This window comes from Nerophis lumbriciformis, linkage group LG20 (assembly GCF_033978685.3).
Source record: "Nerophis lumbriciformis linkage group LG20, RoL_Nlum_v2.1, whole genome shotgun sequence".
Taxonomy (NCBI): domain Eukaryota; kingdom Metazoa; phylum Chordata; class Actinopteri; order Syngnathiformes; family Syngnathidae; genus Nerophis; species Nerophis lumbriciformis.
Window position 1 is genome coordinate 4,405,302 of NC_084567.2, and position 72,089 is coordinate 4,477,390.

A 72,089-nucleotide genomic window follows, 5' to 3' on the forward strand; every position below is an offset into this window, starting at 1 on the left:
ATATATATTTTTTTATTTTCAAACAGTAGTTGTCCATTATTTAATGTTAGATACTTTTGCCAACCAGTTTTAAAACAAGATTAAAATGCGTTTATTTTGAAAAAAACACTGCTGTGGAGTAGGAAACGGAAGTGGCGGGCTTCTAGCGCATGCGCAAATGTACTTGAAGGGAAGCAAAAAAGAGGAAGACCGCATGCTATGGTTGTTCGGAGATTCTTCGAATTCACGATCTTAAAGTCATATGATTCACAGCAAATATAGCAACAAATATCTCAATTGGTATTTTCCAAAGCCACGAAACGTGCATTGAGTTTGGAGCGATATGTGAAGTGAAGATTGAAGACGTGATAGAAGATGGACGACTACTGCTATGCTAAGATGGCGACGTCCGCTAAAAGAGAACATGAAAGAGAATCAACTTCCAGCAAATCACCAACGGAGATAAAGACGAAAGATGAAGGTGAGTGACTTGAAGTTTTGTCATTTGAAAACTATTTGAATTTCAAGCCCTTAAAGTGTAAATGAGCCGACCTTGTTGAAGAATGTAAAGAAAGAGCCGCCATGATTGTTAGCTTGAAGAAGGCAGTGGAGTTCACATCAGAGGAGATGAAAGAATGCAAAAGTCAAATGAAGAAAGTGGAAGAGCAAAACAAGCGCTTGTGTAAAGAAAAGAATGATGTGAAAGAAGAGATGTTGGGGAAGAGTAAGAGATGTGAAGAGAAGACTGGACCACATGTCTACATCAACGTGCAGAGGATTGGAGGTCATAAAGAACAAGAAAATAAAAAATGTATGCTTTGTTCAAACACTAATGGTAAAATAAGATAGCTGGTAGTGTTTTTGTCATATTTTTGGTTTGAAAAATGTAACTGAGAGCAAGTTACAAACATCTGAGCCCCTTTAAATATTTGTATTTATTTCTAGTTCTTATCTTCTTGTTTTTCCAAAAAAGTTGTATTGAATTCCTTTGGTGGTGGTATGGTATGATATGTTTTAATAACAGATAGTTTATGTTAAAAATGTGCCTGAAATTGATCAAAGCTTTATTCGAAAAGACAACTTTCACCAGGGTGTGACACTGATATTCAAGAAACGGAATTCAGAAAAATGCAAACAGAAAACCTGAATTAGATTAGTTTTTCATATTGCTATAGTCATTTTCATTTATTGTTACTATGATTCTTAATTTATGTGTTATTTATTTGTTACTAATGTATATTTGGTTGTTCTTTTAGAGTATGTTTAAAATTGAGTTTTGGTGATACTGTTTTTACATTTTCAAAGTAATAAATAATTTACCAGTCGTTATTTATCGTGATTCCAAAATCCCTCAAAATATTAAATTATGTTTTGCCATAATTGTCCAGCCCTAGACGAGGTATTGGAAAGGACTTCATGATAAACTATGTATCACGGTACTTGAGTCACGATACAATAGTCTATTGTAATATTGTGACATGGAGTTTTACTGACATTTTTACAAAGTCACTGAAAAATTCAAAAAACTGCTTAAAATGAATGTTGTATAAATGTATACTTGTTGATAGTTATTATTTATTGGACAAATTGTGTCAAAAACAAAGTAAATAAAATGATCATTGCAATTGTACAGAAAGTGGATCCAATTTCTTGCATTTAATATCTAAAAAAGTTATCTACTTCTTAACTACAGACTTATTTGAGTTATATATTATCTTTTTTAGTTTTGCGATGTATTTCAATATTGACTTTTTCCCCACTGTTAGTTTGTAGTATCCTAATGTCCATGGAAGCAGATGTTTTCTACTTTCTGTGATTCTAGCTGAACTTTTCTGAGTCTATGACAAGTCATGTAAACATTGATCCATCATTCTGGCAAGGCACTAAATGAATGGCCATGAAACACTGAGTGTTGTTAAAAGGAAAGGCCATGTAACACAGTGGTAAAAATGCCCCCGTACCAACTTGTTTGCAATGCGTTGCTGCCATTAAATTCTGAGTTAATGATTATTTGCAAAACAAAATAGTTTCTCAGTTCGGACATGAAATATTTTGTCTTTGCAGTCTATTCAATTGAATATAAGTTGAAAAGGATTTGCAAATCATTGTATTCTCTTTTTATTTACCATTTACACAACGTGACAACTTCACTGGTTTTGGGTTTTGTACATGTGCACAGCAGGGGAGCTGGTTAACTTATGAGAGTAGTATGTGTGTTTGTGAGAATGTCAACGTGTTGTCTGAGTGACGTCAGTGAGTGAGCGGGCGAGTAAAGAGAGAGCAGCAGGACAGGTGTAACAACTACATTATACCTGTCACTATTTAAACTCCTTGTGCAGATCTGAATGCTTATTATTTAAATGTTGACCTAAGTCTGAAGCAAAGGTGGTAATACTAATCACCACATTTGGCGAGGCGTGTTTTAAAGCAGCTGTTGTGAGAGTAGTGTATGTGTGTGTGCACCTTTAAGAGTGGCAGTATGTGGGCTGAGTGAGTGAGTGGGCGAGTAAGGAGAGGTAGTGGTAGCATGTGCAGGAGTGTTAATAGCATGGTGGATGTCCGGTTGTGCCCTGTGGAAATAATAAATAAGGTGAGGAAGTTGTAACTAATCGACGGCCTCGTCCTTCCGACCAAAGAGCGGAGCTTTATGGACCCAGTGTTACTCCCAACAAAACATGGGCCCTGGAGGTAGTCACCGCCTCACAGCAGCATTCAGATGAAAGAACGATAACGGTACTTTTCAAAGGTGCTATAGTACCGATTTCAATTGATTAGTACCACTATACTTTATTAGTAGCAGTATACTGTACAACCCTACTACACACACATACAGTACATAGAAGAAAGTGTGTTTTTGTTGTTTGTGTCTTGCAGACGTCCAGCAGCTGATCGGTAATCCAGAAGAAGTTTCCCCTCAGTTAGAGGGGAGCTCCACTTTGAAGCAGGAGACTCCACAACCACCCTGCATTAAAAAGGAAGAGGAGGAACTCTGCATCACTCAGGAGGGAGAGTGTCTTCTAGGACGAGAGGAAGCTGATGACACCAAGTTTCCACTGAGTATTCTCTCTGTGAAGACTGAAAATGATGAAGAGAAACCACAAGTAGACAACCTCTTAGCTCCACTATCAGATAGTGAGGCTGAAGACGAGGTTGAAGAACCTTTGAGCAGCGATAAAGACTGTGAAGGTGATATGAGGACTCACACTGACAACAAACACTCTGAATGCTCTACAAAGAAGAGAGGTAAAACATGTTTGAGCTGCTCAGTTTGTGCTGAAAGTTTTACTAAAAACAGCCAATTATTTTATCACATGAGAACACACACAGGAGAAAAACCTTTTAATTGTTCAGTTTGTGGCAAAAGCTTTTCTGGTAAGAGCAAGTTGACTCAACACATGAGAACACACACAGGTGAAAAACCATTTAAGTGTTCAGTTTGTGGCAGAAGCTTTTCTGGTAAGAGCAATTTGACTCAACACATGAGAACACACACAGGTGAAAAACCATTTAGTTGTTCAGTATGTGGCAAAAGCTTTTCTCGAAATATCGATTTGACTTACCACATGAGAACACACACAGGTGAAAAAACATTGAAGTGTTCATTTTGTGGCAAAAGCTTTTCTGTTAAGAGCAATTTGACTAAACACATGAGAACACACACAGGAGAAAAAACATTCAGTTGCTCAGTTTGTGGCAAAAGCTTTTTTCGAAATCGTGGTTTGACTGAACACATGAGAACACACACAGGTGAAAAACCATTTAATTGTTCAGTTTGTGGCAAACGCTTTTCTCACAGTACCTCTTTGACTAAGCACATGAGAACACACACAGGAGAAAAAACATTTAGTTGTTCAGTTTGTGGCAAAAGCTTTTCTGATAAGAGCGATTTGACTAAACACATGAGAACACACACAGGAGAAAAACCATTTAGTTGTTCAGTGTGCTGTAAAAAGTTCAGACATAAAGCAGCTGCAGTAAAACACATAAAAACACACAAGGGAAAATAACCAATTAGCTGTTTGGTTTGTGGTATGTTGCTCATATGTGGTGACATCCACCCTACCCAGGACCTCCTCACTGCTTCTTTCACAAATATCTGAGGTATTCGTACAAACTTGGATTAGTTGAAGCATAATCTTATCTACTCATGACCCCATGTCTTCTCTGTATCTGAAACCTTCCTGAACAGTAAGATAGATGATGCTTCAAGTGCTTGGTTACTCCTTCTTCAGTCCAGGGACCTGGGGCCTCATGTGTCAAGTTTGTGCACGCTCAAAAACCTGCACTACACCCTTTTTCACTGCAAAGTTGAGATGTATCAAAACTGACGTTGATGCATAAGTGATGCTGGGTAACTGTTTGCATAACAAAGTGCCAACTTTTACTCCTCAGACTGATTGATGTGCAAATCAGAGACATATGAACAATTAACCCCCGACACCCACAACCCAACCCCCACCTCCCTCGACATTCGGGCATAACAGGTTCAATCCGGCCCGCGAGATGAGTGTGCGAAGAGTAAAATTCAGCTGCATTTTTAATGAAAGAAACTGCTGTTCTAATTGTGTCCACTGGATGTCGCAATAGCAATTCTGTTAGGCAAGCAAATAGTTTATATGGGGGCGAGCAAGTATACCAAGCAAGAGGTACACGGTAAAACGGGGCTGTGACTCCTCCCCCTCCACCCAATGTAAAACAGGAGTAAAATAACCAATCAGCAACCCCACTTAAAATGTGGAAATGACAAAGGAGGTAGTTGATACATAGAATAGTTTTTATTCATGCTTTATTTAGTTTTTTTGTTCAATCCTAGATGAGTTGTGACTTAAAGTTTAATAGAAACACTGAGATTAAGTCTAAATTCATTTTGTTCTTCAAGGTGTTTTTGAAAATGCACCATGTTTTACCTCTAAATGTTTAACTAACTTGAAGTGTTTTGTCCAGAGGATTATTTGTGATATGTACTTTTTCAGAATGTGCTTGTTCTATTTTGGGCCGAAGTAAAATAAAGAAAACAATCTGAAGTTGTCGTAGTCGTATTTTTAAGTTATCATTCCATGATTTTACCCATCCGGTACATGTGGAAATAGATTTTCCTCCATGCGGCCCCAGAGCTAAAAATGAGTTTGACACCCCTGCTGTAATGTGACTCATGTGAGCAGGTTACTGTATAAACACATTTTGTTATAAGTTATAAAAATGTGTTCAGTTGTCAGAGACACATCAATGTCAGTGTAGCTGCTGACAGAAGCAACATGTATATTTGATATATAATGTCATAGTTGGTGAGAATAAATAAATACAATGCATAAAGATAAGTTCATATTGTACACATAATGTGATTAAAAATGTGATTCCTTGGGTTTAATTCATGCAAGTTTATGTTAACTTTATTTGTGTTACAAACCCATGTCAATTGAGTGGGGAATATAATTTGGTCACGTTGTTGGGGGGACAATTAATATGTGAGGGAATTAAGGAAGCAGCATGAGACGACAAGTGTTTGATGTGGAAGACGTTAATGGAGTCTCGGATTGAAAATCAACTTTATTCCCTTGGAGTTTATGAGGCCAACGAGGTATGATTACTTCTGATATGTTTGTGAAATCTATGTGTTTTCTTTTTTGCATGTCAGACTAATTGTAAGCTCTGGTTGATTATTGTATTAGTTTCACACTTTCACAGGACTTACTTTGTCAAACAACTTGCCGTTTGCTTGAACCCACTAAAAGACAGAATACAACATTGTCGATTTTTGTTTAATTTCTATCTCTAAAGTATTTTGATATCAAAAATGTTTTTGCGACAAGGAGCACTTCAATTATGAGCCAGAAATGTAAGAAAAGATGAAAAGGGCCGCTAGTTATTTAAAAGGTATTTTATTTTTTAAAGTGCAGTTGTGGATCGGAAGTTGCACACTTCTGGCGCATGCGCAAACACATGGAACAGTGGTAAAGCGGGAAGTCCAAGATGGCGGACTAAGCGGAGAAGTTTCACATTTACGATCTTATAGATTCAAAAATAGCATCAAATACCTCAACTATTCGCCTTTTCTTAAGCCCACCAAACGGACTTTGAGTGTGGAGCGACGGCGTGTTATGTGAAGTGAAGATTGAAGACGTGATAGAAGATGGACGACTACTGCTATGCTAAGATGGCGACGTCCGCTAAAAGAGAACATGAAAGAGAATCAACTTCCAGCAAATCACCAACGGAGATAAAGACGAAAGATGAAGGTGAGTGTGTTGCGTTCCCTCATTTGAAAGCTGTTTGATTTCCAAGCCCTAAAATAGAAATTAGCCGACTTTGTTGAACAATGTAAACAAAGAACCTGTTAGCTCGATCAAAAATGGCGGAAATGTTTGTCAGAAGTTACCGCAGTAGTATCCTGCACCGGAAAAACTGCCTTCATTTAAATAAAAAGTGATATTAATCGAGATTGGATGGAATATAGTTTGTATTTTTTGTTTAGCACTTAGCAATAGTGCTAATCAGAGGTGTGGACTCGAGTCACATGACTTGGACTCGAGTCAGACTCGAGTCATGAATTTGATGACTTTAAACTCGACTTGACAAAATGTAAAAAGACTTGCAACTCGACTTAGACTTTAACATCAATGACTTGTGACTTCACTTGGACTTGAGCCTTTTGAATTGACATGACTTGACATGACTTGCTACTTTCCCCAAAACCCAAAGATGAAAAAGTTATTCGGGAGCGCTCCGTATTTTTCATTGTGTACTTGTCTATCAGCGTTGCGTGTGTCAGCTGGTGTGGTCTCAGTACAACAGCCAATCAAATTAGATCTACTTTGTTTTCATCACACAGCATTCATCCAATCAAATTGCAGGACAACCAACGAAGAAGACATGTCCAAACCACACGCCAGTGAACAAAAAATGATACCTAAAATAATTTCGTTTGGGTATAAAAATTACGAGGTGGTCAACACAAAACGGTTTGCAGTATGCAACACATGCGGTTCGAAAATTACTGATGGAGAGGCAACAACTTCCAACTTCGTCCGGCATTTGAAGTTGCACAAAGAACGGTACGTTTTGAATGTAAGATAACGTTTATTGGCTAAGTAACGTGACTTTTATTTGCTGTGTAGTTAAATCAGTGAGGCTGTAAACTCACTGCTAACGTTATAACGTTATTGCAAACACGGGAATCTGTTGCAGTTCACTACCTTATTCATACTTTTTGTTCAGTGATTTTTTTTAAGCAGGGGTACATTAGTCAATATATCACACGTAACGTTAGACGGCGGTCAGCAGCACCGCGTATTTTAGCCACCTAAAAAAAGACAAAAATAGTAAAATAAAGGTAAAATAAATACTACGCCCCCATCGTGCACAAATGACTGACAGACTCTTGGCTAATTTGGTCTTTTGCAAATGCAATGCAGCATAGGGCCCTGACATATAAAAAGTACAACTTTTTTGTTATGTTCACGTATATGTCATGTTTTTTCAATGTTAACACTTTTGTACAAATAAGTACACTTTATTTTTTAATGTGTTTGTTCTGTAAAGGAATGAGTTAATGTTTAAAATGACTGGTTAATAGTGCTATTATAAAGTGCAATGTCAGCACAATTTTCTTTCCTGCAATTTAAAATGCACTTGTTTTAATAAATAAATGCAGCGTTTGAAAAGCATACACAATCTGTGTTAATATATTAGTCTGTGGTTAAAAGGACTTGAAAGGACTCGAAACTCAAAATGCAGGACTTAGGACTTGACTTGAGACTTTCCAGTCTTGACTTTGGACTTGACTCGAGGCTTGCCTGTCTTGATTCGGGACTTGACTCGGACTTGAGGGCAAAGACTTGAGACTTACTTGTGACTTGCAAAACAATGACTTGGTCCCACCTCTGGTGCTAATTGCTTGATCTGCTTATCACTCACACTCATACTTGCCAACCTTGAGACCTCCGATTTCGAGAGGTGGGGGGAGGGGGTGGGCGTGGCCGGGGTGGGACGGGGGCGTGGTTGGGGGCGTGGCTAAAAGGGGAGGAGTATATTTACAGCTAGAATTCACCAAGTATTTCATATATATATATATATATATATATATATATATATATATTTATTTATTTAATTATATATATATATATATATATATATATATATATATATATATATATATATATATATATATATATATATATTTATTTATTTAATTATATATATATATATATATATATATATATATATATATTATTTTTTTTTAAATTATATATATATATATATATATATATATATATATATATATATATATAAAATAAATACTTGAATTTCAGTGTTCATTTATTTACATATATACACACACATATGCACTAGATGGCAGTATTGTCCTGTTTAAGAGTGTCACAACATTGCTGTTTACGGCAGACGAACTGCTTTACGGTATACAAAAAAGTGACTGCTGTTGTTGTGTGTTGTTGCCGCGCTGGGAGGACGTTAATGAAACTGCCTAACAATAAACCCACATAAGAAACCAAGAACTCGCCCTCCATCATTCTATAGTTATGACGTGATTGGGCAGGTATGCTTTTTTATATTGTGGAGGACCTGAGTCCGCCTGAATTTCAGGAGATTTTCGGGAGAAAATTTGTCCCGAGAGGTTTTCGGGACAGGCGCTGAATTTCGGGAGTCTCCCGGAAAATCCGGGAGGGTTGGCAAGTATGCTCACACTCTTAGAAATAAAAGTGCTAAGTAGAACCATATAAGGTTCTTTTGCTCGTCCTCATAGGAGAACCCTTTTTGGCTCCAGGTAGAACCTTTTTATAAAGGTTCCACCTGGAACCCTTTTGGAGGGTTCTACCTAGAACCCAACATGAAGGGTTATACCTAGAACTGTGTGTGTAAGGTTCCACCCAGAACCCCCCATGAGAGGTTCTACAAAGAACCCACGCAGGTAGTTCCACTAAGAACCCTTTCATGTTTCAAGGGTTTCATCTAGAACCCACGCAGGGAGTTCCACTAAGAACCCTTTTGTATTTCAAGGGTTTCATCTAGAACCCACACAGGGAGTTCCACTAAGAACCCTTTTGTATTTCAAGGGTTTAATCTAGAACCCACACAGGGAGTTCCACTAAGAACCCTTTCGTTTGTCAAGGGTTTCATCTAAAACCCATGCAGGGAGTTCCATTAAGAACCCTTTCATGTTTCAAGGGTTTCATCTAGAACCCACACAGGGAGTTCCACTAAGAACCCTTTTGTTTGTCAAGGGTTTCATCTAGAACCCATGCAGGGAGTTCCACTAAGAACCCTTTCATGTTTCAAGGGTTTCATCTAGAACCCACACAGGGAATTCCACTAAGAACCCTTTTGTATTTCAAGGGTTTCATCTAGAACCCACGCAGGGAGTTCCACTAAGAACCCTTTCGTATTTCAAGGGTTTCATCTAGAACCCACACAGGGAGTTCCACTAAGAACTCTTTCATATTTCAAGGGTTTCATCTAGACCTGACACAGGGGGTTCTAAAAACATCCCTTTTCAAAGGTTTTCACCGATAACCGTCTTGTCTTCTGAGGGTTCTATAAAGAACCATATTGTATTCTACAGATCAGTTTAGTTCATATTATATTGTGGTCATTTATCATGTTGACATTGAACAAACATTCAAAACATTTTAATGAGAAAAACATTTATTTAAAGATAGTCCAACAAAACAGGAGAGGCTGTGTAGGTCCCAGGGGAGAACAGGTCAAAAGTCAGCATAGGTCCAGTGGAATCAGCAACATGACAGGCCAGACACATCATGCTGTCCTTAGTAGGTGAATTTGTGTAAATAAATCTCCAGCAATGGTGACATGGCAGAAAGAGACACAAAATAGTTTTAGTTCAATCAATCCAAGGTGCACTTACTGCATTTACTGCGCCTTATTGTACAAACAAAAAAATAATGCATGGTCCAATGAGAAGAATCAGTGTACATACTGTATGTACTAATTGTGACAGTGGAACAGAATCATGAGAAAGTGAGGGAATCCCACAAAGTTTTCACATTGATTTAAATATTGTTGAAATACTTTTCAGTGTTATGTAATAAGTACTCAAAATGTTACGTATTGTAACAATAATGGAAATCTAGAGACGTCACTATGCCAAAATCAAACAAAATGTATTGGTCCCAAATATGTATTAAATAAGGGATATTTTTTTTTATCAATATGTACAAACAAAGGGCAGCAGCAGGAATTTGACCATTAACAAGAACATAAAGCATGAAATCCCATGCTGCAACACATCTACTCACTACTCCCCACTTCCGACACAGTTGTATAGTCTCTTCACTGAAATGGGTACAACACTGTGGTCCTTGATCCCCAACACAAATCTTTCAATGAAAATAAGAGTTTTTCTCAGTTCCTTTGGGTACTGGACAGCAAAAACAATATACAGTGACATTAATGCACTCATAGCATATGATATGTCCATGCTGCTGTCCTCGGTCAAAACCTGTATACCAGGGGTGCTCACAGTTTTTCTGCAGGCGAGCTACTTTTCAATTGATCAAGTCGTGGGGATCTACCTCATTCATATATATAATTTATATTTACTTATTTATGAAATATATGTTTTTGTTAACAAGTTAAAGGTGTTTAATGATAATCAGTGTTTCCCACAGGACAGGCATCTATTTGTGGTGGTGGGGGGGGGGGCCAAATATTTATTAATTGTGGTTCTTACAAAAAATATATCTTATAAAGTATAAAAGCTAAAATGTCTCTTAAAGCTCTGCCCCTTTAATTAGTGAATACTAAATAATTTAACTTTAGCCTACTACTACAACCATATTATTTACCAGCAACATGATGTGAAACAGAGGCAGAGGTGTCCTGCCACAGTCAGTCAACGTCCTCCTCCTCCTCCTCCTCCTCCTGCTGCTGCTGAACAGGTCGTGAACATCCAACATTAGAATTTATTACTAACGAGCAGAAGCGCTCTATGTACAGTGCCGTCTAACCTTAAGCGGCAGCAGCTCAACACATGCAGGGTTCAACGTTAAGGTTTTTTTCTACTTGCCTGACTACTCAAATCTACTTGCCCCAATATTTTTACTTGTCCTGCCTAGGTTTTTTTTGGGCTGTGTAGTGCTCATGGATAATATCTTACTAAAATCCTTCCCGTTGACTATTTACAACACTACACAGTATTTATTATTATTATTATTATTATCTATAATTACATTTAAATGGCATTGCATACATGTAAAATTAAATGCTATTTCACATTATTTGACCAGTAGCAGTTACATCCATCTGAACAGGTCAGCCATATGTTTAAAGCCCGATCACAGTTGAAATCTTGAAATGAAGGGCCTTTAATGGCCAAAACATTAACCTGGACAACATTTTAACAGCTGGTTGGCTCAGATTTTATTCTTTTCATTGCATTCACATGCTGCAGTGGACAGTGGACAATTTAGCTTCAGTATTAATTAGTATCTGAAGCACCGTCTCTACGTGTGTTTATTGACAACAGGGTTATAACCTGGACACGTTAGCTCGTCGGTATGAAAACAGGTGATTGTTATTACGTGCGTCTGCCCCCGACCCGAGTCAAACAGCGGCGGTGTTAATGAAGCAGCGTCAGGCTGCTCACCGTCAGTGAAACGCTCGGTGAAATCGCGGATTAACGTTAAATATATGACGAGCCGCGAGCGATGCAGCTATAACCTATCTACCTATAACCTATATTACCCTCGTATTTTGATCCCGTCCGTCCGTCTTCGTCTTCTTCGTCTTCGTCTTCTTCTTCTTCTTCTTCTTCTTCTTCTTCTGGCCCACCAGGTGAATTAAGTGCTATTGGCGGAGTTACAATGCATAGTAGGCTACTGCCACCTACTGCACCGGAGTTGTAACTACAAGCAACATTCACAGACAGTCCCATTGCTTTTATGAGCGGTCGAGCGAGTCAAAAGCCGAAAAATCCATTTGTGGCGGACGTAATTCTTTCGTGGCGGGCCGCCACAAATAAATTAATGTGTGGGAAACACTGGTGGATGTCTGGTTGTGCCCTGTGGAAATAATAATTAAAGTGACCAAGTTGTAACTAATCGACGGCCGAGTAGTACCGATTTCAATTGATTAGTACCAGGATACTTTATTAGTAGCAGTATACTGTACAACCCTACTACACACACATACAGTACATAGAAGAAAGTGTGTTTTTGTTGTTTGTGTCTTGCAGACGTCCAGCAGCTGATCGGTAATCCAGAAGAAGTTTCCCCTCAGTTAGGGGGGAGCTCCACTTTGAAGCAGGAGACTCCACAACCACCCTGCATTAAAAAGGAAGAGGAGGAACTCTGCATCACTCAGGAGGGAGAGTGTCTTCTAGGACGAGAGGAAGCTGATTACACCAAGTTTCCACTGAGTATTCTCTCTGTGAAGACTGAAGATGATGAAGAGAAACCACAAGTAGACAACCTCTTAGCTCCACTATCAGATAGTGAGGCTGAAGACGAGGTTGAAGAACCTTTGAGCAGCGACACAGACTGTGAAGGTGATATGAGGACTCACACTGACAACAAACACTCTGAATGCTCTACAAAGAAGAGAGGTAAAACATGTTTGAGCTGCTCAGTTTGTGGTCAACGTTTTACTAAAAAGAGCCATTTGACTGAACACATAAGAACACACACAGGTGAAAAACCATTTAAGTGTTCAGTTTGTGGCAACAGCTTTTCTCAAAATAGCTCTTTGACTCAACACATGAGAACACACACAGGTGAAAAACCATTTAATTGTTCAGTCTGTGGCAACAGCTTTTCTAAAAATAGCAATTTGACTCAACACATGAGAACACACACAGGTGAAAAAACATTTAATTGTTCAGTTTGTGGCAACAGCTTTTCTCAAAATAGCAATTTGACTCAACACATGAGAACACACACAGGTGAAAAAACATTTGAGTGTTCAGTTTGTGGCAACAGCTTTTCTCTAAATAGCAATTTGACTCAACACATGAGAACACACACAGGTGAAAAACCATTTAATTGTTCAGTTTGTGGTAAAAGCTGTTCTGTTAAGAGACATTTGACTCAACACATGAGAACACACACTGGTGAAAAACCATTTAGTTGTTCAGTTTGTAGCAAAGGCTTTTCTGTTAAGTGCAGTTTGATTAAACACATGAGTACACACCGAGATTAAAAACCATGTAAGTGTTCAGTTTGTGGCAAAAGCTTTTCTGTTAAGAGAATATTGACTCGACACATGAGAACACACACTGGACTAAGACAATTTAATTGTTCAGTTTGTGGTAAAAACTTTCATCAAAACAGTTTTTTGTGTCTACACGAGAACACACACTGGAGAAAAACCATTTAGTTGTTCAGTGTGCTGTAAAAGGTTCCCACATAATGCAGACACAGTAAAACACATAAGAACACACAAGGGAAAATAACCAATTAGCTGTTTAGTTTGTGGTATGTTGCTCATATGTGGTGACATCCACCCTACCCAGGACCTCCTCACTGCTTCTTTCACAAATATCTGAGGTATTCTTACAAACTTGGATTATTTGGAGCATAATCTTATCCACTCATGACCCCATGTCTTCTCTGTATCTGAAACTTTCCTGAACAGTAAGATAGACGATGCTTCAAGTGCTTGGTTACTCCTTCTTCAGTCCAGGGACCTGGGGCCTCATGTGTCAAGTTTGTGCACGCTCAAAAACCTGCACTACACCCTTTTTCACTGCAAAGTTGAGATGTATCAAAACTGACTTTGGGATGCTTGGTAACTGTTTACATAACTAAGAGCCAACTTTTACTCCTCAGACTGATTGATGTGCAAATCAGAGACATATGAACAATTAACCCCCAACACCCACAACCCAACCCCCACCTCCCTAACAGGTTCAATCCGGCCCGTGAGATGAGTTCTAAATGTGTCCGCTGGATGTCGCAAAACCAATTCTGTTAGGCAAGCAAATTGCATAGCAAGTATACCAAGCAAGAGGTACACGGTAAAGCGGGGCTGTGACTCCTCCCCCTCCACCCAACGTAAAACAGGAGTAAAATAAGCAATCAGTAACCCCACTTAAAATGCAGCATGAGACACTGCACACTGATATAGTTCTGTGAAAATGATTGTCTTTTGTGCAAATGTAAAGAAAGTGAACAGTGTGTGATTTACTGCAATACTGTCAGTCTTTGAACTTTTTATTTGTGCTTTGTTGAAATTGTTCACACATTGCACAGCTTTTATTTTTCTATCAATACACATTATGTCTAGAAGACAGGAAGTAACTCAACACTCTTGAATAGTTTCTACCTCAGTTTGTATGGTTTGTTGAGTTAGCACAGGATTAATATGTGGAAATGACAAATGAGGTAGTTGATACATAGAATAGTTTTTACCGTAATTTCCGGACTATAAGCCGCTACTTTTTCCCCTCGTTCTGGTCCCTGCGGCTTATACAACGGTGCGGCTTACGGTAACCAGGGGCGCGCACTACCGAGGATGCGCGAGACCGAGGCAGACATCTGGCGCCAGGTAACGAGAGCAAAACAAAGAGTAGGAGAGCGTCAGCGACAGTTTGCGCGAATGAAGTGTTCATGCAAACACCCTCAATATGGGAAACATACGGAGAAGTGCATATGATGCTGCTTTTAAGTTAAAGGTAATCGATCTGGCTGTCAAAGAAGGAAATAGAGCTGCTGCACGTACCCTTGACATCAATGAATCAATGGTGAGACGTTGGAGACGGCAGCATGAAGAACTGATTCAATGCAAAAAGACAAAACAATCCTTCAGAGGTAATAAAAGCAGATGGCCGGAACTTGAAAACTTTCTTGAGGACTGGGTGAACACACAGATAGCAGACGGCCGGGGTGTTTCCACCGTGCAGATCCGACTGAAAGCCCAAACAACCGCCAAAGAAATGAATATTGAAGATTTTAGAGGTGGACCATCATGGTGTCTCAGATTTATGAGACGAAAAGGACTGTCCACTAGGGCACGGACGACTCTGAGTCAGCAACTCCCTCCCGACCACAAGGAGAAAATAACAAACTTCCGCGAATTCACACAAAGAAAGATAGACGAATATTCCATCGGACCGGACGAGATAATAAACATGGATGAAGTGCCTCTGTCCTTTGACTTGCCTCTCACAGGGACTGTTAACAAAAAAGGTGAATCGTCCATCACACTGAGAACAACTGGCCATGAGAGAACACATTTCACTTGGGTTCTGGGCTGCACAGCATCCGGACTAAAGCTTCCACCGATGGTGATTTTTAAACGGATTACTATGCCAAATGAAAAATTCCCGAAAGACATCTCCGTAAAAGTCAACCAGAAAGGGTGGATGATGGAAAGCGTTATGAAGGAATGGCTGAATGAGTGCTATGGCAAGCGACCTGGGGGATTTTTTCGCAAAAAAAAAGCACTGCTCGTTTTGGACAGCATGAGGGCCCATATAACAGATTCTGTGAAAGCAGCCATCAAGAGCACAAACTCTATTCCAGCTGTGATTCCTGGGGGCACAACGAAGCATTTGCAGCCACTGGACATCAGTGTGAATCGTGCTTTTAAAGTGGCACTACGAGTTCAGTGGGAGGCATGGATGACTAACGGTGAGAAATCATCAGAGGTGGGACCAAGTCATTGCTTTGCAAGTCACAAGTAAGTCTCAAGTCTTTGCCCTCAAGTCCGAATCAAGTCCCGAGTCAAGACAGGGCAAGTCGGAGTCAAGTCCAAAGTCAAGACTGGAAAGTCTCAAGTCAAGTCCCAAGTCCTGCATTTTGAGTTTCGAGTCCTTTCAAGTCGTTTAACCACAGACTAATATATTTACACAGATTGTGTATGCTTTTAAAATGCTGTATTTATTTATTAAAACAAGTGCATTTGAAATTGCAGGGAAAAAGATAGTGCTGACATTGCACTTCAAAATAGCACTATTAACCAGTCATTTTAAACATGTAACTCATTCCTTTACAGAATAAACACATTTGAAAAAAACAAGTTATTTGCACAAAAGTGTTAACATTGTATTTCCATGGCATATTGCATTGTAACTAGTTCCACAGCAGTTTCTATCCTGTTCTTACCTTGTCTCATTGATCTCATCTCATACTGTATGTGTGTTTATGTGTGCGTACACATGAAAAACATAACAAATATATGAACATAACAATGAACAGAGTTGTACTTTTTAGATGTCAGGACCCTATGCAATATGTACACATATTCTTAATATAGTATACATTTTAACTGACCTTTATTTGACTATGTTTGTCTTTTTGTAGGTGGCTAAAATACGCGGTGCTGCTGACCACCGTCTAACGTTACGTTACTGTGTGATACATTGACTAACGTAATGTTACTGTGTGTGATACATTGACTAACGTTACGTTACTGTGTGTGATACATTGACTAACGTTACGTTACTGTGTGTGATGCATTGACTAACGTTACGTTACTGTGTGTGATACATTGTCTAACGTAACGTTATGTGTAGGTACCTCATGCAACCCTGCTTAAAAAAAAAATCACTTGACAAAAAGTATGAATAAGGTAGCAAACTGCAGTGGACGCAACAGATTGCCGTGTTTGCAATGACGTTATAACCATAGACATCTTATAAGTAGACGCAGCATTGGTTGCTGTGACGTGAGCAATTTGGCCGCCATCTTGAAGTGGTGATGAGGAGCCGGCGAGCAGCCTAAACTGACAGTTGACAGGTAGAAAACAAAGATGGTGTTCAGCGTTTTCCTGCTCAAATGAGCGGACTGTTGAAAATAGGAATCGGGGGATTACTTTTCACAAGTAAGATTTAACATTAACGTACTATTGGTTGTATCTTATGAAAATAATATTACCACAGAGTTGAGAAGGATCAAAGATCTTCAATATTTGTATGTGAAAATCACAAAGAAATCTTCTGGGGGAGGATGACGCCCCTACAGGGGTTTGGTTTACAAACTTTCAGCCCCACCTAAAACAAAATTCACCAGCTGCCACTGATTATGATGCATTCTCATTTTAGGCAAAGTATAAGACAATACTTTCTTAACAGTATAATTGTAACCAGGAATAAGTCTTCAAGTAACAATATTCAAATACTAACATTGTTGGGTAAGACACAATTTGGTTTTATTCTGAATCCAGTGAAACAGATTGGTGGTTTTAGCTGATATGAGGACTTTCATGTGTTTATATATGTTTAAGTATTTGGCAGACGCTTTTATCCAAAGCGACTTACATAAAATAATACATATAAAACAATCACTGCAAACATTATCATTTAAGGGAAGAATGTAATAGAAAATATCAATACAAAGTGTCAAGACAGAATAAACTCTCTGCTACTGAAGCAACAGAGATACAGTCTCTAGGTCCCTAAGATATATAGATATCTCATGTATTCATACATTGTTTATGTAGGATATACGCATGTATATATAACCTAATCATATTGTTTCTTCAACTTAAAAATAGTTTACCGTTTTTTTCCCCCTTCTCTGGGATTATATTCCCAGTTTTGATCTGGGACGTCTGGTCACTTATAGCATATAAGAATATTCTATGACTGTTAAGCAAACTATGAATAATAAAACATGTGTCCTTTATCATAGCTACACGTATGACAAAAAAGGGGGGTGAAAATCAGTGGTATTCAGTGAGGTAAGATGAATTAAATGCGCTGACAGTTCATTGCTCCTGCCAAATGAATTGCACTGAGTGGAGCGGATCACCACTCCAAGATGGCGGCCCCACGCCTCGTCTGCGCCAGTAGGCAGTAGCGCTCCATGCTGCGTCTACTTATAAGATGTCTATGGCTATAACGTTAGCAGTGAGTTTGCAGCCTCACTGATTTAACTACACAGCAAATAAAAGTCACGTTACATAGCCAATAAACGTTATCTTACATTCAAAACTTACCCTTCTTTGTGCAACTTCTAATGTCGAACGAAGTTGGAAGTTGTTGCGTCTCCGTCTGTAATATTCGAACTGCGTGATTTGCATACGGCAATTCGTTTTTTGTTGACCAAGTCGTAGTTTTTATACCCGAACGAAACCAACTTTGGCATAATTGTTTATCACTGGCACGTTGTTTGACAACTCTTGTTCAGTGGTTGTACTGCAATTTGATTGGATGAATGCTGCGTGATGAAAATAACGTATATCTAATTTGATTGGCTGTTGTACTGACAGCACACCAGCTGACAGGAACAACACGCTGAGAGACACAGACGAAGAAAATGAAAAATACGGAGCGCTCCCAAATAACTTTTTAAGATTTGGATTTTGGGGAAAGTGGCAAGTCATGTCAAGTCAAAAGGCTCAAGTCCAAGTGAAGTCACAAGTCATTGATGTTAAAGTCTAAGTCGAGTTGCAAGTCTCTTTACATTTTGTCAAGTCGAGTCTAAAGTCATCAAATTCATGACTCGAGTCTGACTCGAGTCCAAGTCATGTGACTCGAGTCCACACCTCTGGAAATCATTCACCAAAACTGGTCGCATGCGAAAAGCAACTTTTGCTCAAGTCTGCCAGTGGATCCTGACGGCATGGAAAAGTGTGAAAACATCCACGATCATCAACGGCTTTCGAAAAGCTGGACTGCTGCGTCGTAATGATGAAGAGGACGGCGTAACGGCTGACGAAGCCGGAGCCGTTGATTCCACTGACGAAGAGGAAGGTTTTGAGAGCGAGAACAAAGGAGAGGGAGTGGCTGACGACGCCATTTTGGACCTGTTCTTCTCCGACACAGACGAAGAGGATTTCGGTGGTTTTAGTACGCAGGAGGAAGACGATGACACAATGATTAAAGACTGACTTTTCATATACCGGTAGTAGGCTGGTTATTTTGATAACGTAAACGGCTGCGGGACTGCACTTTTACTGCCGTGTTACAGGCGAGCACTTTGTATTACCTTGCACCGTTGTATTATTTGTACTCTGCACGAATGCTGTTCGCCATGTCAAAGATGTGAAAGTTTGATTGAATGATTGAAAGATTTATTGTTAATAAATGAGACGCTTTGCGTTCCCAAACAGTCATCTCTGTCCCGACAATCCCCTCCGTGGTAGCAGGAACCCCTATATACTACGGTAATTACACATCAAAACGCCTGCAGCTTATATATGGAGCAATCTGTATTTTCCCCTAAATTTAGCTGGTGCGGCTTATAGTCAGGTGCGCCTTATAGTCCGGAAATTACGGTATTCATGCTTTATTTTGTTTTTTGTTCAATCCTAGATGGGTTGGAACTTAAAGTTTAATAGAAACACTGAGATTAAGTCTAAATTCATTGTGTTTTTTAAGGTGTTTTTGAAAATGCGCCATTTTTTCCCTCTACATTTTTAACTACCATAACTATAATAAAAGTGTTTTGTCAAGAGGATTATTTGTGATATGTAAATTTTCAGAATGTGCTCGTTCTATTTTTGGCCAAAGTAAAATAAAGAAAGTACTCTGAAGTTGTCATAGTCATATTTTTAAGTTATCATGCCATGATTTTACCCGTCCCGCCCACGTGGAAATAGATTTTCCTCCATGTGGCCCCTGAGCTAAAATGAGTTTGACACCCCTGCTGTAATGTGACTCATGTGAGCAGGTTACTGTATAAACACATTTTGTTATAAGTTATAAAAATGTATTCAGTTCTCAGAGACACATCAATGTCAGGCTGACAATCGCTCTTCCGCTTTCTCCAAACACGAGAACAAAGCAGCTCCTACTGACTTGTGATTGGTCAGACCGTGCCCATCTTAATCACATGGCTAATTTCAATATAATAAATTGTGATGTAACACAATTGAATATCTTATATGCTCAGACAGTAATGTGTTTAAATAAGTTTAGATTGTGTTATGATGTTTGTAATGGGGAAAGCCGTTAATGTGTCTTGTTTTCATGTTTGCATTTAAGATAGTTGACATTTAGCATGATAGCTGTTAACTGGCGATGAGTGATGTTAAGTGCCTAAGATGGTAGTTATTGATTAGCAGTGTGATGAGGGCTTTCTGCTGGTGAGTGATTAGCACTACAGTTAGAGCCACCTATCGCTAGGTAGAAATGAGCAGTTTCACCAACATTTTTATGTGAAACCATATTACTAACTGTCTGGTGTTTGACAGGATTCATGGAAGTTTATTGTCATACCAGCACACGATACACATGAGATGGCACACAATTTAGTAGCACGTGAACAATAGGATTGGTCCTGGTGGAGATCTACACTCTTAGTGCTTTTCTTCTTTATTCAGAGTAATCATTTGACTTTCTAAAGGTTTTTAACTAAAACAACTAAGTGGATTGAAAAAATATTTCTGTATTTCTTGTAGTGTTTAAAATGTATGATTTTTTTTTCTTCAATGTTTGCCCTTTTTCTGGTTTGAACAACAGCCATGGAAAAAGTCTGTGCACGTGCTTGTATATATATATATTTTATTTTCAAACAGTAGTTGTCCATTATTTGATGTTAGATACTTTTGCCAACCAGTTTTAAAACAAGATTAAAATGCGTTTATTTTGAAAAAAACACTGCTGTGGAGTAGGAAACGGAAGTGGCGGGATTCTAGCGCATGCGCAAATGTACTTGAAGGGAAGCAAAAAGAGGAAGACCGCATGCTATGGTTGTTCGGAGATTCTTCGAATTCACGATCTTAAAGTCATATGATTCACAGCAAATATAGCAACAAATATCTCAATTGGTATTTTCCAAAGCCACGAAACGTGCATTGAGTTTGGAGCGATATGTGAAGTGAAGATTGAAGACGTGATAGAAGATGGACGACTACTGCTATGCTAAGATGGCGACGTCCGCTAAAAGAGAACATGAAAGAGAATCAACTTCCAGCAAATCACCAACGGAGATAAAGACGAAAGATGAAGGTGAGTGACTTGAAGTTTTGTCATTTGAAAACTATTTCAAGCCCTTAAAGTGTAAATGAGCCGACCTTGTTGAAGAATGTAAAGAAAGAGCCGCCATGATTGTTAGCTTGAAGAAGGCAGTGGAGTTCACATCAGAGGAGATGAAAGAATGCAAAAGTCAAATGAAGAAAGTGGAAGAGCAAAACAAGCGCTTGTGTAAAGAAAAGAATGATGTGAAAGAAGAGATGTTGGGGAAGAGTAAGAGATGTGAAGAGAAGACTGGACCACATGTCTACATCAACGTGCAGAGGATTGGAGGTAATAAAGAACAAGAAAATAAAAAATGTATGCTTTGTTCAAACACTAATGGTAAAATAAGATAGCTGGTAGTGTTTTTGTTGTACTGTAAAGTTCAAATTTGAATGACAATAAAAATAAGTCTAAGTCTAAGTTACAAACATCTGAGCCTCTTTAAATATTTGTATTTATTTCAAATTTTTGTATTCGTGTTTTTCTAAAAAAAAGTTGTACCGTATTTTCCGCACCATAAGGCGCCCTGGGTTATAAGCCGCGCCTTCAATGAACGGCATATTTCAAAACTTTGTCCACCTATAAGCCGCCCCGTGTTGTAAGCCGCATCTAACTGCGCTAAAGGAATGTCAAAAAAACAGTCAGATAGGTCAGTCAAACTTTAATAATATATTAAAAACCAGCGTGATGTGGGCGCGCATGGAGTCGTATATCAACATGGACAGAGCTGCGTGAAAAAAGCCACCCGGCCTCTTCGCGTAAACTTACCTTAACCACTCGCTCATCTTTTCTTCATCCATCCCTTCGAGTTAGCTTTTATGATGACGCCGGCTGGAAAGGTCTCTTTTGGCAAGGTCTTCCTTTTGAATATCACCATGGGTGGAAGTTTCTGGCCATTAGCATGGCAAGCTAGAACCACAGTGAAGGATGACTTCTCATTCCCTGTGGTGCGAATATTCACCGTACGTGCTCCCGTTGTATCCACAGTGCGGTTCACAGGAATATCAAAAGTCAGTGGAACCTCGTCCATGTTGATAATGTTCTCTGGCCGGATCTTTTTTTCAGCTATCTTGTTTTTACAATATGCACGGAAAGTAGCCAGCTTTTCTTGAAAGTCTTTAGGCAGTTGCTGTGAAATAGTAGTCCGTGTGCGGATGGAGAGATTGCGTCTTTTCATGAACCGGAAACCTGTCGCTTAGTAGGAGCCATTTTGTGGTCTTTACAGATGTAAACACACAAAGGAAATTAAACGTAATATCCGCGCGCTTCTTCTTCTACGCGGGCGGGTGGTTGCTTACAGTAGAAGAAGAAGCGCTTCCTCTTCTCTGGGGGCGGGTGCTTACCTTGGCGGTTGCTTGCGTAGAAGAAGAAGCACTTCCTCTTCTACGGGGAAAAAAGATGGCGGCTGTTTACCGTAGTTGCGAGACCGAAACTTTATGAAAATGAATCTTAATATTAATCCATATATAAAGCGCACCGGGTTATAAGCCGCACTGTCAGCTTTTGAGTAAATTTGTGGTTTTTAGGTGCGGCTAATAGTGCGGAAAATACGGTACTGAATTCCTTTGGTGGTGGTATGGTATGATATGTTTTAATAACAGATAGTTTATGTTAAAAATGTGCCTGAAATTAAACAAAGCCCCAAATTCGAAAAGACAACTTTCACCAAGGTGTGACACGAATATTCAAGAAAAGGAATTAATAAAAATTTAAACAGAAAACCCGAATTAGATTAGTTTATCATATTGCTATAGTCATTTTCATTTATTGTTACTATGATTTTTAATTTATGTGTTATTAATTTGTTACTAATGTATATCTGGTTGTTCTTTTAGAGTATGTTTAAAATTTAGTTTTGGTGATACTATTTTTACATTTTCAAAGTAATAAATAATTTACCAGTAGTTATTTATCGTGATTCCAAAATCCCTCGAAATATTAAATTATGTTTTGCCATAATTGTCCAGCCCTAGACGAGGTATTGGAAAGGACTTCATGATAAACTATGTATCACGGTACTTGAGTCACGATACAATAGTCTATTGTAATATTGTGACATGGAGTTTTACTGACATTTTTACAAAGTCACTGAAAAATTCAAAAAACTGCTTAAAATGAATGTTGTATAAATGTATACTTGTTGATAGTTATTATTTATTGGACAAATTGTGTCAAAAACAAAGTAAATAAAATGATCATTGCAATTGTACAGAAAGTGGATCCAATTTCTTGCATTTAATATCTAAAAAAGTTATCTACTTCTTAACTACAGACTTATTTGAGATATATATTATCTTTTTTAGTTTTGCGATGTATTTCAATATTGACTTTTCCCCACTGTTAGTTTGTAGTATCCTAATGTCCATGGAAGCAGATGTTTTCTACTTTCTGTGATTCTAGCTGAACTTTTCTGAGTCTATGACAAGTCATGTAAACATTGATCCATCATTCTGGCAAGGCACTAAATGAATGGCCATGAAACACTGAGTGTTGTTAAAAGGAAAGGCCATGTAACACAGTGGTAAAAATGCCCCCATACCAACTTGTTTGCAATGTGTTGCTGCCATTAAATTCTGAGTTATTGATTATTTGCAAAACAAAATATTTTCTCAGTTCGGACATGAAATATTTTGTCTTTGCAGTCTATTCAATTGAATATAAGTTGAAAAGGATTTGCAAATCATTGTATTCTCTTTTTATTTACCATTTACACAACGTGACAACTTCATAGGTTTTGGGTTTTGTACATGTGCACAGCAGGGGAGCTGGTTAACTTATGAGAGTAGTATGTGTGTTTGTGAGAATGTCAACGTGTTGTCTGAGTGACGTCAGTGAGTGAGCGGGCGAGTAAGGAGAGGTAGTGGTAGCATGTGCAGGAGTGTTAATAGCATGGTGGATGTCCGGTTGTGCCCTGTGGAAATAATAAATAAAGTGAGCAAGTTGTAACTAATCGACGGCCTCGTCCTTCCGACCAAAGAGCGGAGCTTTATGGACCCAGTGTTACCCCCGACACAACATGGGCCCTGGAGGTAGTCACCGCCTCACAGCAGCATTCAGATGAAAGAACGATAACGGTACTTTTCAAAGGTGCTATAGTACCGATTTCAATTGATTAGTACCACTATACTTTATTAGTAGCAGTATACTGTACAACCCTACTACACACACATACAGTACATAGAAGAAAGTGTGTTTTTGTTGTTTGTGTCTTGCAGACGTCCATCAGATGATCGATAATCCAGAAGAAGTTTCCCCTCAGTTAGGGGGGAGCTCCACTTTGAAGCAGGAGACTCCACAACCACCCTGCATTAAAAAGGAAGAGGAGGAACTCTGCATCACTCAGGAGGGAGAGTGTCTTCTAGGACGAGACGAAGCTGATGACACCAAGTTTCCACTGAGTATTCTCTCTGTGAAGACTGAAGGTGATGAAGAGAAACCACAAGTAGACAACCTCTTAGCTCCACTATCAGATAGTAAGGCTGAAGACGAGGTTGAAGAACCTTTGAGCAGCGATAAAGACTGTGAAGGTGATATGAGGACTCACACTGACAACAAACACTCTGAATGCTCTACAAAGAAGAGAGGTAAAACATGTTTGAGCTGCTCGGTTTGTGCTGAAAGTTTTACTAAAAACAGCCAATTATTTTATCACATGAGAACACACACAGGAGAAAAACCTTTTAATTGTTCAGTTTGTGGCAAAAGCTTTTCTGGTAAGAGCAAGTTGACTCAACACATGAGAACACACACAGGTGAAAAACCATTTAAGTGTTCAGTTTGTGGCAGAAGCTTTTCTGGTAAGAGCAATTTGACTCAACACATGAGAACACACACAGGTGAAAAACCTTTTAGTTGTTCAGTGTGTGGCAAAAGCTTTTCTCGAAATATCGATTTGACTTACCACATGAGAACACACACAGGTGAAAAAACATTGAAGTGTTCATTTTGTGGCAAAAGCTTTTCTGTTAAGAGCAATTTGACTAAACACATGAGAACACACACAGGAGAAAAAACATTCAGTTGCTCAGTTTGTGGCAAAAGCTTTTTTCGAAATCGTGGTTTGACTGAACACATGAGAACACACACAGGTGAAAAACCATTTAATTGTTCAGTTTGTGGCAAACGCTTTTCTCACAGTACCTCTTTGACTAAGCACATGAGAACACACACAGGAGAAAAAACATTTAGTTGTTCAGTTTGTGGCAAAAGCTTTTCTGATAAGAGCGATTTGACTAAACACATGAGAACACACACAGGAGAAAAACCATTTAGTTGTTCAGTGTGCTGTAAAAAGTTCAGACATAAAGCAGCCGCAGTAAAACACATAAAAACACACAAGGGAAAATAACCAATTAGCTGTTTAGTTTGTGGTATGTTGCTCATATGTGGTGACATCCACCCTACCCAGGACCTCCTCACTGCTTCTTTCACAAATATCTGAGGTATTCGTACAAACTTGGATTAGTTGAAGCATAATCTTATCTACTCATGACCCCATGTCTTCTCTGTATCTGAAACCTTCCTGAACAGTAAGATAGATGATGCTTCAAGTGCTTGGTTACTCCTTCTTCAGTCCAGGGACCTGGGGCCTCATGTGTCAAGTTTGTGCACGCTCAAAAACCTGCACTACACCCTTTTTCACTGCAAAGTTGAGATGTATCAAAACTGACGTTGATGCATAAGTGATGCTGGGTAACTGTTTGCATAACAAAGTGCCAACTTTTACTCCTCAGACTGATTGATGTGCAAATCAGAGACATATGAACAATTAACCCCCAACACCCACAACCCAACCCCAACCTCCCTCGACATTCGGGCATAACAGGTTCAATCCGGCCCGCGAGATGAGTGTGCGAAGAGTAAAATTCAGCTGCATTTTTAATGAAAGAAACTGCTGTTCTAATTGTGTCCACTGGATGTCGCAATAGCAATTCTGTTAGGCAAGCAAATAGTTTATATGGGGGCGAGCAAGTATACCAAGCAAGAGGTACCCGGTAAAACGGGGCTGTGACTCCTCCCCCTCCACCCAATGTAAAACAGGAGTAAAATAACCAATCAGCAACCCCACTTAAAATGTGGAAATGACAAAGGAGGTAGTTGATACATAGAATAGTTTTTATTCATGCTTTATTAAGTTTTTTTGTTCAATCCTAGATGAGTTGTGACTTAAAGTTTAATAGAAACACTGAGATTAAGTCTAAATTCATTTTGTTCTAAAAGGTGTTTTTGAAAATGCACCATGTTTTACCTCTAATTGTTCAACTAACTTGAAGTGTTTTGTCCAGAGGATTATTTGTGATATGTACTTTTTCAGAATGTGCTTGTTCTATTTTGGGCCGAAGTAAAATAAAGAAAACAATCTGAAGTTGTCGTAGTCGTATTTTTAAGTTATCATTCCATGATTTTACCCATCCGGTACATGTGGAAATAGATTTTCCTCCATGCGGCCCCTGAGCTAAAATGAGTTTGACACCCCTGCTGTAATGTGACTCATGTGAGCAGGTTACTGTATAAACACATTTTGTTATAAGTTATAAAAATGTGTTCAGTTGTCAGAGACACATCAATGTCAGTGTAGCTGCTGACAGAAGCAACATGTATATTTGATATATAATGTCATAGTTGGTGAGAATAAATAAATAAAATGCATAAAGATAAGTTCATATTGTACACATAATGTGATTAAAAATGTGATTCCTTGGGTTAATTCATGCAAGTTTATGTTGACTTTATTTTTGTTACAAACCCATGTCAATTGAGTGGGGAATATATGTTTTGTTTCCGGTTTGGTCACGTTGTTGGGGGGACAATTAATATGTGAGGGAATTAAGGAAGCAGCATGAGACGACAAGTGTTTGATGTGGAAGACGTTAATGGAGTCTCGGATTGAAAATAAACTTTATTCCCTTGGAGTTTATGAGGCCAACGAGGTATGATTACTTCTGATATGTTTGTGAAATCTATGTGTTTTCTTTTTTGCATGTCAGACTAATTGTAAGCTTTGGTTGATTATTGTATTAGTTTCACACTTTCACAAGACTTACTTTGTCAAACAACTTGCCGTTTGCTTGAACCCACTAAAAGACAGAATACAACATTGTCGATTTTTGTTTAATTTCTATCTCCAAAGTATTTTGATGTCAAAAATGTTTTTGCGATAAGGAGCACTTCAATTATGAGCCAGAAATGTAAGAAAAGATGAAAAGGGCCGCTAGTTATTTAAAAGGTATTTTATTTTTTAAAGTGCAGTTGTGGATCGGAAGTTGCTCACTTCTGGCGCATGCGCAAACACATGGAACAGTGGTAAAGCGGGAAGTCCAAGATGGCGGACTAAGCGGCGTGGCTTTTCACATTTACGATCTTATAGATTCAAAAATAGCATCAAATACCTCAACTATTCGCCTTTTCTTAAGTCCACCAAACGGACTTTGAGTGTGGAGCGACGGCGTGTTATGTGAAGTGAAGATTGAAGACGTGATAGAAGATGGACGACTACTGCTATGCTAAGATGGCGACGTCCGCTAAAAGAGAAGATGAAAGAGAATCAGCGCCACCAACGGAGAACAATCTGAAAAGCGAAGATGAAGGTGAGTGTGTTGCGTTCCCTCATTTGAAAGCTGTTTGAATTCCAAGCCCTAAAAATAGAAATTAGCCGACTTTGTTAAACAATGTAAACAAAGAACCTGTTAGCATTTTTACCTCGATCAAAAATAGTCGAAATGTTTGTCAGAAGTTACCGCAGTAGTATCCTGCACCGGAAAAACTGCCTTATTTAAATAAAAAGTGATATTAATCAAGATTGGATGGAATATAGTTTGTATTTTTTGTTTAGCACTTAGCAATAGTGCTAATTGCTTGATCTGCTTATCACTCTTGTAGCTCATCCTCCTTATATTCAGGCTCAAAAATATAAGGTTCTGGATCATAATTTGTCCCAAATGTATTCTTTGATGTCACTCATGAAGTCTGCCTATATTAGTAATAGTTGGTGGTGGTGTTGAAGGAAATAGCGAACGTTGTGATGCGTCTGTGTAAATAATGTGCCGACGTTCGCTTAAAATGATAACAAATGATGAAAATACGTAAATATTACATGTTATTATGAATGTGCCTGTTATTACAGTACATATATACTTACAGTGTGTATATAAAAAGTTGCTGGATATTTTTTTAGAGTTTTTTTATAGGCGAAATAGAGTGCATCCCCATTACCTGCATTGAAGAACCTTTGAGCAGCGATAAAGACTGTGAAGGTAAAAATGTTCGAGCTGCTCAGTTTGTGGCAAAATCTTTTCTCAAAAATTTGACTCAACACATGAGAACACACACAGATGAAAAACCATATAAGTGTTCAATCAATCAAAGTTTATTTATATTTTCCTTAATCACAAATTCCTCAAAGGGCTGCACAAGCCACAACGACATCCTAGGCTCAGATCCCACATCGGGGCAAGGAAAAACTCAACCCAATGAATTGGAACAACGAGAAACCTTTGCGACCGGTGCGATAGACGTAAATTGGATCTAGTTAATAGTGTGAGAGTCCAGTCCATAGTGGATCTAGTTAATAGTGTGAGAGTCCAGTCCATAGTGGATCTAGTTAATAGTGTGAGAGTCCAGTCCATAGTGGATCTAGTTAATAGTGTGAGAGTCCTGTCCATAGTGGATCTAGTTAATAGTGTGAGAGTCCAGTCCATAGTGGATCTAGTTAATAGTGTGAGAGTCCAGTCCATAGTGGATCTAGTTAATAGTGTGAGAGTCCAGTCCATAGTGGATCTAGTTAATACAGTGTTTCCCACAGGACAGGCATCTATTTGTGGTGGTGTGGTCGTGGGGCGGGGGGGGTGGCGTCAGCGGCGATGACCAAGAAGAACGCGGAGTGGGAATATAATTACAACATTTTATGTACATATTTATATACAGATTTGAACAATTAGTTATTCACTGAAATACATTTATTAATTGTGGTTCTTACAAAAAATATATCTTATAAAATATAAAAGCTAAAATGTCTCTTAAAGCTCCATCCATCCATCCATCTTCTTCCGCTTATCCGAGGTCGGGTCGCGGGGGCAGCAGCCTAAGCAGGGAAGCCCAGACTTCCCTCTCCCCAGCCACTTCGTCCAGCTCTTCCTGTGGGACCCCGAGGCGTTCCCAGGCCAGCCGGGAGACATAGTCTTCCCAACGTGTCCTGGGTCTTCCCCGCGGCCTCCTACCGGTCGGACGTGCCCTAAACACCTCCCTAGGGAGGCGTTCGGGTGGCATCCTGACCAGATGCCCGAATCACCTCATCTGGCTCCTCTCCATGTGGAGGAGCAGCGGCTTTACTTTGAGCTCCTCCCGGATGGCAGAGCTTCTCACCCTATCTCTAAGGGAGAGACCCGCCACCCGGCGGAGGAAACTCATTTCGGCCGCTTGTACCCGTGATCTTGTCCTTTCGGTCATAACCCAAAGCTCATGACCATAGGTGAGGATGGGAACGTAGATCGACCGGTAAATTGAGAGCTTTGCCTTCCGGCTCAGCTCTTTCTTCACCACAACGGATCGATACAGCGTCCGCATTACTGAAGACGCCGCACCGATCCGCCTGTCGATCTCACGATCCACTCTTCCCTCACTCGTGAACAAGACTCCGAGGTACTTGAACTCCTCCACTTGGGGCAAGATCTCCTACCCAACCCGGAGATGGCACTCCACCCTTTTTTTCTCTTAAAGCTCTGCCCCTTTAATTAGTGAATACTAAATAATTTAACTTTAGCCTACTACTACAACCATATTATTTACCAGCAACATGAAGTGAAACAGAGGCAGAGGTGTCCTGCCACAGTCAGTCAACCTCCTCCTCCTCCTCCTGCTGCTGAACAGGTCGCACCTGTGGTCCGGACTGTAGGCCTACCTCCTCTCCAAGTCCAGCCCTTTTCGGCCGTTGAAAATATTTTTCTATACTCATCTGTGTGAAGGAGTGAACATCCAACATTAGAATTTATTACTAACGAGCAGAAGCGCTCTATGTACAGTGCTGTCTAACCTTAAGCGGCAGCAGCTCAACACATGCAGGGTTCAACGTTAAGGTTTTTTCTACTTGCCTGACTTCTCAAATCTACTTGCCCCAATATTTTTACTTGTCCTGCCTAGGTTTTTTTCTGGCTGTGTAGTGCTCATGGCTTATATCTTACTAAAATCCTTCCCGTTGACTATTTACAACACTACACAGTATTTATTATTATTATTATCTATAATTACATTTAAATGGCATTGCATACATGTAAAATTAAATGCTATTTCACATTATTTGACCAGTAGCAGTTACACTCATCTGAACAGGTCAGCCACCTGTTTAAAGCCCGATCACAGTTGAAATCTTGAAATGAAGGGCTTTTAATGGCCAAAACATTAACCTGGACAACATTTTAACAGCTGGTTGGCTCAGATTTTATTCTTTTCATTGCATTCACATGCTGCAGTGGACAGTGGACAATTTAGCTTCAGTCCATGTGTGTTTATTGACAACATGGTTATAACCTGGACACGTTAGCTCGTCGGTATTGTAACACGTGACTGTTACTACGTGCGTCTGCCCCGGCCCCCGAGTCAAACAGTGGCGGTGTTAATGAAGCAGCGTCAGGCTGCTCACCGTCAGTGAAACGCTCGGTGAAATCACGGATTAACGTTAAATATATGACGAGCCGCGAGCGATGCAGCTATAACCTATCTACTAGTGATGGGTTGATGAGGCGTCATGAAGCGTTTCGACTCTTTGCAAAACTGTATTGATACTGTGTCGATACTGTGTCACTAAATACTGACATCTGCTGGACATTAAAAATCTCTACAGGCAACCTATGGACGGACTCAACTGACACTGATTTTATGACCTAGTACAGTGGTTCTCAAATGGGGGCACGCGAACCCCTGGGGGTACTTGAAGGTATGCCAAGGGGTACGTGAGATTTTTTTAAAATATTCTAAAAATAGCAACAATTCAAAAATCCTTTATAAATATATTTATTGAATAATACTTCAACAAAATATGAATGTAAGTTCATAAACTCAGTGAAGCACAAGCTCAGGTTTGTCACTAAAATGTCTGTCAAAAAGAACTGTGAAAAGAAATGCAATAATGCAATATTCAGTGTTGACAGCTAGATTTTTTGTGGACATGTTCCATAAATATTGAAGTGTGAAGAAATGTTTAGAATTAAGTTCATGAATCCAGATGGATCTCTATTACAATCCCCAAAGAGGGCACTTTAAGTTGATGATTACTTCTATGTGTAGAAATCTTTATTTATAATTGAATCACTTGTTTATTTTTCAACAAGTTTTTAGTTATTTTGATATCTTTTTTTCCAAATAGTTCAAGAAAGACCACTACAAATGAGCAATATTTTTGCACTGTTATACAATTTAATAAATCAGAAACTGATGACATAGTGCTGTATTTTACTTCTTTATCTTTTTTTTTTCAACCAAAAATGCTTTGCTCTGATTAGGGGGTACTTGAATTTAAAAAAAAAAAAACACAGGGGGTACATTGCTGAAAAAAGGTTGAGAACCACTGACCTAGTATATACAATAATATAAACCAAGTCATTGTATTTCATTTAGGATTATTTCATAACTTCATTTAAATAAAAATATATGTTTTGTCTTTTTTAGATACAGTCAATAAATAATGCGAACATGTATCATAACATGGAAATCTAAGAGAACGTGTTGTGAATGAGGATGCTTGTGGACCTGGAAATTATTATTTTTTTTTTTTACACATTTTTATTTAAAAAAAACCGTTTTTCCAACGTATTCAATTTTAGACGCTTTCTCTTCTTAGTTATTATTTCTCCGGCTGTAGAAAAGAGCCGCTCACAGGGCACAGAGGAGGCGTCAGTGCGACACAGTTCGCGTATTGGTCACGTGACCAAAACAGCTCATGATCGGTCACGTGACTTTCTAAAAGCGGTACGCGCACCTACACAGGGTTTCGCTCTATGAGCTCGACGCATGCGCCGATGCATCGGTGTTGCCGGACCCATCACTACTATCTACCTATAACACCTGTAAAAATGAAGCAATGCTACCACGCTAGCAAGCGTTAGCTAGCCGGCTAACTGTCGCCAAAAGGCACCATTTAAGTTTTTTGTCCCATGGCATCCTGGATCAAGGGTTTAGCAGCTTTTGGACGTTTGAGGTAGAAACGTAGGAAGCGCCATCATTATGAAAAGTAGCCGGCGAGTATTTTGATTCCGTCCGTCCGTCCCTCTTCTTCTTCTTCTTCTTCTTCTTCTTCTTCTTCTTCTTCTTCTTCTTCTTCTTCTTCTTCTTCTTCTTCTTCTTCTTCTTCTGGCCCACCAGGTGAATGAAGTGCTATTGGCGGAGTTACAATGCATAGTAGGCTACCGCCACCTACTGCACCGGAGGTGTAACTACAAGCAACATTCACAGACAGTCCCATCCATTGCTTTTATGAGCGGTCGAGCGAGTCAAAAGCCGAAAAATCCATTTGTGGCGGACGTAATTCTTTCGTGGCGGGCCGCCACAAATAAATGAATGTGTGGGAAACACTGTAATAGTGTGAGAGTCCAGTCCATAGTGGATCTAGTTAATAGTGTGAGAGTCCAGTCCATAGTGGATCTAGTTAATAGTGTGAGAGTCCAGTCCATAGTGGATCTAGTTAATAGTGTGAGAGTCCAGTCCATAGTGGATCTAGTTAATAGTGTGAGAGTCCAGTCCATAGTGGATCTAGTTAATAGTGTGAGAGTCCAGTCCATAGTGGATCTAGTTAATAGTGTGAGAGTCCAGTCCATAGTGGATCTAGTTAATAGTGTGAGAGTCCAGTCCATAGTGGATCTAGTTAATAGTGTGAGAGTCCAGTCCATAGTGGATCTAGTTAATAGTGTGAGAGTCCAGTCCATAGTGGATCTAGTTAATAGTGTAAGAGTCCAGTACATAGTGGATCTAGTTAATAGTGTGAAAGTCCAGTCCATAGTGGATCTAGTTAATAGTGTGAGAGTCCAGTCCATAGTGGATCTAGTTAATAGTGTAAGAGTCCAGTACATAGTGGATCTAGTTAATAGTGTGAGAGTCCAGTCCATAGTGGATCTAGTTAATAGTGTGAGAGTCCAGTCCATAGTGGATCTAGTTAATAGTGTGAGAGTCCAGTCCATAGTGGATCTAGTTAATAGTGTAAGAGTCCAGTACATAGTGGATCTAGTTAATAGTGTGAGAGTCCAGTCCATAGTGGATCTAGTTAATAGTGTGAGAGTCCAGTCCATAGTGGATCTAGTTAATAGTGTAAGAGTCCAGTACATAGTGGATCTAGTTAATAGTGTGAGAGTCCAGTCCATAGTGGATCTAGTTAATAGTGTAAGAGTCCAGTCCATAGTGGATCTAGTTAATAGTGTGAGAGTCCAGTCCATAGTGGATCTAGTTAATAGTGTGAGAGTCCAGTCCATAGTGGATCTAGTTAATAGTGTGAGAGTCCAGTCCATAGTGGATCTAGTTAATAGTGTGAGAGTCCAGTCCATAGTGGATCTAGTTAATAGTGTGAGAGTCCAGTACATAGTGGATCTAGTTAATAGTGTGAGAGTCCAGTCCATAGTGGATCTAGTTAATAGTGTGAGAGTCCAGTCCATAGTGGATCTAGTTAATAGTGTGAGAGTCCAGTCCATAGTGGATCTAACATAATAGTGTGAGAGTCCAGTCCATAGTGGATCTAGTTAATAGTGTGAGAGTCCAGTCCATAGTGGATCTAGTTAATAGTGTAAGAGTCCAGTACATAGTGGATCTAGTTAATAGTGTAAGAGTCCAGTACATAGTGGATCTAGTTAATAGTGTGAGAGTCCAGTCCATAGTGGATCTAGTTAATAGTGTGAGAGTCCAGTCCATAGTGGATCTAGTTAATAGTGTGAGAGTCCAGTCCATAGTGGATCTAGTTAATAGTGTAAGAGTCCAGTACATAGTGGATCTAGTTAATAGTGTGAGAGTCCAGTCCATAGTGGATCTAGTTAATAGTGTGAGAGTCCAGTCCATAGTGGATCTAGTTAATAGTGTAAGAGTCCAGTACATAGTGGATCTAGTTAATAGTGTGAGAGTCCAGTCCATAGTGGATCTAGTTAATAGTGTAAGAGTCCAGTCCATAGTTGATCTAGTTAATAGTGTGAGAGTCCAGTCCATAGTGGATCTAGTTAATAGTGTAAGAGTCCAGTCCATAGTGGATCTAGTTAATAGTGTGAGAGTCCAGTCCATAGTGGATCTAGTTAATAGCGTGAGAGTCCAGTCCATAGTGGATCTAGTTAATAGTGTGAGAGTCCAGTCCATAGTGGATCTAACATAATAGTGTGAGAGTCCAGTCCATAGTGGATCTAGTTAATAGTGTGAGAGTCCAGTCCATAGTGGATCTAACATAATAGTGTGAGAGTCCAGTCCATAGTGGATCTAGTTAATAGTGTGAGAGTCCAGTCCATAGTGGATCTAGTTAATAGTGTAAGAGTCCAGTACATAGTGGATCTAGTTAATAGTGTAAGAGTCCAGTACATAGTGGATCTAGTTAATAGTGTGAGAGTCCAGTCCATAGTGGATCTAGTTAATAGTGTGAGAGTCCAGTCCATAGTGGATCTAGTTAATAGTGTGAGAGTCCAGTCCATAGTGGATCTAGTTAATAGTGTAAGAGTCCAGTACATAGTGGATCTAGTTAATAGTGTGAGAGTCCAGTCCATAGTGGATCTAGTTAATAGTGTGAGAGTCCAGTCCATAGTGGATCTAGTTAATAGTGTAAGAGTCCAGTACATAGTGGATCTAGTTAATAGTGTGAGAGTCCAGTCCATAGTGGATCTAGTTAATAGTGTAAGAGTCCAGTCCATAGTTGATCTAGTTAATAGTGTGAGAGTCCAGTCCATAGTGGATCTAGTTAATAGTGTAAGAGTCCAGTCCATAGTGGATCTAGTTAATAGTGTGAGAGTCCAGTCCATAGTGGATCTAGTTAATAGTGTGAGAGTCCAGTCCATAGTGGATCTAGTTAATAGCGTGAGAGTCCAGTCCATAGTGGATCTAGTTAATAGTGTGAGAGTCCAGTCCATAGTGGATCTAGTTAATAGCGTGAGAGTCCAGTCCATAGTGGATCTAGTTAATAGTGTAAGAGTCCAGTACATAGTGGATCTAGTTAATAGTGTGAGAGTCCAGTCCATAGTGGATCTAGTTAATAGTGTGAGAGTCCAGTCCATAGTGGATCTAGTTAATAGCGTGAGAGTCCAGTCCATAGTGGATCTAGTTAATAGTGTGAGAGTCCAGTCCATAGTGGATCTAGTTAATAGCGTGAGAGTCCAGTCCATAGTGGATCTAGTTAATAGTGTAAGAGTCCAGTACATAGTGGATCTAGTTAATAGTGTGAGAGTCCAGTCCATAGTGGATCTAGTTAATAGTGTGAGAGTCCAGTCCATAGTGGATCTAGTTAATAGCGTGAGAGTCCAGTCCATAGTGGATCTAGTTAATAGTGTGAGAGTCCAGTCCATAGTGGATCTAGTTAATAGTGTGAGAGTCCAGTCCATAGTGGATCTAGTTAATAGTGTGAGAGTCCAGTACATAGTGGATCTAGTTAATAGTGTGAGAGTCCAGTCCATAGTGGATCTAGTTAATAGTGTAAGAGTCCAGTCCATAGTGGATCTAGTTAATAGTGTGAGAGTCCAGTCCATAGTGGATCTAGTTAATAGTGTGAGAGTCCAGTCCATAGTGGGGCCAGCAGGAGATCATCTTGAATGGAGACAAGTCAGCAGCGCAGAGTGGTCCACCCCGGGTCCTTGGAACAGCTAGTGCCTCATCTGGGGTCACCTAATAACCTCTCCACGCAGGAGAGGGGGGCAGAGCAGAAAAGAGAGGGCAGATCAACTGGTCTAAAAGGGGGATCTACAAACCCTGTTTCCATATGAGTTGGGAAATTGTGTTAGATGTAAATATAAACAGAATACAATGATTTGCAAATCATTTTCAACCCATATTCAGTTGAATATGCTACAAAGACAACATATATGATGTTCAAACTGATGAACTTTTTTTTTTTTGCAAATAGTCATTAATTTTAGAATTTGATGCCAGCAACACGTGACAAAGAAGTTGGGAAAGGTGGCAATAAATACTGATAAAGTTGAGGAATGCTCATCAAACACTTATTTGGAACATCCCACAGGTGTGCAGGCTAATTGAGAACAGGTGGGTGCCATGATTGGGTATAAAAAACAGCTTCCCAAAAAATGCTCAGTCTTTCACAAGAAAGGATGGGGCAAGGTACACCACTTTGTCCACAACTGCGTGAGCAAATAGTCAAACAGTTTAAGAACAACCTTTCTCGAAGTGCAATTGCAAGAAATTTAGGAATTTCAACATCTACCGTCCATAATATCATCAAAAGGTTCAGAGAATCTGGAGAAATCACTCCACGTAAGCGGCATGGCCGGAAACCAACATTGAATGACCGTGACCTTCGATCCCTCAGACGGCACTGTATCAAAAACCGACATCAATCTCTAAAGGATATCACCACATGGGCTCAGGAACACTTCAGAAAACCACTGTCACTAAATACAGTTGGTGGCTACATCTGTAAGTGCACAACGGTAATGTTATTTCATCAAAAAGAAAGATACTATTTTGGAGGGCAAAATCTGCCGTACATACATTTGTATCTGTGTTAATAGAACCCAGTTGTAGCTGGGATGCATTGTCTTTTTCTCCTATCTAATGAGTTTGATTTTCTTATTAACGAAATTCATAAAGTCGTCTGCCGAATGGGTGTAGCTACTGGCAGGAGTCCTTTGTTGGGTTAGCGATGCTACTGTACTGAACACATATTTAGTATCATTTTTTTTGAGACGGATGAGATTGGAGCAGTAATTAGCTTTAGCTAAGGTAAGCATGCCTTTATAAGTTCATAAACTATCACTCCATGCTTGATGGAAAACCTCAAGTTTAGTCGCACACCATTTGCATTCCAGCTTTCTACATGATAGTTTAAGAGCTCTAGTTTCTTCTGTAAACCATGGGGTACGCCTTTTAGGGGCCTTTTTTAGCTTTAGCGGTGCTATACTATCGTGCAGGGCATCGTTAAAGTTGTTAGTGAGGTTATCGATAGAGCCCACATAAATTGGGAATGGCGTCATTACCGAAGGCAGTAGGCAAGCAAGAGTCATAGTTGTGACAGCATTAATTTTGCACCTGCTAAAGCAGTGGTTATTAGTAGCTTGTTGACAATGAGTCAAAACTTCGAATCTTATAAGGTAATGATCGGACATTTCTTTAGTGTAACTTGGGAGGTGGTGACACCCTGGACAAGGACTCCATCTATTGTATTACCGTTGTGATGCGTGGGTTGATTTATTATTTGTGTAAGACCACAGCTATCAATTATAGTCTGGAGCGCCACACACGGAGGGTCTGATGGGGTATTCATATGGATATTAAAATCTCCCCCCATTATAATTATATTATCTGCGTTCGTCACTAGATCAGCGACAAACTCTGAAAATTCACTGATAAAGTGTGAATAGGGCCCAGGGTGGTGGTGAATAGGGCCCAGGGTGGTGGTAGATAACAGCTAGGTAGAGAGGTAGCTGTGTGACAGACCCCATAGTAAGCACCTAAAATGATTTACATTTATTACTTAGGTTAGGGGTAATGTTAAGGTTTTCATTGTATATTAGTGCAACTCGTCCACCCCTTTTTAAGGGGACGGGCAATATAAGCATTAGTATAGTTAGGAGGAGATGCCTCGTTAAGAGGGAAAAATTCATATAACCGGGTTCTAAGGTGCACTGTCGACTTTTAAGGGGAAGAAAGGATTTCAAGTGGCCTTATAGTTCGGAAAATACGGTAATAACGTTTTGGGAAACAATGATCTGATGTTTAAAAAGCCCATATTATAGGTAGTGGGCTGTTTTGAGGAATTTTTGTTAATGTTATCCATATTATTGACTTTAATAATGTTATGTTTGTTTTGTGTAGTGTGCCTTAAATAATTTGAATAATATATTATTGATATGATGGGGATTTTCAGATTGTTTGCTTGGTGATGCGATAGATTGAACTCGTCGTTTGTATGTTATGTTATGTTATCTTATCTTATTTTCATTTATAATGGGCCCCCCAACCAACTGTTACATCAGCCCGAGTTGAGAAACCAAAAAAAAACAGAAACATAGAACGAGACACACAAAGGAATCTAAAATAAACATTTAAGACACACAATGAACACATAAATCAAAAGTAATCTGCGGTAAAGAGGTGAGTTTTAAGCTGTGCTCTAAAAGAGTCCAGAGTGGTGGTGGACTTGATATTCAGAGGGAGCTTATTCCATAGCCTAGGGGCCATCACTGAGAAAGCACGGTCTCCCTTTGTCACTAGGTTTGACCGTGGGACCTTCAGGGTCATCTGGTTGTCAGATCTAAGGCAACGACCAAGCCTGGAGCTGGTACATTTGTCCAGGAGATCTTTGATGTAAGCTGGGGCGAGACCATTGAGCACTTTGAATACATACGTGAGGATCTTAAATTTCACTCTGTGCTTCACTGGGAGCCAGAGAAGGGAGGAGAGGATGGGAGAAATGTGTTCCCTCATTTTTGTGCCTGTCACCAGCCTGGAAGCTGCATTTTGTACTAGCTGCATGCTATGGATGACCCCAGCATAGAGGGCATTGCAATAGTCCAGTCTGGAGAAGATGACCCTCCGTAGGTCACTGGGGGAGAGGAAATACTTGGTCTTGGCTATTGTGCGCAGTTGGAAAAAACAGGATTTCACCACAAATTTCACTTGCTTGTCAAACTTGAGGTCTGGGTCGAATATGACCCCAAGGTTTTTGACGTGGGTTTTTTCAAGAGTGGCCAAAATTCCCAAATTCTTTCTGATCTGACTGACCGAGGTGGAATTGCCGAACAGAAGAATTTCACTCTTGGTGTCATTGAGCTACAGGAAGCTTTGTGACATCCACTCCTTTATGTCCCGCAAGCAGTCTTTCAAAAGGTCCAGCCCAGAGGGATCGTCTGTCTTGAGTGGAAGATAGATTTGAGTATCGTCAGCGTAGCAGTGAAAGGCAATTTTATGGCAATGAATGACTTGGCTCAGGGGGAGCATGTAGATGGAGAACAGGATGGGATCCAGTATTGAGCCCTGAGAGACCCCACAGGTGAGGTTGGCACAGTGGGAGGAATGGTTGGCTATGTTCACAGATAAGGTTCTGTTGTTGAGGTAGGACATAAACCAGGACAGGGCTGTGTTAGTGATGCCGACCCCATGTTGGAGGCGGTCCAGGAGATCAGTATGGTCTATAGTATCGAACGTCGCACTGAGGTCCAGGAGAACCAGTGCAGCACATTTCTCAGAGTCAGTGATGAGGAGAAGGTCGCTAAACACCTTCAAGAGGGCGGACTCAGTGCTGTGGCCGGCCCTAAATCCGGACTTATATTTCCCCAGTATGTTGTTGTTTTGGAGATAGGGTTGCAGCTGGCTGAGGGCGTCCTTTTCTAACAGTTTAGACAGAAATGGTAATTTGGAGATGGGTCTGTGGCTGCTGGGGTGAGGGAGATCTAGGCTTTCTTAAGAAGGGGTTGGACCACTGCTTCTTTTAGGCATGATGGGACTATATCTGTGGCCAGGGAGCAGTTGATGATGGACATGATGTGGGGACCTACTGCTTTCAAAAACCTCCTTAAGGAGGAGGGCAGGGACGGGGTCCTGAGGGGATGTGGCTGGTCTCGAGGCGGTGGCCATCTTAGAGAGGGATGAAATAGAGATGTAGCTGAACATGGAGAAAGTGGATGAGCATCTCAGAGTAACAGCTAAGTCCTGAATGCAAGGTGGGATGTTACTTCTGATGGTGTTTACTTTATCTGAGAAAAACAACAGAAACTCATCACACTTTGTAAGCGATGCATCCTGGATAACAGTGGTGGGAGGGCAAACAACAGAATTGATGATTCTGAATATAATTCTGGAGTTTGGAGCTTTGGCAATGAGACTGGCAAATAACTTGTCTCTCTCAGCTTTAACCACCCTGTGGTAGCTCTTCTGTCTGTCCCTCAGTATCTCAAGAGAAACCTGCAGGCCATCTTTCTTCCACCTCCGCTCCGCCTGTCTCCATGCTCTCCTCTCTGCTCTGGTGGTCTCGTTGAGCCAAGCCGTAGTCTTGGGTTTGGGCTTTTTCCGCTTGAGAGGGGCAATAGAGTCTATGCTTGTTTTGTGTAGTGCGCCTTAAATAATTTGAATAATATATTATTGATATGATGGGGATTTTCAGATTGTTTGCTTGGTGCTGCGATAGATTGAACGCGTCATTATTTGCCACCTCAGTAGAATGCATGTTCACATCTGGTACAGTCACTACAGAAAAAACATTTCAAGTTGTGTATAAATCTACGAGAAATGCTATGTGTGCAGGAATTTTCCAGCCTGGCGCTGGTTAGTTCTAGCTTAACTGACTCCTTACTCGGTTTAACAGACACTGTAATTGCCTGTGTCCGAGCTTGCTCTAGTGTAGTTAGTCAAGTGTGACTTAACCAGTAATCTATGTTTCTAGATAGAGTGATGGCGCCTTCCCGGTTAGGGTGAAGGCCGTCCCTCATCAGCAAGCCCGGTTTCCCCCAGAAAGACGGCCAATTATCAATGAACGTTCTCTACAAAAACTGGCCAGCCACTTGTTAAGCGAGACTAATCTGCTATACCTCTCATCTTTGCCTCTCACAGGCAGGAGGCCAGAGACAAGTACTCGATACCTGGACATCTTTCTAGCAAGATTACAAGTCAAGCTATGTTCCTCTTTGTAATCTCTGACTGGCTCATCCTAGTGTCATTGGAGCCAACGTGTACAACTATGTTTGCGTAGCTATAGTGGTGCAATTGGCCTGTCGTACAAGTTTACTAGGCCTGCTGCGAGTTAGCTCCCTAAGATTAGCTTCAATGTCAGGTGCTCTGACTCTGGGAATACACTTAATTATGGCTGGTTTGCTAAGCTGTTTGTTTCGGGTGATGGAGACCCCTATGACTAAGGGTGCCCGGTAGCCTGGGGTGTAGGACTAGCTAAAGGGCTAAATCTATTATGCGTCTCAACCGGTTCACCTTTGCTTGTAGGCCGCTTAGGGCTGCTACAAACTGGGCTAGTCAGCTCCCCACAGCTAATGCTAGTGTCCGCTGCGTCTAAAGTTACGAAATTACTCTGCTCTAGTTGGCGGACAAGGTCCTCTAGTAGGGCCAACCTATCCATGAGAATGGTACACTAAGAGCAGGGAGCCATACTCACGTTGTTTCTTTCACCGAGTCAAGTTGTTGCTGTCTTCGGTGGTTGCAACGTGTGGCAGCAGGTTCCTACAGACCGTCGCCGCGCTCAAGCTTACAGCACCTGGTATTCCCAGGCGGTCTCCCATCCAAGTACTAACCAGGCCCGACCCTGCTTACCTTCCGAGAACGAGATCAGGCGTGCTCAAGGTAGTAATGCTGTAAGTCATTAGTTGACTGCTAATTGGGCAGTTTTAACTGTGCTAATATTTGGCATCAAACTAAGCAGCTGTGTGCACGTCTACGTATCTACATGTGCACAGCAGGGGAGCTGGGTAACTTATGAGAGTAGTATGTGTGTTTGTGAGAATGTCAACGTGTTGTCTGAGTGACGTCAGTGAGTGAGCGGGCGAGTAAAGAGAGAGCAGCAGGACAGGTGTAACAACTACATTATACCTGTCACTATTTAAACTCCTTGTGCAGATCTGAATGCTTATTATTTAAATGTTGACCTAAGTCTGAAGCAAAGGTGGTAATACCAATCACCACATTTGTGAGGCGTGTTTTAAAGCAGCTGTTGTGAGAGTAGTGTATGTGTGTGTGCACCTTTAAGAGTGGCAGTATGTGGGCTGAGTGACGTGAGTGGGCAAGTTAGGAGAGAGAGAGCTAGAATGATCAGGAGTGTTAATAGCATGGTGGATGTCTGGTTGTGCCCTGTGGAAATAATAATTAAAGTGACCAAGTTGTAACTAATCGACGTCCGAGTAGTACCGATTTCAATTGATTAGTACCACAATACTTTATTAGTAGCAGTATACTGTACAACCCTACTACACACACATACAGTACATAAAAGAAAGTGTGTTTTTGTTGTTTGTTTCTTGCAGACGTCCAGCAGCTGATCGGTGAAGCAGAAGAAGTTTCCCCTCAGTTAGGGGGGAGCTCCACTTTGAAGCAGGAGACTCCACAACCACCCTGCATTAAAAAGGAAGAGGAGGAACTCTGCATCCCTCAGGAGGGAGAGTGTCTTCTAGGACGAGAGGAAGCTGATTACACCAAGTTTCCACTGAGTATTCTCTCTGTGAAGACTGAAGATGATGAAGAGAAACCACAAGTAGACAACCTCTTAGCTCCACTATCAGATAGTGAGGCTGAAGACGAGGTTGAAGTAACTTTGAGCAGCGACACAGACTGTGAAGGTGATATGAGGACTCACACTGACAACAAACACTCTGAATGCTCTACAAAGAAGAGAGGTAAAACATGTTTGAGCTGCTCAGTTTGTGCTGAAAGTTTTACTAAAAAGAGCCGTTTGACTCAACACATGAGAACACACACAGGTGAAAAACCATTCAGTTGTTCAGTTTGTGGCAAAAGCTTTACTCGAAATTATGGTTTGACTGAACACATGAGAACACACACAGGTGAAAAACCATTTAAGTGTTCAGTTTGTGGCAACAGCTTTTCTCAAAATAGCTCTTTGACTCAACACATGAGAACACACACAGGTGAAAAACCATTTAATTGTTCAGTCTGTGCCAACAGCTTTTCTAAAAATAGCAATTTGACTCAACACATGAGAACACACACAGGTGAAAAACCATTTAATTGTTCAGTTTGTGGTAAAAGCTGTTCTGTTAAGAGACATTTGACTCAACACATGAGAACACACACTGGTGAAAAACCATTTAGTGGTTCAGTTTGTAGCAAAAGCTTTTCTGTTAAGTGCAGTTTTATTAAACACATGAAAACATAGAGATGAAAAACCATGTAAGTGTTCCGTTTGTGGCAAAAGCTTTTCTGTTAAGAGAATATTGACTCGACACATGAGAACACACACTGGACTAAGACAATTTAATTGTTCAGTTTGTGGTAAAAACTTTCATCAAAACAGTTTTTTGTGTCGACACGAGAACACACACTGGAGAAAAACCATTTAGTTGTTCAGTGTGCTGTAAAAGGTTCACACATAATGCAGACGCAGTAAAACACATAAGAACACACAAGGGAAAATAACCAATTAGCTGTTTAGTTTGCGGTATGTTGCTCATATGTGGTGACATCCACCCTACCCAGGACCTCCTCACTGCTTCTTTCACAAATATCTGAGGTATTCTTACAAACTTGGATTAGTTGAAGCATAATCTTATCTACTCATGACCCCATGTCTTCTCTGTATCTGAAACCTTCCTGAACAGTAAGATAGATGATGCTTCAAGTGCTTGGTTACTCCTTCTTCAGTCCAGGGACCTGGGGCCTCATGTGTCAAGTTTGTGCACGCTCAAAAACCTGCACTACACCCTTTTTCACTGCAAAGTTGACATGTATCAAAACTGACGTTGGGATGCTGGGTAACTGTTTACATAACCAAGTGCCAACTTTTACTCCTCAGACTGATTGATGTGCAAATCAGAGACATATGAACAATTAACCCCCAACACCCACAACCCAACCCCCACCTCCCTAACAGGTTCAATCCGGCCTGTGAGATGAGTTTGCAAAGTGTAAAATTCAGCTGCATTTTTAATGAAAGAAACTGTGGTTCTAAATGTGTCCACTGGATGTCGCAAAACCAATTCTGTTAGGCAAGCAAATTGCATAGCAAGTATACCAAGCAAGAGGTACACGGTAAAGCGGGGCTGTGACTCCTCCCCCTCTACCCAACGTAAAACAGGAGTAAAATAAGCAATCAGTAACCCCACTTAAAATGCAGCATGAGACACTGCACACTGATATAGTTCTGTGAAAATGATTGTCTTCTGTGCAAATGTAAAGAAAGTGAAAAGTGTGTGATTTACTGCAATACTGTCAGTCTTTGAACTTTTTATTTGTGCTTTGTTGAAATTGTTCACACATTGTACAGCTTTTATTTTTCTATCAATACACATTATGTCTAGAAGACAGGAAGTAACTCAACACTCTTGAATAGTTTCTACCTCAGTTTGTATGGTTTGTTGAGTTAGCACAGGATTAATATGTGGAAATGACAAATGAGGTAGTTGATACATAGAATAGTTTTTATTCATGCTTTGTTTTGTTTTTTGTTCAATCCTAGATGGGTTGTGACTTAAAGTTTAATAGAAACACTGAGATTAAGTTTAAGTTCATTGTGTTCTTCAAGGTGTTTTTGAAAATGCACCATTTTTCCCCTCTACATTTTTAACTAACTTGAAGTGTTTTGTCAAGATGATTATTTGTGATATGTACATTTTCAGAATGTGCTCGTTCTATTTTTGGCTGAAGTAAAATAAAGAAAACAATCTGAAGTTGTCATAGTCGTATTTTTAAGTTATCATGCCATGATTTTACCAGTCCGGCCCACGTGGAAATAGATTTTCCTCCATGTGGCCCCTGAGCTAAAATGAGTTTGACACCCCTGCTGTAATGTGACTCATGTGAGCAGGTTACTGTATAAACACATTTTGTTATAAGTTATAAAAATGTGTTCAGTTCTCAGAGACACATCAATGTCAGGCTGACAATCGCTCTTCCGCTTTCTCCAAACACGAGAACAAAGCAGCTCCTACTGACTTGTGATTGGTCAGACCGTGCCCATCTTAATCACATGGCTAATTTCAATATAATAAATTGTGATGTAACACAATTGAATATCTTATATGCTCAGACAGTAATGTGTTTATATAAGTTTAGATTGTGTTATGATGTTTGTACTGGGGAAAGACGTTAATGTGTCTTGTTTTCATGTCTGCATTTAAGATAGTTGACATTTAGCATGATAGCTGTTAACTGGCGATTAGTGATGTTAAGTGCCTAAGATGGTAGTTATTGATTAGCAGTGTGATGAGGGCTTTCTGCTGGTGAGTGATTAGCACTACAGTTAGAGCCACCTATCGCTAGGTAGAAATGAGCAGTTTCACCAACATTTTTATGTGAAACCATATTACTAACTGTCTGGTGTTTGACAGGATTCATGGAAGTTTATTGTCATACCAGCACACGATACACATGAGATGGCACACAATTTAGTAGCACGTGAACAATAGGATTGGTCCTGGTGGAGATCTACACTCTTAGTGCTTTTCTTCTTTATTCAGAGTCATCATTTGACTTTCTAAAGGTTTTTAACTAAAACAACTACCGTATTTTCCGCACTATAAGGCGCACCTAAAAACCACAAATTTTCTCAAAAGCTGACAGTGCGCCTTATAACCCGGTGCGCTTTATATATGGATTAATATTACGATTCATTTTCATAAAGTTTCGATCTCGCAACTTCGGTAAACAGCCGCCATCTTTTTTCCCGGTAGAACAGGAAGCGCTTCTTCTTCTACGCAAGCAACCGCCAAGGTAAGCACCCGCCCCCATAGAACAGGAAGCGCTTCTTCTTCTACTGTAAGCTACCACCCGCCCCCGGAAGAAAAAGAAGCGCGCGGATTTTTCGTTTCATTTCCTTTGTGTGTTTACATCTGTAAAGACCAGACTACAAAATGCACGTACGGTGAATATTCGCACCACAGGGAATGAGAAGTCGTCCTTCACTGTGGTTCTAGTTTGCCATGCTAATGGCCAGAAACTTCCTCCCATGGTGATATTCAAAAGGAAGACCTTGCCAAAAGAGACCTTTCCAGCCGGCGTCATCATAAAAGCTAACTCGAAGGGATGGATGGATGAAGAAAAGATGAGCGAGTGGTTAAGGGAAGTTTACGCGAAGAGGCCGGGTGGCTTTTTTCACACAGCTCCGTCCATGTTGATATACGACTCTATGCGCGCCCACATCACAGATGGTGTCAAAAAACAAGTGAAGCACACAAATACAACACTCGCCGTCATTCCGGGTGGATTAACCAAAGAACTCCAACCGCTCGATATTGGTGTCAACAGGGCATTTAAATCACGACTGCGAACGGCGTGGGAACAATGGATGACCGAAGGCGAACACACCTTCACTAAGACAGGCAGACAGCGCCGGACGACATACGCCAACATTTGCCAGTGGATCGTAAATGCCTGGGCAGATATTTCGGTCACAACTGTGGTCCGAGCTTTCCGGAAGGCAGGATTCACAGAACTACTGGACAACAACAGCGACACTGACTCCGATGACTTCGACGAGACGGAACCGGCCATTTTGGATCCCACGCTTGCGCAACTTTTCAATTCGGACACCGAAGACGAAGAATTCGAAGGATTTACGAATGAAGAATAACTTCAGAAAGTGAGCGCTATGTTTATTTTGTGTGTTGTGACATTAACGTTCGAGCAACATTATGTTGCTATTGCTCTGCACTATTTTGAATTTTACTATGTTTGTGATTGCACATTTGCGTACATTTTGGGACAGAGTTGTTAGAACGCTGGTTTTCAATATATTATTAAAGTTTGACTGAACTATCTGACTGTTTTTTTGACATTCCCTTTAGCGCAGCGTAGGCGCGGCTTATAATCCGGGGCGGCTTATTGGTGGACAAAGTTATGAAATATGCAATTCATTGAAGGTGCGGCTAATAATCCGGTGCGCCTTATAGTGCGGAAAATACGGTAAGTGGATTGAAAAAATATTTCTGTATTTCTTGTAGTGTTTAAAATGTATGATTTATTTTCTTCAATGTTTGCCCTTTTTCTGGTTTGAACAACAGCCATGGAAAAAGTCTGTGCACGTGCTTGTATATATATATTTTTTATTTTCAAACAGTAGTTGTCCATTATTTGATGTTAGATACTTTTGCCAACCAGTTTTAAAACAAGATTAAAATGCGTTTATTTGGAAAAAAACACTGCTGTGGAGTAGGAAACGGAAGTGGCGGACTTTTAGCGCATGCGCAAATGTACTTGAAGGGAAGCAAAAAAGAGGAAGACCGCATGCTATGGTTGTTCGGAGATTCTTCGAATTCCCGATCTTAAAGTCATATGATTCACAGCAAATATAGCAACAAATATCTCAATTGGTATTTTCCAAAGCCACGAAACGTGCATTGAGTTTGGAGCGATATGTGAAGTGAAGATTGAAGACGTGATAGAAGATGGACGACTACTGCTATGCTAAGATGGCGACGTCCGCTAAAAGAGAACATGAAAGAGAATCAACTTCCAGCAAATCACCAACGGAGATAAAGACGAAAGATGAAGGTGAGTGACTTGAAGTTTTGTCATTTGAAAACTATTTCAAGCCCTAAAGTGTAAATGAGCCGACCTTGTTGAAGAATGTAAAGAAAGAGCCGCCATGATTGTTAGCTTGAAGAAGGCAGTGGAGTTCACATCAGAGGAGATGAAAGAATGCAAAAGTCAAATGAAGAAAGTGGAAGAGCAAAACAAGCGCTTGTGTAAAGAAAAGAATGATGTGAAAGAAGAGATGTTGGGGAAGAGTAAGAGATGTGAAGAGAAGACTGGACCACATGTCTACATCAACGTGCAGAGGATTGGAGGTCATAAAGAACAAGAAAATAAAAAATGTATGCTTTGTTCAAACACTAATGGTAAAATAAGATAGCTGGTAGTGTTTTTGTCATATTTTTGGTTTGAAAAATGTAACTGAGAGCAAGTTACAAACATCTGAGCCCCTTTAAATATTTGTATTTATTTCTAGTTCTTATCTTCTTGTTTTTCTAAAAAAGTTGTATTGAATTCCTTTGGTGGTGGTATGGTATGATATGTTTTAATAACAGATAGTTTATGTTAAAAATGTGCCTGAAATTAAACAAAGCCCCAAATTCGAAAAGACAACTTTCACCAGGGTGTGACACGAATATTCAAGAAAAGGAATTAATAAAAATGTAAACAGAAAACCTGAATTAGATTAGTTTTTCATATTGCTATAGTCATTTTCATTTATTGTTACTATGATTCTTAATGTATGTGTTATTTATTTGTTACTAATGTATATTTGGTTGTTCTTTTAGAGTATGTTTAAAATTGAGTATTGGTGATACTGCTTTTACGTTTTCAAAGCAATAAATAATTTACCAGTAGTTATTTAACGTGATTCCAAAATCCCTCAAAATATTAAATTATGTTTTGCCATAATTGTCCAGCCCTAGACGAGGTATTGGAAAGGACTTCATGATAAACTATGTATCACGGTACTTGAGTCACGATACAATAGTCTATTGTAATATTGTGACATGGAGTTTTACTGCCATTTTTACAAAGTCACTGAAAAATAAAAAAAATACTTAAAATTAATGTTGTATAAATGTATACTTGATGATAGTTACTATTTATTGGACAAATTGTGTCAAAAACAAAGTACCGTATTTTCCGCACCATAAGGCGCCCTGGGTTATAAGCCGCACCTTCAATGAACGGCATATTTCAAAACTTTGTCCACCTATAAGACGCCCCGTGTTGTAAGCCGCATCTAACTGCGCTAAAGGAATGTCAAAAAAACAGTCAGATAGGTCAGTCAAACTTTAATAATATATTAAAAACCAGCGTTCTAACAACTCTGTTCACTCCCAAAATGTACGCAAATGTGCAATCACAAACATACGTATATCAACATGGACAGAGCTGCGTGAAAAAAGCCACCCGGCCTCTTCGCGTAAACTTAAACTTACCTTAACCACTCGCTCATCTTTTCTTCATCCATCCCTTCGAGTTAGCTTTTATGATGACGCCGGCTGGAAAGGTCTCTTTTGGCAAGGTCTTCCTTTTGAATATCACCATGGGATTTTCTGGCCATTAGCATGGCAAGCTAGAACCACAGTGAAGGATGACTTCTCATTCCCTGTGGTGCGAATATTCACCGTACGTGCTCCCGTTGTATCCAGTGCGGTTCACAGGAATATCAGTTGCTGTGAAATAGTACCGGTAATCCGTGTGCGGATGGAGAGATTGCGTCTTTTCATGAACCGGATCCCTGACGCTTAGTAGGAGCCATTTTGTGGTCTTTACAGATGTAAACACACAAAGGAAATGAAACGTACGGTGATATCCGCGCGCTTTTTTATCTTCTACGCGGGCGGGTGGTTGCTTACAGTAGCAGAAGAAGCGCTTCCTGTTCTATGGGGGCGGGTGCTTACCTTGGCGGTTGCTTGCGTAGAAGAAGAAGCGCTTCCTGTTCTACCGGGAAAAAAGATGGCGGCTGTTTACCGAAGTTGCGAGATCGAAACTTTATGAAAATGAATCGTAATATTAATCCATATATAAAGTGCACCGGGTTAAAAGCCGCACTGTCAGCTTTTGAGTAAATTTGTGGTTTTTAGGTGCGGCTAATAGTGCGGAAAATACGGTAAATAAAATGATCATTGCAGTTGTTTAGAAAGTGGATCCAATTTCTTGCATTTAATATCTAAAAAAAGTTCTCTACTTCTTAACTACAGACTTCTTTCAGATAGATATTATTTTTTTAGTTTTGCGATGTATTTCAATATTGACTTTTCCTCCACTGTTAGTTTGTAGTATCCTAATGTCCATCACAGCAGATGTTTTCTACTTTCTGTGATTCTTGCTGAACTTTTCTGAGTCTATAACAAGTCATGTAAACATTGATCCATCATTCTGGCAAGGCACTAAATGAATGGCCATGAAACACTGAGTGTTGTCAAAAGGAAAGGCCATGTAACACAGTGGTAAAAATGCCCCCGTACCAACTTGTTTGCAATGCGTTGCTGCCATTAAATTCTGAGTTAATGATTATTTGCAAAACAAAATAGTTTCTCAGTTCGGACATGAAATATTTTGTCTTTGCAGTCTATTCAATTGAATATAAGTTGAAAAGGATTTGCAAATCATTGTATTCTCTTTTTATTTACCATTTACACAATGTGACAACTTCACTGCTTTTGGGTTTTGTACATGTGCACAGCAGGGGAGCTGGTTAACTTATGAGAGTAGTATGTGTGTTTGTGAGAATGTCAACGTGTTGTCTGAGTGACGTCAGTGAGTGAGCGGGCGAGTAAAGAGAGAGCAGCAGGACAGGTGTAACAACTACATTATACCTGTCACTATTTAAACTCCTTGTGCAGATCTGAATGCTTATTATTTAAATGTTGACCTAAGTCTGAAGCAAAGGTGGTAATACTAATCACCACATTTGGCGAGGCGTGTTTTAAAGCAGCTGTTGTGAGAGTAGTGTATGTGTGTGTGTACACCTTTAAGAGTGGCAGTATGTGGGCTGAGTGAGTGAGTGGGCGAGTAAGGAGAGGTAGTGGTAGCATGTGCAGGAGTGTTAATAGCATGGTGGATGTCCGGTTGTGCCCTGTGGAAATAATTAATAAAGTGAGGAAGTTGTAACTAATCGACGGCCTCGTCCTTCCGACCAAAGAGCGGACCTTTATAGACCCAGTGTTACCCCCGACAAAACATGGGCCCTGGAGGTAGTCACCGCCGCACACCGGCATTCAGATGAAAGAACGGTACCGGTACTTTTCAAAGGTGCTATAGTACCGATTTCAATTGATTAGTACCACAATACTTTATTATTGGAAGTATACTGTACAACCCTACTACACACACATACAGTACATAAAAGAAAGTGTGTTTTTGTTGTTTGTGTCTTGCAGACGTCCATCAGATGATCGATAATCCAGAAGAAGTTTCCCCTCAGTTAGGGGGGAGCTCCACTTTGAAGCAGGAGACTCCACAACCACCCTGCATTAAAAAGGAAGAGGAGGAACTCTGCATCACTCAGGAGGGAGAGTGTCTTCTAGGACGAGAGGAAGCTGATTACACCAAGTTTCCACTGAGTATTCTCTCTGTGAAGACTGAAGATGTTGAAGAGAAACCACAAGTAGACAACCTCTTAGCTCCACTATCAGATAGTGAGGCTGAAGACGAGGTTGAAGAACCTTTGAGCAGCGATAAAGACTGTGAAGGTGATATGAGGACTCACACTGACAACAAACACTCTGAATGCTCTACAAAGAAGAGAGGTAAAACATGTTTGAGCTGCTCAGTTTGTGCTAAAAGTTTTACTAAAAATAGCCAATTGACTCAACACATGAGAACACACACAGGTGAAAAACCATTTAATTGTTCAATTTGTGGCAAAAGCTTTTCTCATAATAGCCATTTGACTCGGCACATGAGAACACACACAGGAGAAAAAACATTTAAATGTTCAGTTTGTGGCACAAGCTTTTCTCAAAATAGCTGTTTGACTCGACACGTGAGAACACACACAGGAGAAAAACCATGTATTTGTTCAGTTTGTGGCAAAAACTTTTCTCGAAATAGCCATTTGACTGAACACATGAGATCACACACAGGAGAAAAAACATTTAATTGTTCAGTTTGTTGCAAAAGCTTTTCTGTTAAGAGAATATTGACTCAACACATGAGAACACACACTGGACTAAAACCATTTAACTGCTCAGTTTGTGGTACAAGCTTTTCTCATAACAACTCTTTGTGGCGACACATGAGAACACACGCTGGAGAAAAAACATTTAGTTGTTCAGTGTGCTGTAAAAGGTTCACACATAATATAGACGCAGTAAAACACATAAGAACACACAAGGGAAAATAACCAATTAGCTGTTTAGTTTGTGGTATGTTGCTCATATGTGGCGACATCCACCCTACCCAGGACCTCCTCACTGCTTCTTTCACAAATATCTGAGGTATTCATCCAAACTTGGATTATTTGGAGCATAATCTTATCTACTCATGACCCCATGTCTTCTCTGTATCTGAAACCTTCCTGAACAGTAAGATAGATGATGCTTCAAGTGCTTGGTTACTCCTTCTTCAGTCCAGGGACCTGGGGCCTCATGTGTCAAGTTTGTGCACGCTCAAAAACCTGCACTACACCCTTTTTCACTGCAAAGTTGACATGTATCAAAACTGACGTTGACGCATAAGTGATGCTGGGTAACTGTTTGCATAACAAACTGACAACTTTTACTCCTCAGACTGATTGATGTGCAAATCAGAGACATATGAACAATTAACCCCCGGGATGGATTGAGATGAGTTTGCGAAGTGTAAAATTCAGCTGCATTTTTAAATGAAATAAACTGCTGTTCTAATTGTGTCCAATGGATGTCGCAGTAGCAATTCTGTTAGACAAGCAAATAGTTTATACGGGCGCGAGCAAGTATACCAAGCAAGAGGTACACGGTAAAGCGGGGCTGTGACTCCTCCCCCTTGACCCAATCAATAACCCCACTTAAAATAGAATAGAGTAGAATAGAGTTTTATTGTCATTATTACAGGGAACCGGTTCAAAGAACAACACAATTGGAGCAGATCCCCTAAGGTGCATACACAATAATTTAGTAATATAAATAGTAAAAAAGATAAGAAAGAAGATTTGCCGATAATCCGCGGGTCGGGCGGGTGAAATTTAAAAAAATTAGATTTTAAATAGATGCGGGCGGGTTGTGGTTGAACCAATTCGGAAATATATATACATACCGTATTTTCCGCACCATAAGGCGCCCTGGGTTAAAAGCCGCGCCTTCAATGAACGGCATATTTCAAAACTTTGTCCACCTATAAGCCGCCCGGTGTTGTAAGCCGCATCTAACTGCGCTAAAGGAATGTCAAAAAAACAGTCAGATAGGTCAGTCAAACTTTAATAATATATTAAAAACCAGCGTTCTAACAACTCTGTTCACTCCCAAAATGTACGCAAATGTGCAATCACAAACATACGTATATCAACATGGACAGAGCTGCGTGAAAAAAGCCACCCGGCCTCTTCGCGTAAACTTACCTTAACCACTCGCTCATCTTTTCTTCATCCATCCCTTCGAGTTAGCTTTTATGATGACGCCGGCTGCAAAGGTCTCTTTTGGCAAGGTCTTCCTTTTGAATATCACCATGGGTGGAAGTTTCTGGCCATTAGCATGGCAAGCTAGAACCACAGTGAAGGATGACTTCTCATTCCCTGTGGTGCGAATATTCACCGTACGTGCTCCCGTTGTATCCACAGTGCGGTTCACAGGAATATCAGTTGCTGTGAAATAGTAATCCGTGTGTGGATGGAGAGATTGCGTCTTTTCATGAACCGGATCCCTGACGCTTAGTAGGAGCCATTTTGTGGTCTTTACAGATGTAAACACACAAAGGAAATGAAACGTACGGTGATATCCGCGCGCTTTTTCTTCTTCTACGCGGGCGGGTGGTTGCTTACAGTAGAAGAAGAAGCGCTTCCTGTTCTATGGGGGCGGGTGCTTACCTTGGCGGTTGCTTGCATAGAAGAAGAAGCGCTTCCTGTTCTACCGGGAAAAAAGATGGCGGCTGTTTACCGAAGTTGTGAGATCGAAACTTTATGAAAATGAATCGTAATATTAATCCATATATAAAGCGCACCGGGTTAAAAGCCGCACTGTCAGCTTTTGAGTAAATTTGTGGTTTTTAGGTGCGGCTAATAGTGCGGAAAATACGGTAGTTAAATGTTGTTACCCACATACGAAAAACGAGCAGCACTCTTTGAAACAGGCAATTATTTATCAGCAGGCACCTGCAGCACACCACCACACAATACAACAGAAGAAGAAGAAAAAAGATGGCAACGTTTTTTTTCTATTGGAGATATACTACTATGTGTGAATAATTATTTGGCCTCGCTTTCAAGTGAAGCGCATCTCTGATTGGCGACAATGTAAGGATATTTAGCCTGCTTTGTTTGTCGCTACCGTCTATTTTCATTATAATTCAAGTTTGATGATAAAGTGCAGTGTGATGGGTTTGATTTCCCCCCTTCAGCTATTTGCCTTGGCCAATAAGTTGAAGGTAATTTATTATTATTATTTATTTAATTTATTTTTGTTTAAATAGAGATGACATACATATGTTATTGTATAATTTAAGTTTGTGCGCGTGATTGACAGCCTAAGGCTTATGAGGCACATTTTTTATTTATTTTTTTATTTCAACTTAAAAACGTATGAGCCTATGCCTACAACATAGGCTATGTGTTCATCTTTATTTTCCTGCCTGTCGTTGACAATGGAGATTGTCTGATATTTTGTCATGGCTGCAGATCAATCAATAAAGGTTGAGCATTATAACGTTAACAAGTTAATATTCATTGAAATAAATTCAGAAATTTTTTTTTACCTAACGAAAATATAGGCCTAGTCTTTCTAAAACATTTTTTTAACTTCTTAAAAGCCTCGTTCTGCTTGCTGCAACTGCGCACACAAAGTGTGAGGAACGCACTCCTGATCTGAGGGCATTGGCAACAATAGTCAACACTTTCTTCATGGAAATGACAATAATATTATAATAATGATAAATAATATTATCAAGCATTAATATCTCTTAGCCACTAATACGTGGTCAAGAGATATTAATTTGTGTGTGATGATACCGGGTAGAAGGAGACGGCACTGAGACAGGGAGAGCGTTTAGCCTGGGGCGTATTTATTCAAAAGGGAATTATATATATCTCTATATAAATATATATATATAATAATAATAATAATAATAATATATATATATATATATATATATATATATATGTATAATTCATACAATATATTATCCAATATATTATATGATATTATACTATATATTATACTATATTATATTATATATATCAATATATATATATACATATATATATATTAGATGTGTATGTAACCAAACAGGAAATGGGTGTCAGACTATGTGTGGAATTTAACTGGAGGGTTTAACCGTAAGTGTTGGAGGTGCGTGTTGAGAGGAGCGGTGCTGTCAAGACAAGGGCGAGGCAGGCAGGGTTTGTCCAGGGGCGGAAGCGTGGTCGGGAGGCAGGAGGAGGATCTCTGGTGGTGGTTGTTTATGTAGTCGTCCCTCTCATCAGTGCCGGGTGTGTTGATTGAAGATGGAACGCAGCTGCCTGCAGCAGTTTGAGTGACGCGCACGCGAGCGCGCTTGGAGGTGCGCTCAGCGCGGCTCCCAGATGATTGCGCACTGGTGTGCGTCTGGGCCGTGACAGCGTGGCACGCATTGAATGTCTCTGCTGCATTGGATCAGTCTCCTTTCTTTAACAGGCAAAAGCTTTATAACCTCACTAATGCCTTGCATCGTCTATATTAGATATATAACAACGGGCGGGTGCGGACGGGTGCGGTTTTGATAAAATGTTGGTTCGGGCGGATGGTTGACGACTTTTGTGATGCGGTTGCGGATGAAATAATTGCCTATCCGCGCATCTCTAATCTATATATATATATATATATATGTATATATCCACACACAGGCATATATCCATACATATGCATATATATATATATATATATATATATATGTATGTGTGGGAAAAAAATCACAAGACTATTTCATCTCTACAGGCCTGTTTCATGAGGGGGGGTACCCTCAATCATCAGGAGATTTTTTTTCCCACACATACATATATTGCGCTCTACTACGGTATCGAGCACTATTTTTTGGATAACCTTATTAAGACATATATATATATATATATATATATATATATATATATATATATATATATATATATATATATATATATATACATACATATACACATATAACATTATTGCACATTATAGTCCGAAAAATAAAAAGACATGACTCAAGATGACATGACGGACACATTGTGCTCACTCACGGTCTGTTTAATGCTACTGTGGCTCTTGGGTAAAAACTGTTTTTTAGTCCATTTGTGCCCGATTTTAGCACCCTCTAGCATCTGCCCGAGGGTAGCAGTTCTAGGTGGCAGTGCCCGGGGTGGAATGGGTCTTTCAGGATGCTCTGTGCTTTCCTGAGACAGCGGGAGCTGTACAGGTCAGCCAGGGAGGGGAGGGGGCATCCGATGATCTTCTGGGCGGTGTTTACGAACCTCTGGAGCGCCTTTCTCTATGCGGCCGTGCAGCTGCCGAACCACACACAGATGCAGTAGGTCAGGATGCTCTCAAAAGAGCACCGGTAGAAGGACACTAGCAGATCCAGTGAGAGGTGGTTGTTCCTGAGTATTCTCAGGAAGTGCAGTCTCTGGTGTGCCTTCTTGATGGTAGCCGTGGTGTTGGTGCTCAAGGTTAGGTGGTCGTCCAGGTGGACTCCCAGGAAGCGGAAGTCTGAGGCCCTCCTCACGCAGTCACCGCTGATGACCAGCTGCAGGATGTCCGTTTTTTTCCTCCTGGAGTCTATGACCAGTTCCTTGGTCTTGGGGGTGTTCGGGGCCAGGTTGTTTACTGTGCACCACTGCGACAGCTTCTCCACCTCGTCCCGATATGCAGCCTCGTCTCCCCCCGAGATGAGCCCCACTACGGTGGTGTCATCCGCAAATTTGATGACGGAGTTGCTGGAGTGGGCAGGTGTGCAGTTATACGTGTAGAGGGAGTAGAGTAGGGGGCTCAATACGCAGCCTTGTGGAGAGCCGGTGCTAAGCTATAGGCTCGATGACATGTGGCGGCATTGCACCCTCTGGGGGCGGTTGGATAAGAAGTCTTTAATCCACATGCAGATGGAGTTCGATAGACCCAGGTCTGACAGTTTGGATACCAGTCTGTCGGGTATTATAATGTTAAATGCCGAACTATAATCCACAAAAAGCAGTTGCACGTAGCTCCCCCCGTCTCCAGGTGACCCAGAGAGGCAAACTGGTATGGGTCGAGCTCGAGAGGGGGGACTGGGATGATATGGGTCTGTACCAGCTTCTCCAATCACTTCATGGCTATAGGTGTAAGTGCAACTGGACGGTAGTCATTCAGGCAGCTGATGGAGTTCTTCTTCGGCATCGGGATTATTGTGGAGGTCTTTGGGCATAATGGGATGATGGCCTGAGAGAGGGACTGGGTGAAGATCTTAGTAAATACCCTAGCCAGCTGGTCTGCACAGTACCTGCCCCGGGACCCCATCTGGGCCTGTAGCCTTCCTCGGGTTCACCGCCCTCAGCGTGCGCATCACCTCATGCTCCTCCAGTATAAGGGTACGGCTGCTGTGCGTGTTAGGTGGGGGTGTTGTGACGGCCGAAGGTGTCTTTCTCTCGAATCGGGCGAAGAAGCTGTTTAGCTCCCCTGTTCGAGAGGCGTCGCCGTCAACCGAGGGGTTACTGGGTCTGACGTTGGTCATGTGTTGTATTCTTTTCCATACCTCCTTGGTGTTGTTGCTCTGAAGGTGGTCTTCCATTCTCCTCCTGTGCTCGGCTTTTGCCTCTCCGATACCTCTCTTCAGATTGGCTCTGGCAGCACTGTAGAGTGCCTTGTCCTGCGCTTTGAAGGCACTGTCTCTCTCTTTGAGTAGGCCCTGTACTTCTTTTGTTATCCGGAGCTTCCTGTTGGGGTAGACCCGGATGCACTTGTCCACTGTGACAGTGTCTATGCAGTGTTTGATGTACCCCGGGACCGCTGCTGTGTACTGCTCCAAGTCTGAGTTTTCAAAAACTGACCAGTCTGTTGTTTCAAAACAGTCCTGCAGCTGTTCCATGGCTCCCTCCGGCCAGGTTTTGACAGTTAGGGTTGTGATATGAGCACTTCTCCTTATTGGTGTTGTTGCGTTTTGGACCAGTTGTTCCTCCCAGGGAATTCAAGTCACAAGTCGCTCCCAAGCTCTTTACGACACTTAAAGCTGAGTAGAAAAACCACCAGAGACAGAATAGGTATTTTGTAATATATTTGCAAAGCTTTGCATGTATATATATACATTGAGACCAGTCCAGCATAGAACACTCTATTGCGCCGCCAAGATGGTCTGCCCCCCGAAAAACCCTTCCCCCTCTTAAGTCCCTGGCAGTCATGTCTCTCTAGCCAAAACAAATGTCCATTATCTCTCTTTCTAACATTCCTCATTCATGCTATCACTGAGCTGTTCCAGTCCGGTTTTAAAGCCCTCCACAGCACAGAGTCAGCGCTTCTAAAAGTTTTTAACGATATCCTCCTGTCCACTGATTCTGGTAAATATGTTGTCCTGGTGCTTTTAGATCTGTCTGCTGCGTTCGACACCGTCGACCACGCCACCTTAATCACTCGTCTTGAGAACTGTGTGGGCATTAAGGGCGCCGCCCTCAACTGGTTCCGGTCGTACCTAACCGACAGGAGTTTTTGTGTAACAGTAGACAGTTTTATGTCGTCCACAGCTCCTTTACCACATGGGGTCCCCCAGGGCTCAATCCTTGCCCCAATTTTATTTGCGCTTTACCTTCTCCCCCTTGGTTCTATTTTTAGGAAGTACAGTATTGCATTTCATTTTTATGCCGATGATTGCCAGATTTATTTTCCCATGGCACAAAATAACACGGTTCAACGTCTTATTGACTGCCTGCACGACATCAAAGTCTGGCTTTCAGCTAACTTCCTGAGCCTAAATGAAGATAAAACAGAAGTTATGTTGTTCGGTCCAAGTCGCTCTCCCTCCCCCAACGTGGACCTCGGCACTCAGACCCCGTATCTCAGCGACTGTGTCACAAACCTGGGGGTAAAGTTTGACTCAGATTTTAAATTCGAAAAACAAATCAGCAGCGTCGTTCAAAAAAGCTTTTATCAATTACGCCAAATAGCGAAAGTGAAACCGCTTCTATCAAGACATATTAATCCACGCCTTTATCTCGACTCGTCTTGATTATTGTAATGTCCTGTACGTAGGCATTAGCCAGGCCTCCCTCGCCCGCCTGCAGCTCGTGCAGAACTCTGCTGCTCGTCTGCTAACACAGACCCGCAGACGTGAGCACATCACCCCTATTTTAGCGTCCCTTCACTGGCTCCCTGTGCGTTACCGAATCAATTTTAAACTCCTTTTATTTGTTTTTAAATGTCTAAACAACCTCGCGCCAACCTATCTCTCCGACCTCCTTCAGCCTTACTGCCCCACCCGATCCTTAAGATCAGCCGATCAGCTGCTGTTGACGGTCCCTGACACAAGGCTGAAGCTTAGAGGTGACAGAGCTTTCGCCGTTGCTGCTCCCAAGCTCTGGAACGACCTACCCCTGAGTGTTAGACAAGCCTCCTCTCTTCCTGTTTTTAAATCTCTCTTAAAAACATACTTTTATTCCATGGCTTTTAACACTGAGTGATATCCATCCTGCAATGGCGCCCCATAATACACCTGCTGTGATCCTGTTTTTATGTTTTTATTAATTCTATTTTAATTATTTATTTTTTATCGTGTTCTGTTTGTGTTGTGTTGTGTTTGCTCGGTACTCGTTTTATCTTTTAACCTGCTCATTGTACAGCACTTTGGCTACCCCTGTGGTAAATTTTAAATGTGCTTTATAAATAAAGTTGATTTGATTTGATTTGATTCAAGGTTAAGCACACAGTTTTGCAGACAACCAAAAGACCACAATTGGAAGAAAAACACTAGCTGTTTTGTAATATGAAAATGAAATGAAAAGAAGTAACACTTAAATTCGGATATATGTAAATATCTGCCTCCGACAGTGTGTAACCTGGTAACAGGAGCAGTGACATGTGGTCAGACTTGCCTAGTTGAGGTAGTTGTTTGGCTCTATATCAATTTTTTATGTTGGAATAGACTTTGTCCAGTGTGTTAGCTCCCCTTGTAGCACAATTCACGTGCTAGTGTAGTTTAGGGAGCACCTTTTTCAGGTCGGCATGATTGAAATCCCCCACTTTGATGTGGACTGCGTCGGGATATTGGTTCTGTTGTGCACTGATTGTATTGTGCAGTAGAGCTAGCACCGTGATAGCGTTAGCATCGGGAGCTATATACACGTTAGTGATCAAGACAGCAGAGTGCTCCCTGGCTAGATGGAAGGGTCGGCATTTAACTGTAATATATTCCAGATCTTGGGAACAGTGACTGTTTACTACCTTGGAATCTGAAGTCCAGTTGTTGTTTAGGTAGGTTAACAATCCACCCCCACGCCGCTTGCTGTTAGCCTCTGTGTTTCTGTCATGCCTGTGTGTTGTGTGACCGGTTAGCTCCATGCTAACGTCTGGGATTGAGGACGTTAGCCAGGTTTCCGTAAACAATAGAGCGCAGCTATCCATCACAGGGTTTTGTGCTACACGCAGCCTCACCTCGTCCATCTTATCCTCTTCACCATGAGGAGCGAGCGATCTCGCATTAGCCAGGAATAGACTTGGTATCGCTGGTCTGTTTGGGTTCTGCTTTAGTCTGGCTAACAAGCCGCCCCTTCGGCCACGGTGTCTTCGCCTCCGCCTTACCGAGAACTTGCTAGCTTTTCCAGGATGTTGTGTCGGCTCGCAAAATCCACCGAAATAGCCTGCTCAGACCGCAATCCAATCTCCAACAAATTGTTTCGGCTGTACATAACCTTCGCCCAGCAGGTTGCGGTCTGGGCTAGTAATAAACTACATAAAAACAATATGACCAATGCACCTAAGGGGAGAGCCTGGGACGTCGCGTCCATGCGCGCCGCCATCTTGCCAAAAGACACTGCACACTGACATAGTTCTGTGAAAATGATTGTCTTCTGTGCAAATGTAAAGAAAGTGAACAGTGTGTGATTTACCGTATTTTCCGCAAAAAAACACAAATTTTCTCAAAAGTTGACAGTGCGCCTTATAACCCGGTGCGCTTTATATATGGATAAATATTAAGATTCATTTTCATAAAGTTTCGGTCTCGCAACTACGGTAAACAGCCGCCATCTTTTTTCCCCGTAGAAGAGGAAGTGCTTCTTCTTCTACGCAAGCAACCGCCAAGGTAAGCACCCGCCCCCAGAGAAGAGGAAGCGCTTCTTCTTCTACTGTAAGCAACCACCCGCCCGCGTAGATGAAGAAGAAGCGCGCGGATATTACGTTTAATTTCCTTTGTGTGTTTACATTTGTAAAGACCACAAAATGGCTCCTACTAAGCGACAGGTTTCCGGTTCATGAAAAGACGCAATCTCTCCATCCGCACACGGACTACTATTTCACAGCAACTGCCTAAAGACTTTCAAGAAAAGCTGGCTACTTTCCGTGCATATTGTAAAAACAAGATAGCTGAAAAAAAGATCCGGCCAGAGAACATTATCAACATGGACGAGGTTCCACTGACTTTTGATATTCCTGTGAACCGCACTGTGGATACAACGGGAGCACGTACGGTGAATATTCGCACCACAGGGAATGAGAAGTCATCCTTCACTGTGGTTCTAGCTTGCCATGCTAATGGCCAGAAACTTCCACCCATGGTGATATTCAAAAGGAAGACCTTGCCAAAAGAGACCTTTCCAGCCGGCGTCATCATAAAAGCTAACTCGAAGGGATGGATGGATGAAGAAAAGATGAGCGAGTGGTTAAGGTAAGTTTACGCGAAGAGGCCGGGTGGCTTTTTTCACGCAGCTCCGTCCATGTTGATATACGACTCCATGCGCGCCCACATCACGCTGGTTTTTAATATATTATTAAAGTTTGACTGACCTATCTGACTGTTTTTTTGACATTCCTTTAGCGCAGTTAGATGCGGCTTATAACACGGGGCGGCTTATAGGTGGACAAAGTTTTGAAATATGCCGTTCATTGAAGGCGCGGCTTATAACCCAGGGCGCCTTATGGTGCGGAAAATACGGTACTGCAATACTGTCAGTCTTTAAAGGGGAACATTATCACCAGACCTATGTATGCGTCAATATATACCTTGATGTTGCAGAAAAAAGACCATATATTTTTTTAACCGATTTCCGAACTCTAAATGGGTGAATTTTGGCGAATTAAACGCCTTTCTATTATTCGCTCTCGGTGACGTCACATCGGGAAGCAATCCACCATTTTCTCAAACACATTACAAACACCGAGTCAAATCAGCTCTGTTATTTTCCGTTTTTTCGACTGTTTTCCGTACCTTGGAGCATACTTGCCAACCCTCCCGAATTTTCCGGGAGACTCCCGAAATTCAGCGCCTCACCCGAAAACCTCCCGGGACAAATATTCTCCCGAAAATCTCCCGATTTTCAGCCGGAGCTGAAGGCCACGCCCCCTCCAGCTCCATGCGGACCTGAGTGAGGACAGCCTTTTTTTCACGACGGGAGGACAACAGGGTGACAAGAACTAAATCATCCAGATTAAAGATACATTGTATTATGTTTATCTTACCTAAAAATAAATATATTTATTAATTTAAAAAAAACAACTAAATAAATGTTTACTATATTTTGCTAAAAACATCAACATTTATTGTATTTTTATTTTTATTTTTTCTGACTCCTTATTACATCAAGCCATAGAATTATACCGGTACATTAAAATAAACATATTTGAAATAATTAATTTTAAATTATCATAATAATTCATTTAAAATGACCATATTTAATTATTAAAATAATTGTTTGTTTATCAAAAACTTTAGCATTTTATGTATTACATTTTGAAGCTCTCAGAAGCCAAGTTATGTTATATTCATGTTATATTTATGCAAGTTTGAAGTATCAATGATCTAAACACAGTTTTGTTTGCAAATTTTCAGGATGAAATACTTGACTTGGTGAATTCTAGCTGTCAATATACTCCTCCCCTCTTAACCACGCCCCCAACCCCCACCCCCACCTCCCGAAATCGGAGGTCTCAAGGTTGGCAAGTATGCCTTGGAGACATCATGCCTCGTCGGTGTGTTGTCGGAGGGTGTAACAACACGAACAGGGACGGATTCAAGTTGCACCAGTGGCCCAAAGATGCCAAAGTGGCAAGAAATTGGACGTTTGTTCCGCACACTTTACCGACGAAAGCTATGCTACGACAGAGATGGCAAGAATGTGTGGATATCCTGCGACACTCAAAGCAGATGCATTTCCAACCATAAAGTCAAAGAAATCTGCCGCCAGACCCCCATTGAATCTGCCGGAGTGTGTGAGCAATTCAGGGACAAAGGACCTCGGTAGCACGGCAAGCAATGGCGGCAGTTTGTTCCCGCAGACGAGCGAGCTGAACCCCCTGGATGTCTTGGCTCACACCGTCCCTTATGCCACCGAAGATGATCAAGAGAAGAATATCGACCCTAGCTTCCCTGGCCTGCTGACATCAACTCCAAAACTGGACAGATCCGCTTTCAGGAAAAGAGAGCGGATGAGGGTATGTCTACAGAATATATTAATTGATGAAAACTTTATTCATTACTCGCGGTTTTACGTAAATTATTATACATAAACTGTGTTTACCAATAATTTAGCTTAAAAACATTTATTTTTTTCAATCATTTGAGTACATTCGGGTAGTCTTGTGTAATGCAGTATTTTGTGTCTATTTAGGTATGTTTAACCTGAGTGCTGAAATCGTGGAAAATATTTGTTCTTAGCGTGCCTGAAATGGGCTGTCTGCACTCTCAAAGTGCATGTTGTTGCCAAATGTATTTCATATGCTGTAAACCTAGTTCATAGTTGTTAGTAATTATCTTATCAGACAGTGTTAAGCCGCTGAAATCCGAGTCTGAATCCGAGCTAATGTCGCTATACCTTGCTGTTTGTTTGTGTTGGCATCACTGTGTGACGTCACAGGAAAATGGACGGGTGTATATAACGATGGTTAAAATCAGGCACTTTGAAGCTTTTTTTAGGGATATTGCGTGATGGGTAAAATTTTGAAAAAAACTTCGAAAAATAAAATAAGCCACTGGGAACTGATTTTTAATGGTTTAAACCCTTCTGAAATTGTGATCATGTTCCCCTTTAAAGGCACTGCCTTTAGCGTCCTCTCTCACCTGAAAAGGAGACTATTATATACAGGTAAAAGCCAGTAAATTGAATATTTTGAAAAACTTGATTTATTTCAGTAATTGCATTCAAAAGGTGTAACTTGTACATTATATTTATTCATTGCACACAGACTGATGCATTCAAATGTTTATTTCATTTAATTTTGATGATTTGAAGTGGCAACAAATGAAAATCCAAAATTCCGTGTGTCACAAAATTAGAATATTACTTAAGGCTAATACAAAAAAGGGATTTTTAGAAATGTTGGCCAACTGAAAAGTATGAAAATGAAAAATATGAGCATGTACAATACTCAATACTTGGTTGGAGCTCCTTTTGCCTCAATTACTGCGTTAATGCGGCGTGGCATGGAGTCGATGAGTTTCTGGCACTGCTCAGGTGTTATGAGAGCCCAGGTTGCTCTGATAGTGGCCTTCAACTCTTCTGCGTTTTTGGGTCTGGCATTCTGCATCTTCCTTTTCACAATACCCCACAGATTTTCTATGGGGCTAAGGTCAGGGGAGTTGGCGGGCCAATTTAGAACAGAAATACCATGGTCCGTAAACCAGGCACGGGTAGATTTTGCGCTGTGTGCAGGCGCCAAGTCCTGTTGGAACTTGAAATCTCCATCTCCATAGAGCAGGTCAGCAGCAGGAAGCATGAAGTGCTCTAAAACTTGCTGGTAGACGGCTGCGTTGACCCTGGATCTCAGGAAACAGAGTGGACCGACACCAGCAGATGACATGGCACCCCAAACCATCACCCAACCATGCAAATTTTGCATTTCCTTTGGAAATCGAGGTCCCAGAGTCTGGAGGAAGACAGGAGAGGCACAGGATCCACGTTGCCTGAAGTCTAGTGTAAAGTTTCCACCATCAGTGATGGTTTGGGGTGCCATGTCATCTGCTGGTGTCGGTCCACTCTGTTTCCTGAGATCCAGGGTCAACGCAGCCGTCTACCAGCAAGTTTTAGAGCACTTCATGCTTCCTGCTGCTGACCTGCTCTATGGAGATGGAGATTTCAAGTTCCAACAGGACTTGGCGCCTGCACACAGCGCAAAATCTACCCGTGCCTGGTTTACGGACCATGGTATTTCTGTTCTAAATTGGCCCGCCAACTCCCCTGACCTTAGCCCCATAGAAAATCTGTGGGGTATTGTGAAAAGGAAGATGCAGAATGCCAGACCCAAAAACGCAGAAGAGTTGAAGGCCACTATCAGAGCAACCTGGGCTCTCATAACACCTGAGCAGTGCCAGAAACTCATCGACTCCATGCCACGCCGCATTAACGCAGTAATTGAGGCAAAAGGAGCTCCAACCAAGTATTGAGTATTGTACATGCTCATATTTTTCATTTTCATACTTTTCAGTTGGCCAACATTTCTAAAAATCCCTTTTTTGTATTAGCCTTAAGTAATATTCTAATTTTGTGACACACGGAATTTTGGATTTTCATTTGTTGCCACTTCAAATCATCAAAATTAAATGAAATAAACATTTGAATGCATCAGTCTGTGTGCAATGAATAAATATAATGTACAAGTTACACCTTTTGAATGCAATTACTGAAATAAATCAAGTTTTTCAAAATATTCTAATTTACTGGCTTTTACCTGTATATATGTATGAAATACTTGACTTGGTGAATTCTAGCTGTCAATATACTCCTCCCCTCTTAACCACGCCCCCAACCACGCCCCGCCCCACCCCCGACCACGCCCCCAACCCCCACCCCCCACCTCCCGAAATCGGAGGTCTCAAGGTTGGCAAGTATGCCTTGGAGACATCATGCCTCGTCGGTGTGTTGTCGGAGGGTGTAACAACACGAACAGGGACGGATTCAAGTTGCACCAGTGGCCCAAAGATGCCAAAGTGGCAAGAAATTGGACGTTTGTTCCGCACACTTTACCGACGAAAGCTATGCTACGACAGAGATGGCAAGAATGTGTGGATATCCTGCGACACTCAAAGCAGATGCATTTCCAACCATAAAGTCAAAGAAATCTTCCGCCAGACCCCCATTGAATCTGCCGGAGTGTGTGAGCAATTCAGGGACAAAGGACCTCGGTAGCACGGCAAGCAATGGCGGCAGTTTGTTCCCGCAGACGAGCGAGCTGAACCCCCTGGATGTCTTGGCTCACACCGTCCGTTATGCCACCGAAGATGATCAAGAGAAGAATATCGACCCTAGCTTCCCTGGCCTGCTGACATCAACTCCAAAACTGGACAGATCCGCTTTCAGGAAAAGAGAGCGGATGAGGGTATGTCTACAGAATATATTAATTGATGAAAACTTTATTCATTACTCGCGGTTTTACGTAAATTATTATACATAAACTGTGTTTACCAATAATTTAGCTTAAAAACATTTATTTTTTTCAATCATTTGAGTACATTCGGGTAGTCTTGTGTAATGCAGTATTTTGTGTCTATTTAGGTATGTTTAACCTGAGTGCTGAAATCGTGGAAAATATTTGTTCTTAGCGTGCCTGAAATGGGCTGTCTGCACTCTCAAAGTGCATGTTGTTGCCAAATGTATTTCATATGCTGTAAACCTAGTTCATAGTTGTTAGTAATTATCTTATCAGACAGTGTTAAGCCGCTGAAATCCGAGTCTGAATCCGAGCTAATGTCGCTATACCTTGCTGTTTGTTTGTGTTGGCATCACTGTGTGACGTCACAGGAAAATGGACGGGTGTTTATAACGATGGTTAAAATCAGGCACTTTGAAGCTTTTTTTAGGAATATTGCGTGATGGGTAAAATTTTGAAAAAAACTTGGGAAAATAAAATAAGCCACTGGGAACTGATTTTTAATAGTTTTAACCCTTCTGAAATTGTGATAATGTTCCCCTTTAAAGGCACTGCCTTTAGCGTCCTCTCTCACCTGCAAAGGAGACTATTATATATGTCTCCGTTATCCATAGGTTTATCTATAAGCCATAACACGGTGGCCGAATGGATATAGTCACTCATGAACGGTCAGAGAAGCACAAGGCGGCGGCAACGCAGTATTATGGGCCACCTTGCAAGCAACATTCCGTTCTCATTTGCGGATGTTTTCAACAAATCCGTGAAGGATATGTTCCCGGATTCAGAGATCGCTCGCCAGTACTCAAATGGCAGAACAAAAGCTACTCAAATAGTGAAAGGTAAGTGTTTTTTTTTTTTAAGTAAGCAGCAAGTACAATACAGTTAGTAGAACTGTGTTTTCACTACTGTACTATATATATATATATATATATATATATATATATATATATATATATATATATATATATATATATATATATATATATATATGAGAAATACTTTAATTTTAGTGAATTCTAGCTATAAATATACTCCTCCCCCTTAACCCCGCCCCCGGAACCGACCCCGCCCACCACCCCAATCTCCCGAATTCGGTGGTCTCAAGGTTGGCTTGTATGTTGACACCCCTGCTGTAATGTGACTCATGTGAGCAGGTTACTGTATAAACACATTTTGTTATAAGTTATAAAAATGTGTTCAGTTCTCAGAGACACATCAATGTCAGGCTGACAATCGCTCTTCCGCTTTCTCCAAACACGAGAACAAAGCAGCTCCTACTGACTTGTGATTGGTCAGACCGTGCCCATCTTAATCACATGGCTAATTTCAATATAATAAATTGTGATGTAACACAATTGAATATCTTATATGCTCAGACAGTAATGTGTTTATATAAGTTTAGATTGTGTTATGATGTTTGTAATGGGGAAAGACGTCAATGTGTCTTGTTTTCATGTCTGCATTTAAGATAGTTGACATTTAGCATGATAGCTGTTAACTAGCCATTAGTGATGTTAAGTGCCTAAGATGGTAGTTATTGATTAGCAGTGTGATGAGGGCTTTCTGCTGGTGAGTGATTAGCACTACAGTTAGAGCCACCTATCGCTAGGTAGAAATGAGCAGTTTCACCAACATTTTTATGTGAAACCATATTACTAACTGTCTGGTGTTTGACAGGATTCATGGAAGTTTATTGTCATACCAGCACACGATACACATGAGATGGCACACAATTTAGTAGCACGTGAACAATAGGATTGGTCCTGGTGGAGATCTACACTCTTAGTGCTTTTCTTCTTTATTCAGAGTCATCATTTGACTTTCTAAAGGTTTTTAACTAAAACAATTAAGTATGTTGAAAAATATTTCTGTTTCTTGTAGTATTTAAAATGTATGATTTTTTTCCTCGATGTTTGCCCTTTTTCTGGTTTGAACAACAGCCATGGAAAAAGTCTGTGCACGTGCTTGTATATATATTTTTTTTATTTTCAAACAGTAGTTGTCCATTATTTGATGTTGGATGCTTTTGCCAACCATTGTTTTAAAACAAGATTAAATTGCCTTTATTTTGAAAATCAACTTTTGTGGAGTAGGAAACGGAAGTTGCTGACTTCTAGCGCACGCGCAAATGTACTTGAAGCCAAGCAGAAAGAGGAAGACCGCATGCTATGGTTGTTCGGAGTTTCTTCGAATTCCCGATCTTAAAGTCATATGATTCACAGCAAATATAGCAACAAATATCTCAATTGGTATTTTCCAAAGCCACGAAACGTGCATTGAGTTTGGAGCGATATGTGAAGTGAAGATTGAAGACGTGATAGAAGATGGACGACTACTGCTATGCTAAGATGGCGACGTCCGCTAAAAGAGAACATGAAAGAGAATCAACTTCCAGCAAATCACCAACGGAGATAAAGACGAAAGATGAAGGTGAGTGACTTGAAGTTTTGTCATTTGAAAGCTATTTGAATTTCAAGCCCTTAAAGTGTAAATGAGCCGACCTTGTTGAAGAATGTAAAGAAAGAGCCGCCATGATTGTTAGCTTGAAGAAGGCAGTGGAGTTCACATCAGAGGAGATGAAAGAATGCAAAAGTCAAATGAAGAAAGTGGAAGAGCAAAACAAGCGCTTGTGTAAAGAAAAGAATGATGTGAAAGAAGAGATGTTGGGGAAGAATAAGAGGTGTGAAGAGAAGACTGGACCACATGTCTACATCAACGTGCAGAGGATTGGAGGTAATAAAGAACAAGAATCATTTCATTACTCTCAACTTTGGATTAGGAAGTCCAAAGTTGCCAAATAATATTCTAATCATTTGCATTCTTGTTATGCGCCTTGTTAGAATATTGTAGAAAGTAAACATTTAATACACCCTGTAGTTTTAAACTTCAACTAATTGATGAAGTACTATTTTTGTTGACTTCATCTGGCGTCAGGCTGTCGCCGGCCGGTATATATAAATATAATATGTGTATATATATTAAATGGTAAATGGGTTATACTTCAAGGTACTCAAAGCGCTTTGACACTATTTCCACATTCACACACTGATGGCTGGAGCTGCCATGCTAGGCCCTAACCATGACCCATCAGGAGCAAGGTCTTGCTCAGGGACACAACACACGGGACTCGGATGGCGGAAGTGAAGTGAATTATATTTATATAGCGCTTTTCTCTAGTGACTCAAAGTGCTTTACATAGTGAAACCCAATATCTAAGTTACATTTAAACCAGTGTGGGTGGCACTGGGAGCAGGTGGGTAAAGTGTCTTGCCCAAGGACACAACAGCAGTGACTCGGATGGCGGAAGCTGGGGACCCAACCGGAAACCCTCAAGTTGCTGGCACAGCCGCTCTACCAACCGAGTCACGCCGTCCCATCCATCCATCTTCTTCTGCTTATCCGTGGTCAGGTCGCGGGGGCAGCAGCCTAAGCAGAGAAGCCCAGACTTCCCTCTCCCCAGCCACTTCGTCCAGCTCCTCCCAGGGGATCCCGAGGCGTTCCCAGGGTCAGCCGGGAGACGTAGTCTTCCCAACGTGTCCTGGGTCTTCCCCGTGGCCTCCTACCAGTCAGACGTGCCCTAAACACCTCCCCAGGGAGGCGTTTGGGTGGCATCCTGACCAGACGCCCGAACCACCTCATCTGGTTCCTCTCCATGTGGCTTTACTTTGAGCTCCTCACGGATGACAGAGCTTCTCACCCCATCTCTAAGGGAGAGACCCGCCACCCGGCGGAGGAAACTCATTCCGACCGCTTCAGATGAAAGAACAATACCGGTACTTTTCAAAGGTGCTATAGTACCGATTTCAATTGATTAGTACCACAATACTTTATTAGTAGCAGTATACTGTACAACCCTACTACACACACATACAGTACATAGAAGAAAGTGTGTTTTTGTTTTTTGTGTCTTGCAGATGTCCAGCAGCTGATCGGTGAATCAGAAGAAGTTTCCCCTCAGTTAGGGGGGAGCTCCACTTTGAAGCAGGAGACTCCACAACCACCCTGCATTAAAAAGGAAGAGGAGGAACTCTGCATCACTCAGGAGGGAGAGTGTCTTCTAGGACGAGAGGAAGCTGATTACACCAAGTTTCCACTGAATATTCTCTTTGTGAAGACTGAAGATGATGAAGAGAAACCACAAGTAGACAACCTCTTAGCTCCACTATCAGATAGTGAGGCTGAAGACGAGGTTGAAGAACCTTTGAGCAGCGATAAAGACTGTGAAGGTGATATGAGGACTCACACTGACAACAAACACTCTGAATGCTCTACAAAGAAAAGAGGTAAAACATATTTGAGCTGCTCAGTTTGTGCTGAAAGTTTTACTAAAGAGAGCCAATTGACTCAACACATGAGAACACACACAGGTGAAAAACCATTTAATTGTTCAGTTTGTGGCAAAAGCTTTTCTCAAAATAGCCATTTGACTCAACACAATAGAATACACACAGGAGAAAAAAACTTTAACTGTTCAATTTGTGGTAAAAACTATTATTTTAAGAGCCGTTTGACTCGACACATGAGAACACACACAGGTGAAAAACCATTCAGTTGTTCAATTTGTGGCAGAAGCTTTTCTCGAAATTGTGGTTTGACTCAACACATGAGAACACACACAGGTGAAAAACCATTCATTTGTTCAGTTTGTGGCAAAAGCTTTTCTCAAAATTGTGGTTTGACTGAACACATGAGAACACACACAGGTGAAAAACCATGTAAGTGTTCAGTTTGTGGCACAACATTTTCTGTTAAGAAGAGGTTGGCTGAACACATGAGAACGCACACTGGTGAAAAACCATTTAGGTGTTCAGTTTGTGGCACAACATTTTCTGTTAAGAAGAGGTTGACCGAACACATGAGAACACACACAGGTGAAAAACCATTTAATTGTTCAATCTGTGGCAAAGGCTTTTCTGTTAAGAGGAATTTGACTCAACACATGAGAACACACACTGGACTAAGACCATTTAAGTGTTCAGTTTGTGGGAAAAGCTTTCCTAATAATAGCTCATTGTGTCTACACATGAGAACACACAGAGGTGAAAAACCATTTAGTTGTTCAGTGTGCTGTAAAAGATTCACACGTAATACAGACGCAATAAACCACATAAGAACACACAAGGGAAAATAACCAATTAGCTGTTTAGTTTGTGGTATGTTGCTCATATGTGGTGACATCCACCCTACCCAGGACCTCCTCACTGCTTCTTTCACAAATATCTGAGGTATTCGTGCAAACTTGGATTATTTGAAGCATAATCTTATCCACTCATGACCCCATGTCTTCTCTGTGTCTGAAACCTTCCTGAACAGTAAGATAGATGATGCTTCAAGTGCTTGGTTACTCCTTCTTCAGTCCAGGGACCTGGGGCCTCATGTGTCAAGTTTGTGCACGCTCAAAAACCTGCACTACACCCTTTTTCACGGCAAAGTTGACATGTATCAAAACTGACGTTGACGCATAAGTGATGCCGGGTAACTGTTTGCATAACAAACTGCCAACTTTTACTCTTTGACTTCGTCATAGTTGTATTTTTAAAGGCCTACTGAAATGAATGTTTTTTAATTTAAACGGGGATAGCAGATCCATTCTATGTGTCATACTTGATCATTTCGCGATATTGCCATATTTTTGCTGAACGGATTTAGTATAGAACAACGACGATAAAGTTCGCAACTTTTGGTTGCTGATAACAAAAAAAGCCTTGCCTGTACCGGAAGTAGCGTGACGTCACAAGTTGAAAGTCTCCTCACATTTCCCCATTGTTTACACCAGCAGCGAGAGCGATTGGGACCGAGAAAGCGACGATTACCCCATTAATTTGAGCCAGGATGAAAGATTCGTCAATGGGGAACGTGAGAGTGAAGGATTAGAGTGCAGTGAAGGACGGATCTTTTTTCGCTCTGACCGTAACTTAGGTACTGTCAGGCTTGTCCCTGACAGTTTGACTGTGTTTTAGTTTTTCTCTGTGTTTGTCTTAGTTTCCTGTCAGCGCTTTTATTTTGTCTTCATTTCCTGAGTGTCTCCCTGAATGCTGCTTCCCCTCAGCTGTGGCTGATTGGCACCTGGCCACTCCTGGTGTCAATCAGCCAGCTACTATTTAAACCTGCCTTCTCCTCCAGTCATTGCTGGATCATTGTCATCACTACCTGATTGTCATTGTAGTGTCTACCTGTCCTTGTCGCTGTCGTCATAGCGGTAAGCTGTTCCTTATAGCTATTTACGG

General features: G+C 40.8%; 3 protein-coding genes and 1 pseudogene across 3 annotated transcripts; 3 read left to right on the forward strand and 1 right to left on the reverse strand.

Annotated features, from left to right (window-relative positions):
• The first annotated feature begins 5,988 nt into the window (after positions 1-5,988).
• Positions 5,989-26,244, forward strand: LOC133619847 (uncharacterized). The gene is made up of 3 exons (XM_072915417.1): positions 5,989-6,215; positions 12,188-12,892; positions 24,523-26,244. Exons 1-3 carry the CDS (start codon positions 6,110-6,112, stop codon positions 25,200-25,202), a joined length of 1,491 nt encoding a protein of 496 aa, XP_072771518.1. The 5' UTR covers positions 5,989-6,109; the 3' UTR covers positions 25,203-26,244.
• A 956-nt stretch (positions 26,245-27,200) lies between these two features.
• On the forward strand, positions 27,201-51,530 carry LOC133619247 (uncharacterized). Its single transcript, XM_072915508.1, has 2 exons — positions 27,201-27,441; positions 50,566-51,530. Exons 1-2 carry the CDS (start codon positions 27,339-27,341, stop codon positions 51,528-51,530), a joined length of 1,068 nt encoding a protein of 355 aa, XP_072771609.1. The 5' UTR covers positions 27,201-27,338.
• Positions 41,217-41,331, reverse strand: LOC133619881 (5S ribosomal RNA; annotated as a pseudogene).
• Positions 51,531-70,093: 18,563 nt separating the features above from the next.
• On the forward strand, positions 70,094-71,048 carry LOC140679660 (uncharacterized). Its single transcript, XM_072915509.1, has one exon. The coding sequence runs from the start codon at positions 70,094-70,096 to the stop codon at positions 70,991-70,993; it is 900 nt and encodes a 299-aa protein (XP_072771610.1). The 3' UTR covers positions 70,994-71,048.
• The last annotated feature ends 1,041 nt before the right edge of the window (positions 71,049-72,089 follow it).

Coding starts and splice junctions, on each gene's coding strand:
- LOC133619847 (XM_072915417.1), top strand. CDS start 6,110: ATGGACGACTACTGCTATGCTAAGATGGCGACGTCCGCTAAAAGAGAA. Junction 6,216..12,187: donor GATAAAGACGAAAGATGAAG/GTGAGTGTGTTG, acceptor TGTGTCTTGCAG/ACGTCCAGCAGCTGATCGGT. Junction 12,893..24,522: donor ACACATGAGAACACACACAG/GTGAAAAAACAT, acceptor GAACACACACAG/GAGAAAAACCTTTTAATTGT.
- LOC133619247 (XM_072915508.1), top strand. CDS start 27,339: ATGGACGACTACTGCTATGCTAAGATGGCGACGTCCGCTAAAAGAGAA. Junction 27,442..50,565: donor TCTGAAAAGCGAAGATGAAG/GTGAGTGTGTTG, acceptor TGTGTCTTGCAG/ACGTCCATCAGATGATCGAT.
- LOC140679660 (XM_072915509.1), top strand. CDS start 70,094: ATGAGGACTCACACTGACAACAAACACTCTGAATGCTCTACAAAGAAA.